This window comes from Furipterus horrens, unplaced genomic scaffold (assembly GCF_987537825.1).
Source record: "Furipterus horrens unplaced genomic scaffold, mFurHor1.1.pri manual_scaffold_13, whole genome shotgun sequence".
Classification (NCBI taxonomy): Eukaryota; Metazoa; Chordata; class Mammalia; order Chiroptera; family Furipteridae; genus Furipterus; species Furipterus horrens.
The window spans coordinates 57,989,994-58,060,409 of NW_028327183.1; the positions used below are offsets into that span (position 1 = coordinate 57,989,994).

General features: G+C 48.9%; 4 protein-coding genes and 1 long non-coding RNA gene across 7 annotated transcripts in view; 4 read left to right on the top strand and 1 right to left on the bottom strand.

Annotated features, from left to right (window-relative positions):
• The first annotated feature begins 2,230 nt into the window (after positions 1–2,230).
• Positions 2,231–19,874, top strand: LOC149995613 (uncharacterized). Its single transcript, XM_090261459.1, has 4 exons — positions 2,231–2,485; positions 4,556–4,624; positions 11,250–11,376; positions 15,771–19,874. Exons 2-4 carry the CDS (start codon positions 4,577–4,579, stop codon positions 17,750–17,752), a joined length of 2,157 nt encoding a protein of 718 aa, XP_090117585.1. The 5' UTR covers positions 2,231–2,485; positions 4,556–4,576; the 3' UTR covers positions 17,753–19,874.
• A 4,754-nt stretch (positions 19,875–24,628) lies between these two features.
• LOC149995614 (uncharacterized) lies at positions 24,629–36,552 on the top strand. Of its 2 annotated transcripts, XM_090260338.1 has the most exons (4): positions 24,629–24,664; positions 26,820–26,888; positions 31,423–31,549; positions 34,749–36,552. In XM_090260338.1, exons 2-4 carry the CDS (start codon positions 26,841–26,843, stop codon positions 36,260–36,262), a joined length of 1,689 nt encoding a protein of 562 aa, XP_090116464.1. In that variant the 5' UTR covers positions 24,629–24,664; positions 26,820–26,840; the 3' UTR covers positions 36,263–36,552. The 2 variants fall into 2 exon arrangements, with proteins under 2 accessions (XP_090116464.1, XP_090116463.1); XM_090260337.1 differs by lacking the exon at positions 24,629–24,664 and having other exon boundaries at positions 26,781–26,888.
• A 4,941-nt stretch (positions 36,553–41,493) lies between these two features.
• Positions 41,494–42,998, bottom strand: LOC149995615 (uncharacterized). Of its 2 annotated transcripts, none has more exons than XR_016507672.1 (2): positions 42,856–42,998; positions 41,494–41,856 (listed from the first exon to the last, which is right to left on the bottom strand). It is a non-coding gene; the product is annotated as an uncharacterized LOC149995615 (long non-coding RNA). The 2 variants fall into 2 exon arrangements; XR_016507671.1 differs by having other exon boundaries at positions 41,494–41,966.
• Positions 42,999–45,072: 2,074 nt separating this feature from the next.
• On the top strand, positions 45,073–57,219 carry LOC149995616 (uncharacterized). The gene is made up of 3 exons (XM_090259870.1): positions 45,073–45,253; positions 50,409–50,535; positions 54,726–57,219. The coding sequence occupies exons 1-3, from the start codon at positions 45,206–45,208 to the stop codon at positions 56,405–56,407; spliced, it is 1,857 nt and encodes a 618-aa protein (XP_090115996.1). The 5' UTR covers positions 45,073–45,205; the 3' UTR covers positions 56,408–57,219.
• Positions 57,220–65,704: 8,485 nt separating this feature from the next.
• The window catches only part of LOC149995617 (uncharacterized), a 12,764-nt gene continuing 8,052 nt past the window's right edge, over positions 65,705–70,416 (top strand). The window contains exon 1 of the mRNA XM_090259754.1: positions 65,705–66,268. Coding sequence (XP_090115880.1) covers positions 66,221–66,268 — 48 coding nt within the window. The 5' untranslated portion in view covers positions 65,705–66,220. The remainder of the gene's footprint in view (positions 66,269–70,416) is intronic.

The window sequence follows — 70,416 nt, forward strand, 5'->3', positions numbered from 1 at the left end:
CCTGGTGCTCAGGAAGTCGGTGGAAGTGTCCAGTCATTCCTGTAAGTCCCTCAGTGTTCACCATTTATATCAGCGCCCCAGTGTCTCTGACCACCTTTCATCTGCCATCTTTAGTCAGCGCAAAACTTTCCCAGTCCCGTACAGGGATGTGTGAGAGGCAACGACACAATAATGTTTCTCTTTTTTTCTCCCTTTCCTACTGTCTGAAATAAATAAAATCTACAACAACACTATACCACTGTCTCCTTTGGCATTATTCCCAATCCCCTGCCTTTTTGCAGGAATTGCGGGTGTTCTGGGGGTACTTGTTGTTCTGCTCCACAGAATGAACACAGTTAACATTACCCATCCTCTAATTACAAAGCCAAATGTGTACCAGACATTCCTGTGATATATACAGATGGTATGACTCAACACCAAACCCAGGTCTATGGGGAAAGGTTCAGTACCATGGACAGCTCAAAAAGGCCCAGAAAGGGGTCCCTCTGAAAGGGCCTTTCGCCCTGACCTGGTCGCCCAGTGGTGGAGTATTCCCTGTGCATGAAAATTTCCGTTTCCAACGGAGGTCCCAGCACATAATCTACGTGTCAGATTCGATTCCAAAGTGGTGACTACGGCAAGCAACCAATGGATGCTTTTCACATCAATGTTTCTCTTCCCCTTCCTCTCTAAAACCAATGAATATTTCCTATCCCGAGCATTAAAAATGGCAGAAAACTACATCATGAATTGCCAGCTAAGTCGGCTGCAGTTGTCATTCTTGTGGTCATTGAGACATTCGGCAAATGCTTTTGCGCTTGGCGTTGTCGTTTATGGTGTAAAAGGACCCCAGCCTAGAGGCCTCCTTCCCACCCCAGCTCTCCCACTTCCCTCTCATGTGACGCCCCTCTTTTGTGTCACTGTCCGCGCAGTCTGGGAAGTGACTTGGTTTTGAGGATGAAATGAGTTTGTGAATATTAATGATACTGATAGCATGGCTGGATCACTGAAGAAGAGGAGAGGAACCCAAGGCGCCACTAGAGGAAATCCCTAATGGTCCTGGCTTTGATGAGGCAGAGGGCTCCACTGCATTCCCGGGATAACGGAGCTGCGCCTTGCAATTGGAGCGTTGTATCCTGGAGGCGGATTTCCCTGCTGAGCAAGGCAGTGGCAATAGGAAGTATTGCCCAAAGCAAGTGTTACCTATCAAGAAGGTTGGAGAGGGGAAAAGTCCTACCGGCTTCTGGTAGCCGATAGGGGGTAGGATCAAGGAAATAAGGCACCTACATCTCAAAGGTCATAATGGAGGCGCGGGCGTGTGCTTGGGGCGGGGAGGTGCTGGTGACCAGCCTGTCAGTCTTCCCTGGGAAAGGAATCGATTGGTCCCCGGTGGACCGTCCTGCAGCACCAGGAACGTTGTAAATTAACGGGGTATACAGCCCGCCCCACACCTGAAAGTAATATAAACCCAGTGAAAGGAAGCGACGCCCTCTTGCCCACCCATCGAAAATACTACCCGGTGAGTGTGCTGGACCTTGTGGTCCTGGAAGCGGCCGGGCGGACGACTGGGTCTGCACGACCCAGGGGGGAGCCTCAAAACAGCCAGTTGCGGGGAGCGAGCTGAGCTACCTGGGTGACTGCCCCGCGGCCGCCTGCGGCTCCCAGGGGACAGCACTTCATACGGGAGCGGGGGAGCTGCACACTGACTTCTGGCCTGGCTGGGTTTTTCCTCGGGTTTCCGTAGCGGGGGGCTCTGAGAGGAGTCTGCCATCATCCCCGACGCAGGAGCATCTCAGCGAAAACCCTCTTTCCTTTCCCACCAGCTGTGTCTCTGCAGCTTCCTAATGTGGGCGCGGGAAGTGGATCCCCCACTTTGGTTCTGTGACACTAACGTGCACTGAACAGGGGCTGGCACCTAACAGGACGGGCTGACAGTGTTTTCCTGCGTCTCTCACGCTTTACAACTTTTCTGCAAGTCAGCATGGCGATGAGGGTCGTTGGGGGACGCAGGACGTCTGCTGAGGGGCTGCCGCGTCTTTACCCGCCGCTCTGGGATTCCCCTCCCCTCCGACCCCTCCCCCTCGCTCTGCTCCACGGCCCCTCCCCTTCTCCCTGCACCGCTCTCCTCAGTGCGAGGCACACCTTCCGACCAACCTCTCCCGCCTGGCTCCCTCCCGCTCTGTAGTCTCCTGTCCGCACCCCGCTTCCCTCCGCAACGTTCCCCTGAGATCCCTAACGAACCTCAGTAGCCTTGGCGCGGGGGCTTCTGGGACAGGCGCCCGCTCCCGCCCCTGCTGTGGTTCCGGGACCTTAGGCCGCGCTCGCTCTGAGGGGAGGCGGCGCACGGCATTCTGGGAAGCGTTCCTGCTCCTCCAGCCGCGAAGGGCGGCCCGTGCGCTCTGAGGGAGCCGGTCATTTCCCGGAGGGAGCCGCGCTGTGACTCCGGCTGCGCACCAGGCGGCCGCGGTAGTGGAGAGGCTGCGGATCCTGGCGAGTCGTGCCCGTGGTGCTGCTGCCGTGGCTGTGTGTGTGTGTGTGTGTCTGTCTGTCTGTCCGTGTGGTCGCTTCCTCAGGTCTCTCCGGGTCCCTCTGTGACCGCGTCCGCCGTCGTGTCCGTCCCCGGGGACTGAGCCTGAGGCCCCATCCAGGCGTCCGCCGTGTCTGGTCTCCTCCTCGGCGCCTGGCTGCGCGTCTGGGGGTGAGTGTGTCTGCGCGTGCGGGTGGGTCTGTCCTGTCCGAGGCTCCCCCTGCATGTACACCTTCGCCTCTGTCTGCGCGGGTGGCTGCCGTGTGTGCGGTGCGTGTGGGGGGCCCCCCCGAGAGCGTGGGGAAGGCTGCCCTCCTGCACAGGGGGCCTGGCGGAGCTGCCCTCCTGCCGGCCTCAGCCCACCTGCTTCCTGCCCTCAGAGCCTCACCTAGCCATGGGGGGGGCGGAGCCTGGGTTGTAGAAAGGGGCGGGGCTGAGAAAGAGGTCAGAGACCCCGCCCCATGCTGACCGGCATGGGTTGTTCAGGGCGTGTGTGGGGTGCTCAGGGTATGGCTCTGGGCTTGTTATAGGCCTCCCGGTAACTGTGAGGTAGGGACCCTCACCAGCCTCAATATGCAGATGGGGAAACTGAGGCTCTGAGACTAACTGAATCTCTCAACTCCATACCAAGGCATCCGATTTCCAGAGCCCCCACACCATCCACCTCACTGGTGGCAAATCCTTGTTTGTGCTTAGAACCAGAAGAAGGAAGGAGATGTGAGAAAGCTTGGGCACAAATTAGGAGCAGGAGCTGCCACAACTCTACTCTCTGAGGCCACACTGGGGTCAGCTGTCACCAGCCTCAAGCACATGCCACTTCCAGGGCCACTGTGACTTATGGCCTCCTTTAAATGAAGTAGAAATTAGAATTGTGATTGTACTGCTATAAAGACAACAGTAGCCCAGGATGGACTAAATTTTCTTTTTCTCTAGTAATTTTGAAATTAATGGTGATTATTACAGGGGTCAGAGGCCCTTGGACCACTGTGCCTCCTGGGCAAGTGGGCTCTAGTGGACTCTCCCAGTACAAGGACCCAATGTTGTTAGCCTCGCAGTGCAGGAATAGGAGTCAGAGGCCACAGGTCCAGAATGAATACCTTTGTAAAAATTAAATTTAGTTTAAGAAATGATAAGGTCACCGCACCCAGGGACAGAAGCTTGCTCCTGTTTCCTGTAGGTGGTCTGGGACTTCAGGCTGGGTGCCTGGCCTTCTGTCCTATACAAAAATCGTTCTTTGGTTGGTTGGTTGGTTGTTATTTGCTTCAGCGATACAGTGCTAAGATAAACATCGTTCATAGGTTTATTGATTTTAGATAGAAAAGAAGAGAGAAAGAGAAACATCACTTAGGTGCTTCCCAGTCACAATGTGACCTGGGTTAGGGGAAGAATCTGGCAACGTAGGCCCCAACCACAAACCAGGGATTGTCCCTGACTCTTGTGTGTTCCAGACAACGCTCCAACCAACTGAGCCACTGACCAGGGGTGGACTGGGTTCTTACTGTGTGCCTCATGGCGCCAGGCTCCCTACTGATGATTGAACCTCACAGTAACTGCACGAGATCTGGGGTAGACGTTCAAGGTGGAGGCAGTGCTATGGTGTCTCCTCGAGCCTGGTTCCAACAGTCAGATCCACTGACTGGCACTGGTACTGGCTGTGTAACTGGTAGTGTGTGTCTGTCTGTGTGTGTGTGTGCGTGTTGGGGAAGTGTCACTGTATTGGTGTGACGAGTGCACCGAGCCATTGGACCCAGCCTTAATGCCATCTTTGTCTTGTCTGTGTGGCTTATGTCTTTGGGCCTCAGTTTCCTCATCTGTGAAATGAGGTGATTGGAAATAGCCCCAATCCTGTATAGTGTCATAAGTATTAAATAAGAGATTTGTCAAAGGCTTTGGATGCCATATGCCCCCCGGCATGCATTCACAGTTAACCTGTGTACATGTCCCCGTCTGCCTCTCTCCATAGGGTGTGTTTATCTGTACTGTCTGCATTGTGAGGCAGGTCTGATCTGATTTCTTCCTGTGCCTTACTCTTTCTCTCCCTTTGCACAGCCTGCCCGTCCCTCAGTCACCATGGGCACTGGAAGGATGGCCATCCAGGAACTGACTGAGAAGGTGCAGGTGAGTCATGTCACGGTCTTTCAGATCATTCCTAGGGTCAGTCTTCTGGACAAGAATGATTCACTGTCACACACGTTCCCCACGCAGGGTCTAAGTACCAGGCCTCAGGCCTGTTCTCTAGGAATTGTGTCCACCATAAGGTGGTAGATTATTGTACTGACACTGACTTTTCTCAACCACATGGAACACATTATCTCAGGAGTGACCTTGTCCTACACTGGGGCTCTGTGGAAACATTGGCAAGCACCTGGCAGTGGCATCTTAAGCATGTTCCATCTAGTGAAAGAGGCCTTGGACCGGACCTGATGGATGAGGGACCTTGAGAAATGGGCAGACAGTACTAATTACACAGGGGACAATCAGAGGATGGCCATGGGGAGGAATCTGTGAACATTGGCAGCTGTCACCTTGAAGTTTTGTGATTTTTTAGTGGATGGCTATGTGTCGTATTCTTCTCTATAAATTTTCTTGTATTCAAGAAATTCGTTATAATAAAAATATATACATGTCGCTCAGTAGGTTCAAGCATCATCGTAATAAGCATGGTTGTAGGTTCATTCCCTGGCCAGAAAAAATAGGAGATAAAATCAATGAATTCATCAATAAATGAAAGAATGTCTCTCGTATTACCACATTATATCTGTCTGTGCATAAATGTTTCCATGTTTTCCTCACCCGAGGATATGTTCATTGAGTATTACCCAGACAGGAGGGAAGTGAAACACATGTGTAAGAGAAACATCAATCGGTTGCCTTTTGCGTGCACTCCTACTCTGGATCAAATCACTAAACTTCTGGTGTATGGCACAATGCTCCAAACAACTGAGCCTCCTGGCTAGAGCAAAGAAGCAACTTTCCCTTCCAGTTTGCATGATTTTTTGCCCGTTTTCTTTTTTTTATGTTTTTATCACTAGAGGTAGAGCAACTGTGTAAAGATTCTTTTAGAGAGGGGAAGGGAGGGAGAAATAAGAGGATAACACAGAACAATGTGTGAGAGAAACATTGATGGGTTGCCTCTTGCACACCCTCAACTGGGAAACTGGCCAGCAACTCAGGCATGTGCCCTGACTTGGAATCAAACCGTGACCCTTCGGTTCACATGGAATTCACTTCACTGATCCAGTACAACTTGTGCTGGGGTGAGTATTTTGAAGGCCTTTCAGAAGTTTTTAAAGTTACAGACTGGAACTTATTTTTGCACCACAGTATAGCAGGGGCTGCCACTGTCTCACTTTGGCCATTTTTCCTTTTTATTATATATCACATATAAATAACAAGTGTAATAAACTAATCTTCTGGTAGGAAAAATTGATGTCACATTATCTCTTTGTGAGTAGCATCATTTGTGAGGTTTGAATTTTAGGAAATGTTTATCTCCTAGTTCTGCAGGTTGGCAAATTAAGGCTCTCTACCTCAAGCGCCCCGGCTCGGTGGACACTCCCTGTCCAGCAGAGGTTTCAGGGTCATGGATGAGAGCAGAATTACGCAAGACACTGTCTTTTGTCTGAAAGGAGGAAAGGTTGCAAATTTCTGTTGTGGAGAAGGACGTTGAATGCTTTCTCCTGTTCCCTTTTATTGAGGAGGGGATTTGGGAGATAGAACGTCAAGACTTATGAGTCATAAATAAGCTTTCAGACGCTTGGGTTACAGTTGACAGTTACTAATTACAGATATCAATGTAAAGAACACAGTGACCACTCTGTCAGGGTCTGTTAAACATCCTGATGCCATACTGACATCAGGTGCAAGGCTTCATACATTTTTAGTACACACTGTTTATAGTTAACTAAGATAAGAAAAGCAAGGCAAGCTCTAAAGCATAATATGCATTCTTTAAATGTAGTTCCCATGGGAACCTGCTAAGTGACCTTTGAGTCATCTTCTATGTTCCTGGTTTTCTGACCAAGCTTTAATAGACCTCTCGGGGTGGCAGTGTGTGCACCTAGCCTGCGGCTGGACTATGTTTCCTGAAACCATACAGAATGGTCCTGAACAGAAAATTATTTATCATATGCTTTACTGGTCTACAGGAATCTGAAGGCTTCTATTATTTTTAAGAGCTTAATTCTTTTGAGAGTGAATGGAATCGAGAAAGTAAGAGAGATAGAGAAACATCGATGTGTGAAAGAAACATCCATCTGTTGTCCCCCTCATGTGCCCCAGTCAGGACTGCACCTACAACCTTTCGTTGTACAGACAGTGCTGCAACCAGCTGAGCAAACAGGCTAGGTCTGAACATTTCTTAATAATGCAATCACATATTTGGCTTTATGTCTGGCTGTTTTTACTGAGCTTCGTGTTTTTGATGTACATCTATGTCATAATAAGTGTCCTTTTTCATGGCTCTATACTATATCTTTGTACAGGTAAACCATGTGGTGTACATTTGGGTTGGTTCTACTTTTTTTTTGTTATTACTAATGCTGCTATGTACATTCATGGACAGTTCTGTGTTTGAGCTTCTCATTTTTCTTGAGTGCAGTGGAGGATATTATGTTTTTTTGATAACAGTATACTTAACCATTCAAGAAGAGATCCATTCAAAACTAAGGCTTCTGGCCTAGATGGTGCGTAGACAGACGCTGTGTCTCCCTCCACAACTAAAAAGAAATACAACTACCTGAAAACTATAAACAACCAGAGTTCCAGAAAATCAAACTGCATGGAAGTCCTGCAAACAAAGACATAAAGAAGAAATGCTCATCCAGACAGTAGGAGGTGCGGAGCCGGGACTGAGAAAACACAGTGTTGTGTCAGCAGTAGCAGCAGGCCTCTGAAAATGCAGTCACATGTTTTAAAAAGTCAGGAGGGATACCTGGGGAGTGTTCCCAGCTCCTCACCGGACCTCGAAGCCCATGGTCCCTGCACTGGGGTAAATCAAGCCTCATTCCTTCTGACTGTGCAGACCAGTGGGGTTTGAGGTCGAGGCAGAGAATGCCAGTGTCAGCAGAATCTGCTTGTGTAAAGGGCCCCTATGGTCCTGGAACGATTCGCAGACCCACCCACTCTGGTAATGACTGCCAGGGCAGCAGCTAGAGAAGCGCCAGTGCAGTGTGGAAGTGGGAGACGTGCCTGGAAAAGGGGCGAGTGCTGGGCACGCGGCATTGTTACCTATCAGATGCCTCCTCCATATAGAGTGCCACAACGTGGTGAAACAGGGCACCCTGTACTGACAAATCCCTATGGTCCGCCCCTTACAGCATAACAGGAAGGACAGCTCTACCTGGGACTCGGAGGCAAACAAACACAGGAGCCTGTCAGAATTAGGAGACAGAGAAGTATGGCCCAAAACGGGAAACAGATCAAGGTTCCAGTGGGAGAGCTAAGCAACAAAGAGGCAGCCTAACAGATGAGGAGATAGACAACCTAACAGATGCAGAATTCAAAACACGGGTGATAAAGATGCTCACAGGCTTGACAAATATGCTTGAGTATAGCAAATGCATAAGGGAAGAAGTGAAGACCATGCTAAGTGAAATGAAGGAAAATACATACAAAACCAATGGTGAAGGGAAGGAATCCAGGGTTCAAATCAATGATTTGGAACATAAGGAAGAATAAAACTGTGAACCAGTGCAAAATGACGAAGCCAGAATTGGAAAAACTGAGTTAAACTTCCCAAGTTTTGCAAAGAAGACGGACATACAGGTCCGGGAAGTGCGGAGGTTCCCAGGGCAGCTGGACCCAGAGGGGATCACACCAGGATGCATCATGATTGAGATGCCAAAGGTGAAAGATAGAGAGAGGCAGAGAGTTGCCTACAGGAAGGTGCCTATAGACTATCAGCTGATTTCTCAAAGGACCCTTTGCAGGCAGGAAGGGACTGGTAAGCAGTATTTAATGTGATGAAAAGCAACCTACAACCAAGATTACTCTACCCAGCAAAGCTATCATTTGGAATGGAAGGGCAGATGAAGCGCTTCCCAGACAAGGTGAAGCTAAAGGAGTACATCATTACCAAGCCCTTATGAAATGTCAAAGGGACTTACTTAAGAAAAAGATCAAAACTATGAATACTAAAATGACAACAAAATCAACAACTGAATCTAAAAAATAAAATCAAAACCCAACTAAGAAAACCAGAACAGGAACAGAATCATAGGTATGGGGATCATTTGGAGGGTTATCAGCTGGGAGGGGGGTGGGGGAGCAATGGGGAAATGGTTCAGAGACTTAGAAGCATACTCAATTAGTACAAAATAGACAGGTGAAAGTTAAGAATAATATAGGAAAGGGTGAAGCCAAAGAACTTCTATGCACAACACATGTACATGAACTAAGGCGGGTGGGATTCCTTGGAGGAAGTGGGTTACTGGGCAGAGGGGGGGAAAAATTGTAACTACTCTAACAACATAATCAATAAAATATACTTAAAAAAGGGAGGCGGGGGGATCCAACTGTTTTCCAAGACGGATGCACCATGATATCTTCACTTTTACCTTGTGCGTAATTGTTGATTTGTTTTCCTGCTTTACCAACATTGCTTAGGATTTTCCAATGCTTGTCATTTTCATGTGGATGGGATTTAAGGGTTCCATTTCTTTTCCTTAATCTCTTTTAGTGTAATTACTTTCTTATTTTTCTAAAAATACACCTTCCTTTGCTGTGTTTCTAGGTCATTGTTGCGGCATCATTTTATATACCAAAAAGTTTCAGGTTCAAATCCTGTCTCAGGGTGTGTTTGGGAGACAGTTGATTGATGTTTCTGTCCTTCCTACTCTCTCTAAAGTCAATATACAGTATCCCTCACTTGTTGTAGGTATTACATTCCAGACCCCCCGCAATAGGTGAAAATCCGTGAAGTAAGACCCTTACATTTGTTTTAGTATTTATTGTACAGTACCGCAAAGTCCCACAATATAGCAAAAAATCCGCGATAAATAATTAAATATAGTATTTTTTAAAATCCCGCGATATAGTGAGGCCGCGATACATGTACCGTGATATAAAGACGGAGTACTGTATCTTCATAACAGAATTAAAAAAGAAAGAAATTATTACCTGGGCTTTTTCAAAGGTTGACTGGGCAAATCATCAAATAATAATATGAAATTTGTGTTAAGGATTAGAAGTCTATAGAAGATGTAAATGAAATGTCCAGTTAATAGCATGAGAAGAGCAGTAGCTGCCATTACTGAAGGCATCCAGCAGCCTTACAACACTGGAATCACACATGTGTTACGTCATTCTCCCTCGTAACAGCTACCTGGGGTACGTTGATACTATGGGGTTCATTGATCAATCAAGGTCAGAAAGGTAGTCAGTTGTCTGTGGAAACAGCCGGGGCTGGGGAGCAGAGCCAGCCATTCATTACAGGCTCTCAAGTACAGATATTAACCACTGACTGCCCTGGACTGCACCATCATTATGTGGTGGTGGTCCTAGGACAGGAGATCAGGGTGAGTCCAGAGTCCCTGGCAGGTACTCAGAACTCTGATGCATTGACTAGCAAGTGAGGCCTACTCTGCAGGAAGGTGAGCTGTGCGTGGTTCATGGTCAACGACAGATATGTTCCTCTGCTCTGGCACCACAGATGGGGAGGCTTGAACTACAGGAATCAGTTTGCCACAGTTCTGGGACCCGGAAGTTGGAACTGAAGGCATCAGCAGGTCACTGCCACCTCTGAGGTCACTGGGAAGGGTGTTCCAGCCATGTGACTCAGCCTCTGCTGGTTCTATGGCTCCTGGCACAGAAGCTCCCGTCCTTACGTGACATACACTGTGTGCATGTCTCTGTGCACAAATTTCTCCCCTTTATAAGGACATTAGTCCTGTTGCCTTAGGTCCCACAGTTCTCCGGTGTGACCTCATTTTCACTCTGTACATCTGCAATGACCTTGTTTCCAAATTAGGTCCCATCCTGAGACATTAGAGGTTAGCACTCAACACAGGAAGTCAACACAAATCTCAATCAGCAGCATGGCTTACACTAAAACCCTGAACAGAGCAATAGCCTATTGAATTACAGGTGTCGTTACTGCTGTGGTGACATCATTATCCTCGTGTCTCGGTCCATAGAATGCTGCCCCACTTCATCAGGCACGGGGTCATGGTGTCTGCATCCTCAGTGCTTGTCACTGCTGTTTAAGCCTCAGGTCTTGACCCACACTTCCCTACCTGGTATGTCCCTCCAAGGGCCCCACCACAGACCGCAGCTTCCAGCTTCCCGGACACTCCTTGAGATGCCAACGTTCATGCACTAGTCACGATGGCATTTAGCAGGTCGTGAGTCCCATACATGGGTTTCTGTCTGATAAGTATGAGGTGATATTTCATTGAGTTTCAACTTGCAGCCCTCTCATGATTACTGATATTAAGCTTTTTTCATAACTGTTGGCCATGTGTATGTCCTCTTGGAGAAGTGGCTATTCAGGCCCTTTGCCCATTGTTCAATGGGGTTCATTTTGTTCCTGGTGAACAGCCCCATAGTTTGTCAGTCCGAGGACCATCTAATGTACTCAGACAACGAGGACACCGCATGGTCATACCCTTCAGAGTTCAGCGTCTTGCAGACACCACGTTATATTCATCCTGTGTGCCTTTCTGATCCTCTCGTCCTTTGTGTCCGTATCTTTCAACCCCTGTAAGAAGGCCCTGTGGTGAGTGGTTTGCACTTCCTCTCACAGGGCTCGGTGTCGTTCAGTGACGTGATGGTGGACTTCACCCAGGAGGAGTGGCAGCAGCTGAAGCCTGCGCAGAAGGACCTGTACAGAGAGGTGATGATGGAGATCTACTGGAACCTGGTCTCGCTGGGTAAGTGGCAGCTTTGTTGCATAACTCACCGCCTGCCTGTCACTTAGGATGACACAGATACAGAAAAGATGGACAGATCGGTGTAGGTAGTGCCCAGGCTACTCGAGGCTAAAAATAAACCACATACCTGAGGAAGTGGGGAAGAGTATTTACCGCATGCATAAACATTCACAGGCTTGTAAATATGTGAAGAGCATCTTGTTTCCAAAAAAGACTTATGAATGATAGAGGTGGACCAAACTGATGAGTATACTGTTCATATAGATAGAAGTGCACAGTTACAGTTCATAAAGAGTTTTAAAACACTACTAATCATGGAAGTACTAATGTAGTCATAGAAATACAATTCTCACCCCTGAGGTACACAGACATGAAAAAGAAGAACATCCCTGGTCGGACATGGCACAGTTGGTTGTACTTTGTCTGGTACTTCCAAATGTTGCCAGTTAAACTCCCTGGCAGGGCACATAACCTAGTTTCAAATTTGATCTTATGCAGAGCACATATGGGAGGCAACCGATCCATGTTTCTCTCTCTCTCTCTCCCGCCTCTCCCCTTCTCCCCTTTTAACCCTCTGCCCCTCTTTCGCTCTCCCCCTCTCCTCCTTTCCCTCTTTTACCCCTCTAACCTCTCCCTTTCTCCCCCTCTCACTCTCTGTCCCCATTCCCTTTCTCCCTGTCTAAACACATTTTTGGTGAGGATTTAGAAGGAAAAGAAAAACAGTAACAGCCTCCTGTAATATTATGTTCTAGGGAAAGGAACTCCTCATTTTCGGAGCATAAAGTACTGCTCTATGGGCAGACAGTTTTGTATTATCAACCAAATTTAATGATTCCATTTCTAGGATATATCCATTGATAATATTCCAATGAGTGTGCAGAGTATTTTAGAGAAAGAAAAGTAAACAGCAATGCCCTGTATGCTCACATACAAGACTGACAGAACATATCAGGGTGTATTAGTTCTGTGCAAATCATGATGATCACCAAAGATGAGCACACTGTGGTCACTGATACAGAAGGAGGTCCCGGAACAATATTGTTCAGGAAAAACACTAACTTTCAGAAGGAGAGTATGGGCACATTTGTATAAAGCACTTCTGGAAGTTTAACTGACCTACAATTAACTGCACGTAGTTTATCTGAACAATTTGATGTTTTTTGACATTTATGTTCACCTGGGAAGTAATCGTTGTGATGCAGCAGAGTCGTCCAGTAACCCAAAGACTCTCTTTTCTCTTGCCGAACTTCACTCCCCCGGTGACCAGTGCTCTGCTTTATATCGCTGCTGTTAAGTGTGCCTCTTCCAGACTGTGATATATATGGGATTATGTAGCCCGTACTCCTTTTTGTTTTTTCTTTCTTTCACTTCTTACCCTTGGCTTCACTTTTTTAGATGTTCAACACATTGTCCGTACATGTCAATAGTTACCTTCCTTTCTGTCCTTTTTTAAAATTTTAAGTCCTTACCTGAGAATATTTTTATTGATATAAGCCAGAGCACAAGAGATCATTGATCAGTTGCCTCCCATACGAGTCCTGATTGGGGATCAAAACCACAAGCTTTTTGTGCACATCATGAAGGTCAACCAACCAACTTAGTCAGCCAGCGAGGTCAATAGTTAACTTCTTTTTATTTTTGAGTAATAATACTACTTTATGTAGAGACAACCATGTTTATTAATTCACTTGATAAATATATAGGTTGTTTGCAGTTCTTGAAAATGTTCTGGAGACACTAGATGTCCTTTTTGTTGATCATGGTTTGGTCATACAATGGTGCATATATAACTTTTTTAGAAAACCCATCTTTTCCCAAAGCAGTTGTCTCATTTTTACTTCCACCAGCAGGCGCTGGGCATTGCACTGCTCCGTGTGCTTGTCAGAACTGAATACGCTCAGCCTTTCTCACTGCAGCCACTCTTGTTGGTGAGCAGTCTTACCACGGCCCAGCTGGCAGCTGGTTCTCAGGACCTTCCAGGTGCTCATTTGTCAGCGGTCTGTTCTCTTCAGTGAAATGTCTGGTTCAATCTTTTGCCTGTTTATTTAGGGGTGGTTGTTGCTTCCATATCCTTCAAGATGGAAAGTTATTTCCATATTCTATTTTTGTTAATTCTTGGTACAAATCTTTTAACAGATGTACGTTCAGCAATTGTTTGTCCCATTCTATTGGGAGACTTTTCCTTGATGGCATCATTTGAAACACAATTGTTTTAAGTTTTATGTGGTCCAATTTCTTTATTTTGTTGTTGCTTGTGCTTTCGATGTCATATTGCTGGTACCGTTGCAGAACCGAAGGCCATGAAGAGTTACTCTGCTTTCTTCTGACAGTTTTCCTCTTCGGGAGGTGGCAGTATGCAGATCAGTAAAGCGCACTGTTAACGAGCGCTCACAGTGTAGCAAGGGAGGGAATGCCAGGCATGAGCTTCACTTCCACTGCAGGGTGGACAGAGAAGGCCTCCCTGTCGGGAGAAAGGCCCTCTGAGGCCTCAGGATGAGCACTCATCGGAAGGCCAGGAGGGAAATGTAGTGTAAAGGCCCTGGGGCTGGGAGCACTAGGCCTGGACAAGGATATCAGAGAGAAACAAAGAACAGTGGCAGTGGATGGCAGAAAGCAATCAAGGGAGAGGAAGACATTGCCTGTGATCACCATGCACTGAGATGGTCCTGGAGGGTTTGACCTGACGCGTGAGACTTTCTTCCCATGGAGTGGACCGTGCGTTGTAAGAGTGGGTCTGGCACTCAGTGTTGGCACAAGTGGTGATGAGTAGGTCTGGTTCATTTCATGTTTCATACCAGATCTCATTTGTTAACTGTCTGATGGTGAATGGGAAGAGGTGAGTCAAGGATGACTACTAAATATTTTCTTCCTTTTTAATTTAAAATTTTCATTTTCTTAATGGTAGCAAAATATAACCATCATAAAATACATCATTGAACTTTTTAATATTTTACTTTGAAAGTGGGGAAGGGAAGGAGAAAGAAGAGAGAAACATTGATGCGTTTCCCCTCACACATCCCCAGATGGGCACATGGCCCACAACCCAAATATGTGCACTCATCGAGAATCAAACCAGTGATCTTCTGATTCGCTGGCTAGCGCTAAATCCACGGAGCCACACCACCCAGGGCTGAACTGCTTCTATGGGTGCAATTCCGTGGCATGAAGTTCATTCACATTAAGTTCAACTGTCACCGCCATACACCTCCAGAACTCATAATCCTCCCCTACTGACAATCTGTCCCCTCTAAGTGGCACCTCCCCATCCCCCTACTCGAATCCCTGCACCCAGGTCCTACTTTCTGTCCCTATCAATTTGATGATTCCAGTTAACTCATATCAGTAGAATCATATGGTGTCACTCATTGGGTGTCTGACTTATTTTTCTACGGTTCTCTGGTGGGCCTCTCTGTTATTTGGGAGCGAAGGTTCCAAATGCACATGTCTTGCATACAGTGCATTTGCTTTGTGATTCCCAAGACAGGAGCCTCACGGGAGCTCAGACAGGAGGTCCTGTTCGGAATCCATTTAGGCAGTGTCAGCATAGAGATGAGACTGAATTCCAGACTCCCATGACTCGGGGGACAGTCTCTAACCCGAGTGTAGTGGGGCTAGTATGGTGTTCAGTGTGAGAAAGTGACCGCTGCTCCCCATTCCCGCTTTCTAGGCTGTCTCCTAGGAAGGAGAGTTCCATATGGCAGGACCTTCACTCTTTCAATGAGATTATTGTATAAGATTTCAAAATTTTTTAGCATTGGGTAGGCCTATGAGGTGCATGTCCAGAACTCAGGACAACCCCAAACTGGAAACAGAAATTGAGGACTCCATGGGACATACAGAGGAAGGGACTGGAGCTGATGTGGTCAGTAGTGAAGGACGAGTGTGCAAAGAAGAGCATGAGAAGTCATCAGCCAAGGCCAGGCCGCTCCTGAGCAACGTAGGTTGTGGGGAGCTTGGTTGGGAAGACATGACTATCATCACATCCAGATGTGAGTCGGGTTTTATTTTATCCTTTTTAATAGAAGTGAGTGGTTTGAATGCACAGCCAGCTAGGTGAATTAGAATGAGGCCTACAAGTGAGGAGCCAGGCGCAGTGAACACTCTCTGGGTTAGCAGGAACCTTAGATCCGCTCCTCCAAGCCCGCCTTCCTCCTCTTTCTATCCAGGGATCTATCCACCCATCTGTGAGCTCCACTGACCACTTTTCCGCCACTCCCAGGGGGACATTTCTCGCTCTAAGCTCACCTCCCTCCACCTCCCTGATTCACCTCACTGCTTCCCAACTCCTACTGCCCCCATGACAGGTTGTTCCCTGCTTTGAGGCTGTGCCTTGTCATGTCTCAGTGTTGTTAACTGCACATATACCATCCTATCTTCCCACTCCAACCCCTCAGACTTGGAGAGTAGACCTGACCTGAAAGAATCGGACCCACAGGACGACGTTTGGGAAGACAGACCCTCTGTTGCGGTGGTGGCAGGAGAATCTACAAGGGATGCTGCCTGGGGTCGTGCCTATGAAGTAGCGGAGACACAGGGTAACTGGGTGGCATGGCGACAGGGGAGCCCAGGGACCTGTCTGTGGCGGTTGGACACGTCACAAGCATTAGCCCCTCAAAGTCGTGAGTTTAAGGTATTTGTCCAGCAAAGACCCTTGTCGTACCTACCTAAATCTGAAGGATGGAGAGGAGCAGGAAAGCACCCACCCACAATGCCTAGGAATAACTCAAGTGCTTCAAGCCTCAGTTCCCCTTCCAAACTCTTCGCAGTGACGAAGCCCTTTGTGTGTGGGGACTGCGGCAAGGCTTTCACCTATAACTCATTCCTGAGGATCCACCAAATACTCCACAGCGGGGAGCACTCCTTTTCGTGCACCACTTGTCGAAAGAAATTCCCCTCACTGTGGGGCCTCACTGCCCACCAGCACATGCACACCGGGGAAAAGCCATACAAATGCCAGGACTGTGGCAAGACTTTCCAACAGAAGGGGAATCTCATCCTCCACCAGAGGAGGACGCACACTGGGGAAAAGCCATACACCTGCGAGGACTGTGGCAAGACCTTCAGCCGGAACCAGAACCTCATCCTGCACCAGACGACACACAGCGGGGAGAAGTCCTTTTCATGCACCACCTGTCAAAAGAAATTCCCCTCTCTGTGGGGCCTCACTGCCCATGAGCATGGGTACACCGGGGAAAAGCCATACACATGTGGGGTTTGTGGCAAGGCCTTCACCCAGGATAGGAACCTCATACTGCACCAGAGGAGGATGCACACCGGGGAAAAGCCATACACATGCAAGGACTGTGGCAAGGCCTTTTGCCGGAAGGAGAACCTTATCCGGCACCATAGTACGCACACCGGGGAGAAGCCACATAACTGCGAGGACTGTGGCAAGGCCTTCAGCCTGAAGCATAACCTCATCCGGCACCAGAGGGTGCACACTGGGGAGAAGCCGTACACATGCGAAGACTGTGGCAAGGCCTTCCGGCGGAATGGGAATCTCATCCTGCACCAGAGGACACACAGTGGGGAGAAGTCCTTTTCATGTACCACCTGTCGAAAGAAATTCCCGTCACTGTGGGGCATCACGGCCCACCAGCGCGTGCACACTGGGGAAAAGCCATACACATGCGGGGACTGTGGCAAGGCCTTCAGCCAGAACGGGCACCTCATTGTTCATCAGATGACTCACACTGGTGAGAAGCCGTACACTTGTGAGGCCTGTGGCAAGGCTTTCAGCCAAAACGGGACCCTCGTCCTGCACCAGAGGACGCACACCGGGGAGAAGCCATATACCTGTGAGGAATGTGGCAAGGCCTTCAGCCAGAAGCAGAACCTCATCCGGCACCAGAGGATGCACACTGGGGAAAAGCCGTACACATGTGAAGACTGTGGTCAGGACTTCATCCAGGATAGGAAACTCATCCTGTACCAGAGCATGCACACCGGGAAGAAACCATACACATGTGAGAACTGTGGCAAAGCCTTCCAGCAGAATAGGAATCTCATCCTGCAACAGAGTACACACAGTGGGTATAAGTCCTTTTCGTGCACTACCTGTCAAAAAAAATTCTCCTCGCTGTGGGGCCTCACTGTCCACCTGCGCGTGCACACCGGGGAACAGCCATACACATGCGGGGACTGTGGTCGGGCCTTCAGCCAGAACTGGAACCTCATCGTGCACCAGAGGACACACACCGGGGAGAAACCATACACCTGCGAGGACTGTGGCAAGGCCTTCAGCCGAAAGTATCACCTTATCCTACACCAGAGGAGGCACAGTGGGGAGAAGCCGTACACATGCGATGACTGTGGCAAGGCCTTCACCCGAAAACATAACCTCATCCTTCACCAGAGGAGACACAGTGGGGAGTAGCCATACACTTGAGAAGACTGTGGCTAGGCCTTCCTCCAGAACAGGAACCTCATCCTGCACCAGAGGAGGCACAGTGGGGAGAAGCCGTACACATGTGAGGAGTGTAGCAAGGCCTTCAGCCAGAAAAGGAATCTCATCCTACACCAGTGGACACACACTAGGGAGATGCCATACATGTGTCAGAACTGTGGAAAGGGCTACACACAGAAACAGACCCTTATACACCAGAGTACACGCAGCAGAGAGAAACTGTATGCGTCCAGGAACTGTGGAAAGGCATTCACACAGAATAAGATCTTCATCAGGCACCAAATGATGCACACTAGGGAGAAGCCGTACATGTGCAAGGACTGTAGCAAGGCGTTTTTCCTGAACAATAACCTTATTGCACACCAGAGGATACACACAGGGAAGAAACCTTATGCAAGTGGGGACTGTGGAAAGGACTTCATGCAGAAGAGGTACATCATCATACACCAGAGGTACACACTGGGGAGAAACCGAATGTGTCTGGGGATGTGAAAAGGGCTTCAGCCAGAGAGTCACATTCATCCTGCACCAGAGGACACATACCAGGCAGAAACCATCGTGTACAGGGACTACAGAAAAGGCTTCAGGTAGAAAGGCAATCTTGTTCTGCACCAGAGGATGCACATCAGGGTGAAGCCTTTCTTGTGCAACACTTGCGGGAAGCAGTTCACCCATAAGTTGAGCCTCACCATCCACCAGAATGTGCCCACAGGGGAGAAACCTTACACGTGTGAAGACTGCAGGAAGGCTTTCACTCGTAACTCATCCCTTAAGAACCACCGACTAATTCACTCCGGGGAGAAGCCCTGCTTGTGCCAGACATGTGGGAAGCAGTTTCTCCGGCCTTCAAAACTCCCCATCCACCAGTGCGTACACGTCAGGGAGACACGGTTCGCATGCAGAGACTGCAACAAGGTCTTTAGCCAGAACACGAACTTCATACTGCTCCAGAAGAAGCACATATGGAGAAGCCACATCCCTCAGTGGACTGCTTCAAGGCTGTAACTCACCTGAGAAGAGTTCTGAGGATCCACTCCAGGTTGAAGTTCATCCTGCATGCTGTGTGTGGGAAACAATTCACCTGACCTTCCTGCCTCACCACGCATCCACCACTGCATGTACACCTAGGACAAGCCATATGTGTGCGGGGACTGCATAAAGGACTTCAGCCAGAAGACACTTCACCCTGCAACAGAAGACGCACACCAGGGAGAAGTGCTTGTCATGCACATATGTGTAAAATGGTTCATCTGGCAGTTGACCCTCACTATCCAGGGGCGCATGCACAACCTGGATAAGCCCTAGGAGTGCTCCATCTGCCTGATGCACTTTACAAGACAGCCGTCCCTGACAATGCACCAGCACCACGACCTCAACAAGATACCGTAGAAGCGTGGACAGACCTTTGTTAGGCACTTATCACTTACCCTCCACCACGGGATCCACACAGGACAGAAGCCGTACCTGTGTGGCAAATGCAGGAAACTGTCACCTGGAACATTAACATTACAAGCACTAGAGGATGGTGCACATATAGCAGTGGGTGTGGTGCATCCTGGAATCCACACCCAAAGTGTTGTTCCTGAACCCGTGATATTGGAGCCCACAAGTAGGACTGTAGAAAAGTCCTGCCAGACGGGTCTTGGTATCGTGAGCACTGGGGAGAGGCCACACCATGTGCTGTAAACACTACCTGCTTTCAAGGCATCTGCCGGACTGCATGGAGAGCAAGGCCCCAACATATCTTGAGTCTGGGAACATGGTCGGGGCCCTGAGCCTCCAGAATGAGATTAGTGAACTGTTCTTAGAACTTGGACAACGCATTAGGTTTCTGTTGGCCCCCATGTCCTGGATAGTAAATATGAGGAGAGGGAGCAGAAAGGAAGAAGGGAAGGTGGACTCCATAGAGACATTTTTGTCACACAGGCCTAAATCTAATCAGAGGTCAGGTTGTGGCCATCTGGGTTTCCTTGTTTTCCCCACAGTTTCCCTTCAACAGAAGTTCCCAAGTTGCTTATGAAGAAAAAATTATTTTTTCAGTGTTAGGATGTAACACTGATGGCTTCCGATGCCAATGTTTCTCACAGTGAAATATTTTAATACATTTTTAATAAAAGACACCCATGTTATTTTAAACAGTTTAGTGCAAAAGCCACAGGTAGCAGCTGTCCTGTCAAAACAACTGTCAACATTTTGGGGGAGTGATTTTGTGACCTCAGAAACCCAGGAAGCCTGCCCCAGTTATGAGGCCACCTGCCCCTCCCAGCCCTGCATCCTGGCAGGAATTGTCTCAATTCAAGGCTTTGCCCGGTCCTCAGCCTCAGAGATGGTGGAAGGACACCCTCTGCAAGAACCCTGCACAGAGGCCCCCTCCCCACACGGCTGTTTCAGTCTAGCACAATAATCCTCTCTCAGATCACAGTGCATCCTTCACCCACCACCTGCCTCCTGGAATTCTTGTGAAAATGAAGAGTGCCTTCAGTCTGGCGGATGCATTATCCAATATATGTCTGACCCTCAACCTTACTCAGTTTAGTTACTATTTCATTATTGATGATGATAGCAATTATTGATACTACATAGCAACTAATATGAAAATGGTGGTCTGTTAACAACAAAATAAAGTGTTTGTTAATAAATGGGTAATTAATTATTACTCAAGAGTCCTATTATTTCTGGATTTCTGTTGAGGATACCAAGGCAGGGATCCGTAATATTCTTCATAAGGAAATTCTTGGGTACATTGAATCAGCCCAAGGGACTCACTGGAGGGTACCAGGACGGAGGGGCTCAACCCCCGCTTCATTAGGGAGAGAGCTGTGTGTGCCTTGTGTTGCTTAGAGGCTACACCCATCTCTGTTTGCTTACTTCTGATGGGCAGGGTTCAATGCAGGGGGCAGAGCAGGAGGGGAAGAAGCCAAGGAGGAAAGAGACAGGGTAGAAGGAGGAAGAGGTGATGAAGAGGAGGAAAGAATCTCCTAGAGGTGATGACAAGATCAGTAACAAGTGACTAATAGGAATGCGTTGGGAGCAGGAACTCTGGCAGTTGTGCCTTAATCAAAACCCAGCTCTGTGCTTTGACCAGTGCAGTCATTTCCTGAGCCTCGGTGTCTTCCTCTGTATGGAGATTAAGGAAATACACACTATAGTGGTGTGTCGGTTCAGGGATCTAAGTCACATACGGTTCCTACAACAGGTCCTGGACCCGCTGTAACAGAGAAAACTCGGTTTCCGCTGCTTGTTGCCTTTAATGCACATGACCCAACTGTTTCTGTTGAAGGCGACAGTTTTTTTTTTTACAGGGTTGCATCCTTCAAGGGGCTGAGCATTCCTGCTCTGAGCCTTTCTCACATGAGATCCAAACTGTCCCTTCCTCCCCAGAAGACTACAACGTAAAACCATGCCCAGAAGTTCCCCATTTCCTCATCTGTCCTTAAGCCCGTCACGCAAATAGATCTCCATTCTGACTGGAATGTGCACTTGTGGGTTTTGTAATCAGCATTATATGGCTGCAGCTCTCAGGATCTAGGGTGTGTGCTCTCAGGCTCCATATAGGAGTCCGGAAACCGAGTGCCATGCTACATCGGATCATGGTGTCGCAGATGCTGAATCCCAGGGAGGCAGAGGTGCCTGTATGAGAGACCCTGTCTGCAGGAGTGGGCTTACATCCATGTGGAGCCTAAGCCAAGGTGGTCTGCCATCTCCTGGTCCCAGGAGTGCTCCCATCCATATGGGGAACAGGACAGGAGGCCAGAATGTGCCAACGCTCAGAGAGAGAGCTTGCACTAAGCTGCAAGACAAGAGAGTAACTTCTTATCAAGTTCCTATACACTGAGCAGGAGGGAGAGTGAACATGATAGAGCTTGCCTTAACTTTCGGACCCTTTCGTGAAATCCCTGGTGCTCAGGAAGCCGGTGGGAGTGTCCAGACTTCCTGTGGGTGCCTCAAGTTTGCCACTTTTGTCAGCCCCCCTGTGTCTGACCACCTTCGTGACCATCTATGGTCAGCGCAAAAGTTTCCCAGTCTCGCACAGGGATATGTGAGAGGCAACCACACAATGTTTCTCTCCCTTTCTTTCTCCCTTCCCCGCTGTGTGAAAATAAATAAAATGTTTAAAAAAAAAAACCAAAAAAACCCTGCTATGCCACCGTCTCCTTAGGCACCATTCCCGATCCCCTGCCTTTTTGCAGGAATTGTGGGAGTGTTGGGAGTTCTTGTTGTTCTTCTCCATAGAATGGACATGGTTAACGTTCCCCCTCCCCTAATTAGAATGCCAAGTTGTATCAGACATTCCTGTGATATATACAGATGGTATGACTCAGCACCAAAGGCAGGTCTATGGGGAAAGCGTTCAGTACCATGGAAAGCTCAAGAGGCCCCTGTCACACCCAGGAACCGGTCTATCTGGAAGGGGGTTTGGCCCTGACCTGGTGGCTCAATGGTGGAGCATCATCCTGTGCACCAAAACTGCTGTTTCCAATCCAGGTCCGGGTACATAACCTAGGTGTCAGAATTGATTCCAAAAGGGGTGCACTGATGGATATTCTCACATTAGTGTTTCTTTTCCCCTTCCTTTTTCTCTAAAATAAATGAACATATCCTATCCTGAGAATTAAAAAAGATGGAAAACATAGTCATTAATTGCCCCCTAAGGCGGCTGCAGTTGTCATTCTTGTGGTCATTGAGACATTCAGCAAATGCTTTTGCACTTGGCGTTGTGGTTTATGGTGAAAGAGGATCCCAGCCTAGAGGCCTCTTTCCCACCCGTTCTCCCACTTCGCTCTTATGTGACCCCGTCTTTTGTGTCACTGTCCGTCGTCTCGGAAGTGGCTTGATTGTGAGGATAAAATGTGTTTGCGCATATTAATGATACTGATGCCTGGCCGGACCACTGAAGCAAGAAGAGGAGAGGAACCTAAGGGGCCACCAAAGGAAATCTCTAATGGTCTTGGTTTGATGAGGCAGAGGGCGGCACCGCGTTGCCTGGGTAACGGAGACTGCCTACAGGTGGAGCATCGTATCCTGGAGGCGGATTTCCCTGCTGGGAAAGGCAGTGGCAATAGGAAGTATTGCCCTGAGCGCCTGCTACGCTATCAAGGTGATTGGAGCGGGGAAAATCCTTCCTACCGGCTTCTGATAGGGGGTCGTCGTCGGCAGCCGTCCGTCTCGAGAGACGATGGTGTAGCTTCTTAAGAGTCTATCTGCACCGCCGAGAATGGTTGTGCAGTCCGACTCGGGAGTGACACGGTATCTGTCTCCTCCTGTGTTGAATCGATATCTTACGATGACGCTGGAGTGTCCTCTCCAGTGGAGCTGAAGCTACAGAGCCTGGGCAGGGTGATATGGAGGGTCTGCTGTTGCCCATGCAGCAGACCCCCCCTCTCTTCGCAGCTGAAGGATCCAAGGGAAAGACGGAGTCAATACAGCTTGACTTCAGGTGCGCCGCAGGAGTTGCCGGTGTTGACTACAACGTCAAACCGCCTTAGGGACTCCGGCTCCGGATTTTCTGTCGGGGTTTACTCCCTTAGCCTTTCCCCTGAAGGGGTATGCCGCAAGGCAGCGGAGGTTTTTTGGAGTCAGAGTTTTCCTTCTCTGATGTGCCCTGACTGGAAGATCGAACCAGCGACACTTAGCTCGCAGGCCGACGCTCAATCCACTGAGCCAAACCAGCCAGGGTCGATAGGGGGTAGGATCAAGGAAATAAGGCAGCTGCATCGTAGAGGACATAATGGAGACGCGGGATTGGGAGTGGGGTGAGGTGCTGATGACCTGCTTGTCAGTCTTCCCTGGGAAAGGAATCGATTGGTCCCGGTGGACCCTCCTGCAGCACTGAGAACGCTGGGAAATTAACGGGGCATTCAGCCCGCCCTGCACCTGAAAGTAATATGAAGTCAGGGAAAGGAAGAGACGCCCTCTTGCCCTCCCATCGAAAATACTACCCGGTGAGTTCGTTGGACCTTGTGGCCCTGGAAGCAGCCCGGCGGACGACGGAGCCTGCACGTCCCAGGCGGGAACCCGAAAGCGGCCAGTTGCCGGGAGCGAGCTGAGCTGCCTGGGTGACTGCTCCGCGGCCGCCTGCGGCTCCCAGAGGACAGCACCTTATATGGGAGCGGGGGTTCTGCACACTGACTTCTGGCCTGGCTAGGTTTTTCCTCAGGTTTCCGTAGCGGGGGGCTCTGAGAGGAGTCTGCCATCATCCCCGACGCAGGAGCATCTCAGCGAAAACCCTCTTTCGTTTCCCACCGGCTGTGTCTCTGGAGCTTCCTAATGTGCGCGCGCGGGAAGCGGATCCCCACTTTGGTTCTGTAACGATAACGTGCACTGAACAGGGGCTGGCACCTAACGGGACGGGCTACAGTTGTTTTCTTGGCCCTCTTCCGCTTTACAACTCAATTGCCAGTCAGCATGGCGATGAGGATTCCTGCTGGACGCCGGATCTGTGCTGACGGGCCGCATCGTCTTTTCGCGCCTCCACCGAGGCCCCGCCTCCTCTGGGATTCCCCTCACCCTCGCTCTGCTCCGGGGCCGCCTTCACGTCTCCCTGCACCGCAGTCCTCTCACCTTCTGACCAAAGCGCCACCCTAACCCCAATTTCGCTCTCTGGTCTCTTGTCCGCACCCCACTTCCTAACGCAACGTGACCCCTGATACCCAACAAACCCCGCCCTGGAAACCTTATTGGCCAGGATGGTGCGGGGGCTTCTGGGACAGGCGCCCGCTCCCGCCCTCTGCTGTGGTTCCGGTACCGTAGGCCGCGCTCGCTCTGAGGGGAGGCGGCGCACGGCATTCTGGGAAGCGTTCCTGCTCCTCCAGCCGCGAAGGGCATCCCGTGCGCTCTGAGGGAGCAGGTCATTTCCCTGAAGGAGCCGCGCTGTGACTGCGGGTGCGCACAACGCAGACGCGGTAGTGGAGAGGCTGCGGATCCCCGCGGGTCCTGCGCGTGCTGGTGCTGCCGTGTGTGTGTTTGTGTGTCTGTTTGTCCCTGTAGCCGCTTCCTCAGGTCCCTCCAGGTCCCTCTGTGCCTACGTCTGTGATCGTTTCCGCCGTCGTTTCCGTCCGCGGGGACTGAGCCTGAGGCCCCATCCAGGCGTCCGCCGTGTCTGGTCTCCTCCTCCGCGCTTGTCTGCGCGCCTGGGGGTGAGTGTGTCTGTGCGTGCGGGTGCGTCTGTCCTGTCCGAGGTTCCCCCCGCGTGTGCACCTCCGCCTCTGTCTGCGGGGGTGGCTGCCGTGTGTGCGGTGCGTGTGGGGAGAACTCCCGAGAGCGTGGGGAAGGCTGCCCTCCTGCACAAGGGGCCTGGCAGAGCTGCCAGCCTGCCGGTCCCTGCCCACGGGCTTCCTGCCCTGAGAGCCTCACCTGGCCCGAGGGTGACAGGGCGTGGGTGGTGGCAAGGGGCGGGGCTGAGAAAGAGGTCAGAGACCCCCGCGCCATGCTGACCGGGGTGGATATTACATGGAGTGTGTGGGGTGCTCAGTGTATGGCTCTGGACATTTTATAGACCTCCCAGTAACTGAGGTAAGGACGCTCATTATCCCCAATATGGAGATGGGGAAACTGAGGCTCAGAGACTCAGTAAATCCCACAGCTGCATATTGAGGCATCAGTTTCTAGAGCCCCTACACTAACCATCTCACAGGTGGCAAATCCTTGTTTCTCCTTAGAACCAAAGGAAGGAAGGAAGGAAATGTCAGAAACTGTGGGCAGAGGAGGGAGAAACAGGAGCTGCCACCACCCCAGGCTCTGAGGCTACACTGGGTCAGCTCTCACCAGCCTTGTGCACATACCACTTCCAGGGCCACTGTGACTTACTGGCTTCCTTTAACTGAAGTAAAAATTAGCGTTGTGATTACACTGCTATAAGGAGAACTGTAGCCCACAATGGACTAAATTTCCTTTTTCTCTAGTAATTTTGAAATTAATGATGATAATTTCAGGGGCCCATACAGGTGTCAGGGTCCCTTGGACCACTGCGCGTGCCTCCTAGGTAAGTCGGCTCTGGTGCCCTCTCATAGTTAAAGTAGCCCATGTTGTTAGCCTTGCAGTGCAGGGATAGGCCACACATCCAGAATGAATATCTTTGTCAAAATTAAGTTCTGTTAAAGAAATAAGGTCACCTCACCCAGGGACATAACTTCGCTCCTTTTTCCTGGAGGTATTCTGGGATTTCAGGCTGGGTGCCTGGCCTTCTGTCCTATACAGGAATTGGTTTTTGGTTGGTTGATTGGTTGTTATTTGCTTTAGCGATACAGTGTTAAGGTGAACATCGTTCATAGGTTTATTGACTTTAGATAGAGAAGAGAGAAAGAGAAACATCAGTTATTTGCTTCCCTCACACTCCGACTTGGGCTAGGTGATGAATCCGGCAACCTAGGCCCTGGCCAGGAACCACGCATTGTACCTGACTCTTTTGTGTTCCAGACAACGCTCCAACCAACTGAGCCACTGACCAGGGGTGGACTGAGTTCTTACTGTGTGCCTCATGGCACCAGGCGCCCTGCTGATGATTGAGCCTCACAGGAACCCCATGAAATCTATCGTAGATGCTCAAGGTGGAGGCGGCGCTACAGTGTCTTATGGGTCCTGGGTTCAATAGTCAGACCCACTGACTGTCACTGGGTACCGTTCCTTCAGGCTATGGAACTAGCAGTGTGCGCATGTCTGTGTGTGTTGGGGAAGTGCACTGTATTGGTGTGACAGGTGCACTGAGCCGTTGGACCCAGATGAAGTCAGCCCAGCCCTAATGCCATCTTTGTCTTCTGTGTGTGCCTTATGTCTTTGGGCCTCAGTTTCCTCATCTGTGAAATGGAGTGAGTGGAAATAGTTCCCATCCTGTACAGTGTCATGAATATTAATTAAGATAATTTTTCAAGGCTTTGGATGCCATAGCTTCCCACACACACACACACGCATTCACCTTTAACCTGTGTACATGTCCCTGTCTGCCTGTCTCCAAGGTGTCTCTGTCTGTACTGTCTGCATTGTAAGGCAAACTTCAACCTGATTTCTTCCTGTGCCTTAGTCTTTCTCCCCCTTTGCACAGCCTGCCCATCCTCCAGTCACCATGGGCACTGGAAGGATGGTCACCCAGCCGCTGATCCTGAAGGCCCAGGTGAGTCATGTCACCCTTTCCCAGATCACTCCTAGCCTCAGTCTTCGAGGCAGGAAGGACTCTCTGGCACATGTGAGCCCCACACCTGGCCACAGGCCCAGAGCCCAGGCCTCAGGCCCTTTGTCCAGGAAATGTGTCTACCATAACAAGGTAGGTTACTGTGCTGATACGGACTTTTCTCAACCACATGGGACACATTAGCTCAGGAGTGACATATCCTACGCTGGGGCTCTGTGGAGATATTAGTAGACTCACCTAGAAGTAACATGTGAAACCTGTTCCACCTAGTGTGAAAGAGGCCTTGGACCGGACCTGCTGGATAGACAACCTTGAGTAATGGGCAGACAGTACTAAATGCCCAGTGGACAATCAGAGGATGGCCGTGGGGAGGGATCTGTGAACATTTGCAGCTGTCACCTTGAAGTTTTATGAATATTTAGCGGGTAGCTATGTTTGGTATTCTGTAAATTTCCTCGTATTCAAGAAATTCGTTATCATAAACATATATATATATCTTTCTCAGTAGGTTAAAGCATCATCTTACTAAGCCAAGGCTGAGGGTTTGATCCCTGGTCAGAGCACATAGGAGAAGAAATCAATGAATTCATCAATAAGTGAAAGAATATTCCTTTCTCTTTCTCAAATCAATAAATTACATATGTCCGTGCATAAATGTTTTCATGTTTTTCCTTAGCAGAGGTTATGTTCATTGAGTTTTACCCAGAGAGGAAGGGAGAAAAACACAGATGTAAGAGAGAAACATTGATCGGTTGCCTTTGCGCACGCCCCCACACTAGATCAAATAAATAACTATTTTATTTACGGCATAATCCTTCAAACAACTGAGACTCCTAGGTAGGGCAAGGAATAAACCTTCCCCTCCAGTTTGTATGATTTTTTTTTCCTTTTTCTTTTTTTACGTTTTTTATAATGACAGGTGGATCATCTGTGTAATGATTTTTTAAATATTTTAGACAGAGGTGAAGGGAGGGAAAAAGAAGAGGATAAGACAAAACAATGTGTGAAAGAAACATCAATGGGTTGCCTCTTGCATGCCCTCAACTGGGGAACTGGCCAACAACACAGGCATGTGCTGTGACTGGGAATCGAACAGTGACCCTTCGGTTCACATGGAATTCACTTCACTGATCCAGTACAACTTTTGCTGGGGTGGGTATTTTAAAGGTCTTTCAGAAGTCCCTATAGTTACGGGCTGGAACAGTTTATTTTCTCACCACAGTATGGCAGGGGCTACCACTCGTTCACTTTGGCGGTTGTTCCTTTCTTATTATGTATCAATATGTATAACAAGTGGGTTAAACTAACCTTGTGGTAGGAGACAGCTGATGTCACATCTCTTTCTGAGTAGAATCATTTGTGGTATTTGTGAGGTTTGAGTTTTAGGAAATGTTTATTTGCCAATTGGGCAGGGTGGCAAATTAAGGCTCTCTGCCTCCACCGCTCTGGGTCACTGGAAACTCGCTGTCCTGCAAGGTCTCGGGGTCACAGAGGAGAACAAAATTATCCAGGACACTGTCTTTTTTCTAAAAGGAGGAAAAATGGCAAATCTCTCTAGTGGAGAAGGGCGTTAAATATTTTCTCCTGGTCCCTTTTATCGAGGACAGGATTTGGGAGATAGAAGGTCAAGACTTGTGAATCATCAATAAGCTTTCAGACACTTGGGTTACAGTTGACAGTTACTGATTACAGATATCAATGTGAAGAACACAGTGACCACTGTCAGGGTCTGTTAAATATCCTGACGCAGTACTGACATCAGGTGCAAGGCTTCATACATTTTTAGGACACTCTGTTTATAGCTAACTTAGAGATAAGAAAAGCAGAGCAAGCTCTAAAGCATGATATACATTATTCAAATCCAGTTTCAATGGGAACTTCCTGAGTGGCCTTCAAGTCATGTCTGCCTCTCCCTTCCCGGTTTTCCCATCAAGTCTTATAGGCCTCCGGGGGGTAGGAGACAGGGGTCGCCTAGTTTGCGGCTGGGCTGCATTTACTGAAACCATACAAAACAGTTCCTAATAGCAAATTATTATATGCTTTGCTGGTCTACATTAATCTGATGGCTTATATTATTTTTAAGATTATTTATTTTGTGAGCGAGTGAAAGCGAGAAAGAACGAGAGAGAAACTTCGATCTGTTGCTCCCCACATGTGCCTTAGTTGGGACTGCTTCTTCATCCTTTGCGTGTACAGACAGTGCTACAACCAACTGAGCAATGTTCCATGGTAGAACATTTTCAAATAATGTAATCCAATATTTGGCTTTTGTGTCTGGCTGTTTGCACTGAGCTTCATGTTTTTGTTGTACATCTGTGATAACAGGTGTCCTTTTTCAGGATTCTATACTATTCCTTAATATAAGTAGACTATGTGATGTACATTTGGGTTGTTTCTACTCTGGTTGACATTGATAATACTGCTGTGAACATTCAAGGACCGTTTTGTGTTTGATCTTTTCATTTCTCTTGAGTGCAGTGGAAGAATTTATGTTTTCTTTCATAACAGTATATCAAACCATTTAAGATGTGATCCAATTTTTTTCTAAGGCAGCTGCACGACGATGTCTTCACTTTTACCTTCTGTGTTATGGTTGCTTCAGTTTCCTGCTTTACTAATATTGCTTAGGATTTTCCGATGCTTGTCATTTTCATGTGCTTGGGATAAAAGGGTTTGATTTTTTTTTGTTACTCTCTTAGGGCAATTACTTTCTGATTTTTCTAAAAATAGAACCTCCCCTGGCTGGGTTGCTAGGTTGTTGTAGCAGCATCTCATATACCAAAAGGTTGCAAGTTCAAATCTTACCTCAGAGTGGGTTCCAGAGGCAATAGGTTGAAGTTTCTCTCCTTCCTCTCTCTCAAATGAAGAAATATGCCTTCAGAACATAAAAAAAAGAAAGAAATTATTACCTGGGCTTCCCCTACCTTGAGTGGGACATAGCATCAAATAATAATAATATGAAATTAGTGTTGAGGATTAAAAGCCTATAGAACATGTATATGAAATGTTCAGTTAAAACGAAAAGAAGAGCAGTAGTTGCCATTACTGGGAGCTTCCAACAGCCATACAACACTGTGGAATCACACATGTGTGACCTCATTTACCCTCATAACAGGTACCAGGGGATGTTGTTTTTAGGAGATCTGTATATCAAACAAGCTCTGAAAGGTAGTCAGTTTCGAGGAGTAGATGGGGATGGCTCTAGGCACAGATATTAACCACCGACTGCCCTGGACTGCACCATCATCACGTGGTGATGGCCTTAGGACAGAGGAGGCCAGCGTGAGTCCAGAGTCTCTAGCGGGCACTCAAAACCCAGAGAGAAGGCCAGTAATTGAGGCCTCCTTTCCAGGAAGGTGAGCTGTGCGTGGTTCATGGTCAACGACAGATATGTTCCTCTGCTCTGGCGCCACAGACGGGGAGGCTTGAACTATAGGAATCAATTTGCCACAGTTCTGGGACCTGGAAGTTGGAACTGAAGGTGTCAGCAGGGCATTGCAGCCTCTGAGACACCTAGGAAGGGTCTGTTCCAGCCATGTGACGCAGCCTCTGCTGGTTCAGTGGCTTGTGGAACCATAACTCCTGTCCTCACATGATATATACCTGAGTGTGTGTTTCTGTGCAAAAATTTCCCCCCATTATAGGAACATCAGTCCTATTGCCTTAAAGGCCACACTTTACCAGTGTCACCTCATCTTCACTCTGTACACCTGCAATGACCTTGTTTCCAAATTAGGACCCATCCCGAGATATTAGAGGTTAGCACTTTGGCACAGGAAGTCAACACAAATCTCAACAAGCAACGTGGCTTACACTAAAACCCTGAACAGAGCAACTGCCTATTGAGTGACAGGTGTCATTACTGCTGTAGTAACATCATTGTCATCATGTCTTTGTCCACAGAGTCCTGGCCCACTTCATCAGGCACAGGGTCACAGTGTCTGCATCCTAAGTGCTTCACACTGCTGTATAAGCCTCAGATCTTGACCATCCTGTCCCTACCTGTAATGTCCCTCCAAGGCCCCCACCACAGACCACACCTTCCAGCTTTCCGGACACTCCTTGAGATGCCAAAGTTAATGTACTTCTCATGATGGCATTGAGCAGATTGAGTCCCGTATACGGGTTTTTGTCTGACAAGTATGAGGTCATATTTCATTGAGTATCAACTTGGAGCCCTCTCATGATTAGTGACATTTGAGTATTTTTCATTTTTCTGTTGGCCATGTGTGTTTCCTTTTTGGATAATTGTCTATTCAGGCCCTTACCCATTGTTTAATGGAGTTGTTGGGCTTCCTGGTCAACAGCCCCATAGTTTATTTGTCCATCCGAGGACAATCCAGTTCACTTAGAAACCGAAGACACAGCGTGGTCAGGTCCTTCAAAGCTCTGCACCCTGCAAACACCACGTCATATGCATCCTGTGTGCCTTCCTGATCTTTTCGGCTCTTCTGGCTATGTCGCCCAACCCCTGTGAGGAGTCCCTGCGGTGACTGGTGTGCGCTTCTTCTCACAGGGCTCGGTGACGTTCAGGGATGTGATGGTGGATTTCACCCAGGAGGAGTGGCAGCAGCTGAAGCCTGCACAGAAGGACCTGTACAGAGATGTGATGATGGAGACCTACTGGAACCTGGTCTCACTGGGTAAGGGGCATCTTCGCCATGTTACAGACCACCTGTCCATCACTTTAGGATGATACAAAAATAAAAAACATGCACAAATCTGACGAGGTAGTGCTCAGGATACTCGAGGCTAAAAATAAACCACATAGGTAATGAAGTGGGGAAGAGTATATACCACATGCGTAACATTTAGAGGATTGTAAATATGTAAAAACCTCCTCAGAATAATGAGAAAAATACGTGAATGATTGAGAGATGGACCAAGGTTATGAGTATACTATTCATATGTATAGAAAGGGGCATAGTTACACTTCTTAAAGATTTTTAAAACACTAATCATAGAAGTACTAATTTAATTACAGAAATACAATTCTTACCCATGAAGTGCGCAGACATTAATAGGAGAATATTCCCAGCTGGACGTGGCACAGTTAGTTGTACTTTGTCTGTACCCCCGAAAGTTGCAAGTTAAATTCACTGTCAGGGCACATACCTAGGTTCGAGTTTGATCCTCATGCAGGGCACATACGGGAGGCAACTGATCATTGTTTCTCTCTCTCCTCCTCTCCCCCTCCCTCTCTAACCGCTGCGCCTCTCTCACTTTCCCTCTCTCCTCCTTTCCCCATTTTGCCCCTCTAACATCTCCCTTTCTCCCCCTCTCACTCTTGGTTCCCATTCCCTTTCTCCCTGTCTTAAGTGTATTTTGGGTGAGGATTTAGGAAAAGAAAACAGTAACAGCTTCCTGTGATACGATGTTCTAGGAAAGGGACTCTTCATTTTAGGAGCATAAAGTACAGCTCTTTGGGCAGACAGTTTGGTATTATCAACCAAATATAAACGATTCCATTTCTGGGATATATCCATTTATAATTTACCAATAAGTGCAGAATTTTCAGAGGAAGAAAAAGCAAGAGCAATGCCCTGCACGTTCATCTACAGACTGACTGAACGTATCAGGGTGTATCAGTTCAGTGGAAATACGACGTTCTCCAAAGATGAGCACTTTTTGTGGTCACTGACAGAGAAGGAGGTCCTGCGACAATATTGTTCAGGAAAAACACTAACTTTCAGAGGTAGAGTATGGGTCCATTTCTTTAAAGCACTTCAGGAAGTTTAATTGATCTACAATTAACTGCCCATACTTGATTTGAACAATTTGATGCATTTTGACATTTATGTTGACCTGGGAAGTACTCATTGCGATGCAGCAGAGTTGTCCAGTAACCCCAAGAATTTGTTTTTCCTGTCACACAGCTTTATTCCCCTAGTGACCAGTGGTCTACTTTATGTCACTGTTATTTAGTTTGCCTCTTCTAGACGGTTATATATATGGGATTATGTAGCCCGTACTCCTGTTTTGTTTTGTTTTTTTCTTTTACTTCTTACCCTTGGGATCACTTTTTTCAGGATCACAGTGATGCAGGGAAGAGACTTCCATGAGGGAGTTTCCTTTCCAACATAGGATGGACAGAGAAGGCCTCTCTATGGGAACACAGGCTCACTGGGGCCTCAGGATAACTGCTCATGAGAAGGCCCGGGGAACAGCAGTGCCAAGGCCCTGAGGCTGGAAGCACTGGGCTTGGACAAGGACATCAAAGGGAAACAAAGAAGGGTGATAGTGGATGGCAGAAAGCAATCACGGGAAAGGAAGACATTGTTTGTGATCACCATGCACTAGGAGGGTGCTGCTGGAAGGTTTGGTCTGACACCTGACATTTTCTTCCCATTCAGTGGACTGTGCATTGTAAGAGTGCGCTCTGCATTGGCACAAGGGGTGATGGGTAGTTCTGGTGCAGTTCACGGGGTTTCATATGAGGTGACCTTTCTTAACTGTGTGAGGTTAGTTGGGAAGGGGTAAGTCAAGCATGACTACTAAATCTTACTTTTTAATTTAAATTTTTCATTTTCTTAGTGATCGCAAAACTTATGGAACATAAAATTGACCATTGAACTGTGTTCATGAGTACGGTTCCATGTCATGAAGTACATTCACATTAAGTTCAACTGTCACCACCATCCACCTCCAGAACTCATAATCCTCCATGGACAGACAATCTGTCCCCTCTAAACAGCAGATCCCCATCCCCCTACTCGAATCCCGGCACCCAGGTCCTACTTTCAGTCTATCAATTTGATGATTCCACTTACCTCATACAAGTGGAATCATATGGTGTTGGTCATTTGTGTCTGACTTACATTTCTACATCTCTGATGGGACTCTGTTATTTGGGAGGAAAGGTTCCAAAGTCACAGGTCTTGCATGCAGTGCATTAGCTTTGAGATGCCCAAGACGGGAGCCTCATGGTCCTTGGATCATTCCTCAGCAGAGCTCAGACAGGAGGTCCTGATAGGGAATCCATTTAGGTGGTGTCAGCAGATGAGACTGAACTCCAGGGTCCCGTGATTTGGGGGACTGGTCTCAAACTTGGGTGTTGTGGGGCCAGTGTGGCGTTCAATGGGGGAAGGAGACTGCTGTTTCCCATTTCCACTTTTTCGACTGCCTTCTTGGAAGGAGGGCTCCATATGGCAGGATCTTCACTATTTCAATGAGATTATTGTGTAAGATTTCACAGTTTTTAATCATTGGGTAGAACTGTGAGGTCCATGTCTAGACTCAGGACAGCCCCAAACTGGAAACAGAGATTGAGGACCCCACAGGACACACACAGGAAGGGACTGGAGCTGCTGTGGTCAGTAGTGAAGGACAAGTGTGCAAAGAGGAGTGTGAGGAGTCAGCAGTCAAGGCCACGCCTCTCCTGAGCAGCGTAAGTTGTGCAGAGGTTGATTGGGTACACAGGACTATGAACACATCCACATGAGTGTCGCTTGTTATTTTATCCTTTTTAATAAAAGCGGGTGGTTTGAGAAGCACAGCTAGATAGGAGAGTTAGGATGAGGCCTGCAAGTGAGGAGCCGGGTGCGGTGAACACTCTCTGGGTTAGCGGGAGCCTTGCATCCGCCCTCCAAGCCCTCCTTTCTCCTCTTTCTCTCCACATATCTCTATGCCCATCTCTGAGCTCCACTGGCTGCCTTTGCACCCACTCCCAAGGGGACCTTTCTTGTTCTCTGCTCACCTCCCTCAGCCTCACTGTTTCAGCTCACTGCTTCCCTTCTGCGGTCCCCACGACAGGTTGTTCCCTACTCTCAGGCTGTTCTTTGTCATGTCTCAGCGTTGTTAACTGCACGTATGCCATCCTCTCTTCCCGCCCCAACCCCTCAGACTTGGAGAGTAGACCTGACCTGAAAGAATCAGACCCACAGGAAGACATTTTGGAAGACATACCCTGTGGTGCAATGGTGGCAGAAGGAACTACGAGGGATAGTACCTGGGGTTGTGCCTATGAAGGAGTGGAAACACACAGTGACCCACTGGGATGTCGACAGGGGAGACCAGGGACCTGTCTGTGGCATTTAGACACGTCCCAAGCATTAGTCCCTCGAAGTCATGAATTTAAGGCATTTGCTCAGCAAAGCCCCTTCTCAACGCAACCTAGATCTGAAGGATGGAGAGGATTAGGGATACACCCGTCCGCCATGCCAAGGAAGAACTCACGTGCTTCAAGACTCAGTTCCCCTACCAAACATCTCTCAGTGACAAAGTCCTATGTGTGTGGGGACTGCGGCAAGGATTTTGGCTATAACTCATTCCTGAGGAACCACCAAAGAATCCACAGTGGGGAGAAGCTCTTCTCCTGTAGTAAGTGTGGAAAGAAGTTTTCCTGGCTGTCGGGCCTCAATGTCCACCAGCGCATGCACACCGGGGAAAAGCCATACACATGCCAGGACAGTGGCAAGGCCTTCACCCAGAACCATACACTGACATTGCACCAGAGTATGCACAGTGGGGTGAAGCCATACACTTGTGAGGACGGTGGCAAGGCCTTCCCACAGAGTGGGAATGTCATCCTGCACCAGAGGATGCACACTGGGAAGAAACCGTACATCTGCGAGTACTGTGGCAAGACCTTTAGTCAGAACAAGTACCTCATTGTTCACCAGAGGACTCACACTGGGGAGAAGCCATACACATGTGAGGACTGTGGCAAGACCTTCCGGCAGATTGGGACTTTCATCCATCACCACAGGACGCACACTGGGGAGAAGCCATACACCTGCGAGGACTGTGGAAAGGCCTTCCGGCATAGTGGGAATCTCATCCTACACCAGAGGACGCATACCGGGGAAAAGCCGTACATCTGCGAGGACTGTGGAAAGGCCTTCAGCCGGAGCAGTAACCTCATCTTGCACAGGAGGACACACAGTGGGGAGAAGCCATACACATGTGAGGACTGTGGCATGGCCTTCCGTAAGAGTGCGAATCTTACACAGCACAGGAGGACACACACTGGAGAGAAGCCATACACATGCAAGGACTGTGGCAAGGCCTTCTGCCGTAACAGGGACTTCATGCTGCACCAGAGGACGCACACCGGGGAGAAGCTGTACACATGCAAGGAATGTGGCAAGGCCTTCAGCCAGAACAGGAAACTCATCCTGCACAGGAGGACGCACAGTGGGGAAAAGCCGTACACATGCGAGGACTGTGGCAAGACCTTTGCCCGGAAAGATTACCTCAGCATACACCACAGGACACACAGCGGAGAGAAGCCTTACACATGTGGGGACTGTGGAGTGACCTTCACCTGGAAACGGAGCCTCAGCACACACCAGAGGACACACTGTGGAAAACCATTATGCATGTGGGGATTCCAGAAGCGGCCTCACACGGAATGAGAGCCTCAGCGTACAGCAGAGGACGCACACCAGGGAGCAACCATCGTTTACAGGGATTACAGAAAACGCTTCAGCAAGAAAGGGAATCTTGTTCTGCATCAGAGGTTTCACATGAGGGAGAAGCCTTTCTTGTGCACCACACGTGGGAAGCAGGTCACCTATCAGTGGAGCCTCCCCATCCACCAGCACATGAACACATTGGAAAACCCTTACATGTGTGAGGACTGGGGCAAGGCCTTCAGCCAGAACCAGAAACTCATCCTGCACCAGAAGACGCACACTGGAGAGAAGTCATACAATTATGAGAACTGTTGCAAATCTCTCAGCCAGAACAAAAACCTCATCCTGCACCAGAGGACACGCACTGGGGAGAAGCCATACACTTGTGAGAGCTGTTGCAAATCTTTCAGCCAGAACAAGAACCTCATCCTGCACCAGAGGACACGCACTGGGGAGAAGCCATACACATGCCCAGACTGTAGGCAAGGTCCTCACCCAAAACATGCACCTTGTCCTGCAGTAGAGGGCACACACTGGGGAGAAGCCATAGGTGTGTCAGGACTGTGGCAAGGGCTACACACAGAACCAGAGCCTTATCATACACCAGAGGACACACACCAGAGAAACTACGCGTACAGACACTGCGGAAAGGCATTCACACAGAATAAGATCCTCATCAGGCACCAGAGGACGCAAACTGGGGAGAACCCATAATGTACAGGGACTGGCAAAACCTACAACGAGAACAGCAGCCTCATTGTTCACCAGCAGACACACGCTGCAGACAAGCGTTATGCATGTGGTGTCTGTGGAAAGGCCCTCAGAGAGAAGAACCTAAAAGCACACGAGAGGTTGCACACTGGGGAGAAACGGTACATGTGCAGGGTCTTTGGCAAGGCCTCGGTTTGGAAAGATTACCTCGGCGTACACAAAAAGATACACAGCGGCAAGAAGCATTTATACCTGTGGGGACTGTGGAAAGGCCTCCACATGGAAGGGGAGCCTCAGAGAATACACTGCGGAGAAGCCTTATGCACGTGGGGATTTCGGAAAGGGCTTCACATGGAACAAGAGTCTCAGCGTACAAAAGAGGACGCACACCAGGGAGAAACCATCGTGTACAGGGACTACAGAAAAGGCTTCAGCTAGAAAGGCAATCTTGTTCTGCACCATAGGTTACACATCAGGGAAAAGCGTTTCTTGTGCACCACGTGTGGGAAGCAGTTCCACTATCATTTGAGCCTCCCCATCCGCCAGAACGTGTACACAAGGGAAAATCCTTACATGTGTGAAGACTACGGAAAGGCTTTCAGTTGTAACTCATCCCTTAAGAGCCACCGACTAATTCACTCCAGGAAGAAGCCCTACTTGGGACAGATATGTGGGAAGCAGTTTGGCTGGCCTTCTAAACTCCCCATCCACCAGTGTGTGCACACCAGGGACATGCTGTTTGCATGCAGAGACTGCAGCAAAGTCTTTTGCCAGAACATGAACTTCATACTGCTCTAGATTAAAGCACATATGAAGAAGCCATGTGACTGAGTGGAGTTCTGCAAGGCTCTTAACTCACCCGAGAAGAAGCTCTAAGGATGCACTCCAGGTAGAATTTCATCCCACATGCTCTGTGCTGGAAGCAGATCAACTGAACTTCATGCCTCACCATCTATACACCAGTGTATGCATGCCTAGGACAAGCCATATGTGTACAGGGACTGCGGAAAAGACTTCAGCCAGAAGATGCCTTCATCCTGCTACAGGGGATGGACCCTGAGGAGAAGCGCTTCTCATGCACATATGTGGAAAGCAGGTCATCTGGCAGTTTACCTTCACTATCCAGGAGCATGTGCACAACCTGTAGAAGCCCTAGGAGTACTCCATCTGCCAGATGCACTTTACAAGACGCTCGTCACTGACGATCCACCAGCATCACGACCTCAACAAGCATGGACAGACCTTTTTTAGGCACTTGTTACTTACCCTCCATCACAGTATCCACACTGGAGAGAAGCCGTACGTGTGTGGCAAGTGCAGGAATGCCTTCAGCTGGAACATTAACATGAACACTAGAAGAGCATGCACACATAGCAGTGGGTGCGTTGCATCTGAGAATCCACACCCAAGGTGTTGTTTCTGAGCCCCTGAGCCTGCGCCAGACTTGACATTGGAGCCCACAGGTAGGACTATAGAGAAGTCCTTCCCAGATGGGTCTCGGGAACGTCATCGCTGGGGAGAGGCCACGCCATGCACCATGCTCACGAGCTGCTTCCAAGTCATCTGTAGGGCCGCATGGAGGGCAAGGCCCCCAACACATATAGTGTCTGGGGACATGGCTGGGGCACTGTAGCTCCACACTGAGATTTAGTAAAGTGTTCTAAGAGCTTGGACAACGCATTAGGTGTCTGTTGGCCCCCGTGTCCTACAGAGTAAATAAGAGAGGGAGGAGATAGGAAGGAGCGAAGGTGGGCTCCATGGAAACATTCTCGTATTGTCACACAGGCCTAAGTCTAGTCAGAGGTCAGCTTGTGACCATCTGGGTTTCCTTGTTTTCCCCACATCCACTCTACAGTTTTCCTGCAACAGAAGTTGCCAAGTGGTCATAAAGAAAAAATTTATTCAGTGTTATGAAGTAACAATGATGACTTCAGTTGCCAGTGTTTCTCACAGTCAAATATTTTATTTAAATACATCTTAATAATAGATACCCATGTTTATTTTAAACAGTTGTCAAGTGCAAAAGCTACAGGTAGCAGCTGTCCTTTCAAAACGACTGTCAATATTTGGGGGGAGTGGTTTTGTGACCACAGGAAACTACAAAGCCTGCCCCAGCTATGAGGCCACATTTCCCTCTCAGCCCTGGATTCCTGGCTTGGGAATGGTCAGACAAAAAGTTGGGCCCAGAACTCAAGTTTCAGAGATATTGGAAGGACACCCCCTGGAGAAACCCTGCACCACGGCCCCCTCCCCATAGGGCTGTTACAGTTAACAGGAGAACAGTCCTCTCTCAGATCACAGTGTATACTTCACCCACTGCGTGCGCCCTAGAATTGTGAAAATAAAAAGTACCTTCAGTCTGGCAGGAGTATTATCCAATCTATGCCTGACCCTCAACTTAATTCATGGTATACTTACTATTATTGATGATGAAAGCAATTGTTATTACTAATATGAAAATGGTGCTCTGTTTACAACCAAATACCTAAAGTGTTTGTTAATAAATGGGTAATTAATTACTACTCACAGCCTTATTATTTTTTATTTCTCCAGAGGATACCAAGACACAAATCCCTAATACTCTGCATAAGGAAATTCTTGAGGAAAGTGAATCAGCCCAAGGGACTCACTGGAGGGTGCAAGGTGGGAGGGGCTTAACTCGCCTTCATTGGGAAGAGATCTGTGTTTCTTTGTGTTACTTAGAGGTCACACCCACCTCCCCTTGCTTGGTCCTGGTGGGCGGGGCACAGCAGGAGGGGAAGAAGCAGAGGGTAGAAGAAGAAGTGATGAAGGAAAGAAACTCCCTGATGCACTGACAAGATCAGTAACAAACAAGTGATTGATCGGAACGGGTTGGGAGCAGGAACTCTGGCACATCTGCCTTATTCAAACCCCAGCTCTGTGCTTTGACCAGTGCGGTCATTTCCTGAGCCTCAATGTCTTCCTCTGTAAGATTAAGAAAATACACACTATAGGGGTGTGCGGGTTCACTGAGCTAACTCACATGTGGTTCCTGCAACAAGGCCTGGGACCGGCTGTAACTGAGCAAACTGGGTTTCCGCTGCTTGGTGCCTTTAATGCACATGACCCAACTGTTTGTGTTGAAGGCAACAGTTTTTTATTAATAGGGTTGCAGCCTTTGAGGGGCTGAGGGCACTCCTGCTCTGAGCCCTTCTCACACGAGACCCAAAACCTCCCTTGCTCCCCAAGACTACAAGCTAAAACCATGCCCAGAAGTTCCCCACTGCCTCATCTGTCCTTAAGCATGTTATACAAATAGATCTCCATCCTGACTGGAATGTGCACTTGTGGGTTTCATAGTCAGTTTCATCTGGCAGCAGCTCTCAGGATGTGCGGTCTGTGCTCAGGCTCCATATAGGAGTCCAGAAACCGTGTGCCGTGCTACACTGGATCATGGTGTCCCAGATGCTGGATCCCAGGGAGGCAGAGGTGCCTGCATGAGACCCTGTCTGCAGGAGTGGGCTTCCATCGTTGTGGGGTCTAAGCCTAGGTCGGCCCTCCATCTCCTGATCCCAGGAGTGCTCTGATCCATATGGGGAGCTGTGCCAGAGGCCCAGAATGTGCCAAAGCCCAGAGAGAGAGAGAGCTTACACCAAGTTGCAAGGCAAGAGAGTAACTTCTTACCAAGTTCCTGTTACAGAGCAGGAGGGATAGAGTGTGTGAGAGCTTGCCTTATCTTTCGGAAGCTTTCCCAAAATACCCGATGCTCAGGAAGCCTGTGGAGTGTCCAGCCTTTCCCGTGGGTCCTTCAGTGTTCGCCATTTATGTCAGTGCCGCAGTGTGTCTAACCACCTTTCTGCTGCCATCTTTACTCAGCGCAAAAGTTTCCCAGTCTCGCACAGGGTTGTGTGAGAGGCAACCACACAATAATGTTTCTTTCCCTTTCTCCCTTCCCCACTGTCTGAAAATAAATAAAATCTTTTTAAAAAACACTATGCCACCATCTCCTTGGGCACCATTCCCAGTCCCCTGCCTTATTGCAGGAATTGCGGGAACGATGGGGGTTCTTGTTGTTCTGCTCCACACAATGAACACAGTTAACATTACCCCTCCCCTAATTACAATGCTGAATGTGTATCAGACATTCCTGTGATATATGCAGATGGAATGACTCAGCACCAAAGCCAGGTCTATGGGGAAAGTGTTCAGTTCCATGGACAGCTCAGCCGGCCCAGGTCACACCCAGGTACAGGTCCATCTGAAATGAGGTTTGGCCCTGACCTGCTGGCTCAATGGTGGAGCATCGTCCTGTGCACCAAAATTGCCCTTTCCAATCCAGGTCAAGGCACATAACCTAGGTGTTAGATTCGATTCCAAAACAGGTGCCTATGGCAAGCAACCTATGGATTTTACTCACATCAATGTTTCCCTTTCTCTTCCTCTCTAAAATCAATAAACATATCCTATCCTGAACACTAAAAAAGGAAGAAAACAGTCATTAATTGCTGACTAAGGCGGCTGCAGTTGGCATTCTCGTGGTCATTGAGACATTCAGCAAATGCTTTTGCACTTGGCGTTGTGGTTTATTTGTAAGAGGGCCCCAGCCTAGAGACCTCTTTCCCACCCCAGTTCACCCACTTCCCACTCATGTGACCCCGTCTTTTGTGTCACTGTCCGCCGTCTCGGAACTGGCTTGGTTGTGTGGATCAAATGAGTTTGTGCATATTAATGGCCAGATCACTGAAGCAAGGAGAGGAGAGGAACCAAAGGGGCCACCAGAGGAAATCTCTAATGGAACTGGCTTTGATGAGGTAGAGGGCGGTATTGCGTTGCCTGGGTAACAGAGCTCTGCGGCAGGTGGAGCATCGTATCCTGGAGGCAGATTTCCCTGCTGGGAAGTCCTTCCTACCGGCTTCTGGTACCTTATAGAGGATAGGAACAAGGAAATAAGGCACCTGCATCATAGAGGTCATAAAGGAGCCGCGCAGTTTGGCGTGGGGTGATGTGCTGGTGATCAGCCTGTCAGTATTACCTGTAAAAGAAATCCATTGGTCGCGGTGCACACTCCCGCAGCACCCAGAACATTCTGAAATTAAGGGGCCATTCAGCCCGCCCACACCTGAAACTATTACGAAGTCAGGGAAAGGAAGAGACGCCCTCTTGCCCACCCTCCGAAAGTACTACCCGGTGAGTGCGCTGGACCTGGTGGCCCTGGAAGCGGCCGGGCGGACGACGGGGCCTGCACGTCCCAGGTGGGAGCCCGAAAGCAGCCAGTTGCCGGTAGCGAGCTGAGCGGCCTGGGTGACTGCTCCGCGTCCGCCTGCGGCTCTCAGAGGACAGCACCTTATACGGGAGCGGGGGAGCTGCACACTGACTTCTGGCCTGGCTGGGTTTTTCCTCGGGTTTCCGTAGCGAGGGGCTCTGAGAGGAGTCTGCCATCATCCCCGACGCAGGAGCATCTCAGCGAAAATCCTCTTTCTTTTCCCACCGGCTGTGTCTGTAGAGCTTCCGAACGTGAGCGCGGAAAGCGGATCCCCCACTTTGGTTCTGTGACACTAACGTGCACTGAACAGGGGCTGGCACCTAACGGGACGGGCTGATACATGTTTTCCTGCGTCTCTTCCGCTTTACAACTCTATTGCCAGTCAGCATGGCGATGAGGGTCAGTGCTGGATGCCGGACGTGTGCTGAGGGGCTGCAGCAGCTTTTCCTGCCTCCACCGAGGCCCCGCCTCTTCTGGGATTACCATCCCTCCCCCTCGATCTGCACCTCGGACGCCTTCACGTATCTCTGCACCGCAGTCTCCTTATCCTCCGACCAACCGATCCCTCCTGCCTCCCATCCCGTTCTCTAGTCTTCCGTTCGCACCCCGGTTCCTTGCGCAACGTTCCCCCTGATACCCAACAAACTCTGTTCGGTACCTTCTCGGCCAGGGTCGCACGGGGGCTTCTGGGACAGGCGCCCGCTCCCGCCCCTGCTGTGGTTCCGGGACCTTAGGCCGCGCTCGCTCTGAGGGGAGGTGGCGCACGGCATTCTGGGAAGCGTTCCTGCTCCTCCAGCCGCGAAGGGCAGACCGTGCGCTCTGAGGGAGCCGGTCATTTCCCGGAGGGAACCGCGCTGTGACTCCGGCTGCGCACCAGGCGGCCGCGGTAGTGGAGAGGCTGCGGATCCCCGCGGGTCGTGCGTGTGGAGGTGCTGCCGTGGCTGTATGTGTGCGTCCGTGTGTCCGCTCCTGTCTGGTTTCCCCGGGTCCCTCTGTGAGCGCGTCCGCCGTCGTTTCCGTCCGCGGGGACTGAGCCTGAGGCCCCATCCAGGCGTCCACCGTGTCTGGTCTCCTCCTCGGCGCCTGTTTCCGCGTCTGGGGGTGAGTGTGTCTGTGCGTGCGGGTGCGTCTGTCCTGTCCGAGGCTCCCCCCGCGTGTGCCCCGCGCCTCTGTCTGCGGGGGTGGCTGCGGTGTGTGCGGTGTGTGGGGGGGACCCTCCGAGAGCGTGGGGCAGGCTGCCCTCCTGCACAGGGGGCCTGGCGGAGCTGCCCGCCTGCCGGCCCCAGCCCACGGGCTTCCTGCCCTCGGAGCCTCACCTGGCCGTGGGGGGGTGGGGCGTGGGTGGTCGCAAGGGGCGGGGCTGAGAAAGAGGTCAGAGACCCCGCCCCATGCTGACGGGGTGGGTTGTTGAGGGCCTGTGTGGGGTGCTCAGGGTATGGCTCTGGGCTTGTTATAGGCCTCCCAGTAACTGTGAGGTAGGGACCCTCACCAGCCTCAATATGCAGACAGGGAAACTGAGGAACAGACTAAGTGAATCCCCCAATTCCACACCCAGGGATCCAGGATCCTGAGCCCGTATACTAACTACCTCACAAATAGCAATTCCTTGTTTCCGCTTATAACCAAAGGAAGGAAGGAAATGTCAGAAAGCTTGGGCACAGGAGGAGGATCAGGAGCTGCCACCACCCCAGACTCTGAGGCCACACTAGGGTCAGCTGTCACCAGCCTCGTGCACATGCCACTTCCAGGGCCACTTTGACTTATGGCTTCCTTTAAACGTCATAGAAATTAGAATTGTGATTGCACTGCTATAAAGACAACTGTAGCCCAGACTGGTCTAAATTTCCTTTTTCTCTAGTAATTTTGAAATTAATGATGATAATTTCAGGGGCCCCTACAGGTGTCAGGGGCCCTTGGACCACTGTACCTCCTGGATAAGTCAGCTCTGGTGGCATCTTGTAATAAAAGGATCCCATGTTCTTAGCCTCGCATTGCAAGGACAGGTCACACGTCCAGAATGAATATCTTTGTCTAAATTAAATTCTGTTCAAGAAATAAGGTCACCGCACTCAGGGTCGTAACTTAGCTCCTATTTCCTGGAGGTATTCTGGGATTTCAGGCTGGGTGCCTGGCCTTCTGTCCTATACAGGAATTGGTTTTTGGTTGGTTGATTGGTTGTTATTTGCTTTAACAATACAGTGCTAAGATAAACATCGTTTATAGGTTTATTGACTTTAGATAGAGAAGAGAGAAAGAGAAACATCAGTTATTTGCTTCCCTCACACTCCGTCTTGGGCTAGGTGATGAATCCGGCAACCTAGGCCCTGGCCAGGAAGCAGGGATTGTACCTGACTCTTTTGTTTCAAGACAACGCTCCAACCAACTGAGCCACTGACCAGGGGTGGACTGAGTTCTTACTGTGTGCCTCATGGCACCAGGCGCCCTGCTGATGATTGAGCATCACAGTAACCCCACGAGATCTGGGATAGATGCTCAAGGTGGAGGCGGCGCTACAGTGTCTTATGGGTCCTGGGTTCAATAGTCAGACCCACTGACTGTCACTGGGTACCGTTCCTTCAGGCTATGGAACTGGCAGTGTGCACATGTCTGTGTGTCTGTTGGGGAAGCGTCACTGTATTGGTGTGACGTGTGCACCGAGCCATTGAACCCAGATGAAGTCAGCCCAGCCCTAATGCCATCTTTGTCTTCTGTGTGTGCCTTATGTCTTTGGGCCTTAGTTTCCTCATCTGTGAAATGGGGTGAGTGGAAATAGTTCCCATCCTTTACAGTGTCATGAATATTAAATAAAAGAATTTGTTAAGGACTTCAAATGCCATAGGTCCCCCACAAAATGCGTTCACAGTTAACCTGTATACATGTTTCTGTCTGCCTGTCTCCAAAGGGTGTCTGTCTCTACTGTCTGCATTGTGGGGCAGACTTCGACCTGATTTCTTCCTGTGCCTTGGCCTTTCACCGCCTTTGCACAGCCTGCCTGTCCCCCAGTTTCCATGGGCACTGGAAGAATGACCACCCAGTCACTGACCCAGAAGGCCCAGGTGAGTCATGTCACCCTTTCCCAGATCACTCCTAGGGTCAGTTTTCGGGGCAGGAAGGACTCCCTGCCACACGTGAGCCCCACGCAGGTCCACGGGCCTAGGGCCCAGGCATCAGGCCCTTTGTCCAGGAAATGTGTCCACCATAACATGGTAGGTTACTGTACTGACACTGACTTTTCTCAACCACATGGGACACATTAGCTGTGGAGTGACCTGTCCTACGCTGGGGATCTGTGGAGACATTGGCAGGCACCTGGAATGACATGTGAAACCTGTTCCATCTAGCGTGAAACAGGCCTTGGACCGGACCTGCTGGATAGGAATCTTGAGCAATGGGCAGACGGTAGTATATGCCCAGGGGACAGTCAGAGGATGGCCGTGGGGAGGGATCTGTGAACATCCGCAGATGTCACCTTGAAGTTTTCTGATTTTTTAGTGAGTGGCTATGAAATGTTAATTATGATCTTGGATGCTGAGATAAATCTGGCAGGCAGGATTATTGGCCAGTAACGGACAGACATAGGACTGTGGCTCGCTCTGACCAACAGCTGAGAGCAAGAAGCCTCATCCTCCTTTTATTAGGATTTCAAAAGTTACTAGAACAGGGGCTGTGACATTCCAGCCAACTATAGGAGAATTTTACAAGTGAAAGAATTCTTACCAAGTGTCATTAAAATATGTAAAATACAGCCAGGGTAACTCCTAGTTTAGCTAGCACCTGTCCAGGAAGCAAGGCAGACCCACTAATCCTCAATGCCAGCTCCATTTTAAGACTTTATTAACAAGGAGGCAGATGGAGTACCCAACAAAACTCACTGTTCCCAGGATTCCATGATCCAGTGGCCTTAACGGCCTAAAGCTGAAGGTGGAGACAAGATTTGGTCATCATCCCCTGGGTCATGGGACAACATGTGGGTGGAGGAGCATGAGAATGCCCCGACCCAGAGATCTGTCTTCCTGCAACATGGCTATGTTTGGTATTCTGTCAATTTCCTCATATTCAAGAAATTTGTTGTCATATACATATTTTTTTCTCAGTAGGTTAGAGCATCATCTTACTAATCCCAGGTTGTGGGTTCGATCCCTGGTCAGAGCACAAAGGAGAAGAAATCAATGAATTCATCAATAAGTGAAAGAATATTTCTTTTTCTTTCTCAAATCACTATATTATATATGTCTGTGGATAAATGTTTTCATGTCTTTCCTCTCCAGAGGATATGTTTATTGAGTTTTACCCAGAGAGGAAGGGAGCAAAACACAGGTGTAAGAGAGAAACCTTGATCGGTTGCCTTTTGCGTGCGCCCCCACCCCAGATCAAATCAGTAAACGCTGTATTTACGGCATAATGCTTTGAACAACTGAGCCTCCGGATTAGGGCAAGGAATCAACATTCCCCTCCAGTTTGTATGACTGTTTTCCTTTTTTTTAAATGTGTTTAATAAAGAGGTGGAGCAACTGTGTAAAGATTTTTTTAGTTCTAGAGAGAGGTGAAGTGTGGGAGAAATAAGAGGATAAGACAGAACAGTATGTGAGAGAAACATCAATGGGTTCCCTCTTGCATGCCCTCAACTGGGGCTCTGACCAGCGACACAGCCATGTGCCCTGACTGGGAATCGAACAGTGACCCTTCGGTTCACATGGAATTCACTTCACTGATCCAGTCTGACTTGTGCTGGGGTGGGTATTTTAAAGGCCTTTCAGAAGTCCTTATAGTTATGGGCTAGGACAGTTTATTTTCTCACCACAGTGTAGCAGGGTCTAACACTCTTTCACTTGGCTGTTGTTCCTTTTTTATAGTGTATCAAATACGAACAACAAGTGGAATAAACTAACCTTGCGGTAGGAGAAACTGATATCACATGATCTCTTTCTGAGTAGCATCATTCATGGTATTTGTGAGGTTTGATCTTTAGGAAATATTTATTCGCCAGTTCTGCAGGCTGGCAAATTAAGGCTCTCTGCCTCCAGTGCCCCAGCTCGGTGGAAACTCCCTGTCCAGCAAAGGTTTCGGGGTCATGGATGAGGACAAAATTATCCAGGACATTGTCTTTTTTGTAAAAGGAGGAAAGGTGGCAAATCTCTGTAGTGGAGAACATCATTGAATGCTTTCTCCTGGTTCCTTTTACTGAGGAGGGGATTTGGAAGGTTGAAGGTCAAGACTTATGAATCGTCAGTAGCTTTCAGATGCTTGGGTTACAATGGACAGTTACTGATTACAGATATCAATGTGAAGAACACACTGACCGCTCTGTCAGGGTCTGTTAAACGTCCTGACGCCTTACAGACATCAGGTGCAAGACTTCATACCTTTTTAGTACACACTGTTTATAGTTAACTAAAAGATAAGAAAAGCAGAGCAAGCTCTAAAGCATAATATGCATTCTTCAAATCTAGTTCCCATGGGAACTTCCTGAGTGTCCATCAAGTCATGTCTTCCTCTACCTAACCAGTTTTCTGATCAAGTCTTATAGGCCTCCGCGGAGGTACGGGGCATACCTAGCTTGCGGTTGGGCTACATTTCCCGAAACCATACAAAACAGTCCTGAACAGCAAATTATTTATAATATGCATTGCTGGTCAACATGAATCTGAAGACTTTTATTATTTTTAACATGTTGCGTACAGGGGTATTTAAATGCCTTTTAGAAATGACGAGAATTCTCGCCACCCATGTGCAATGTGTTAAGATTTCATTTCTTTTGAGAGCAAATGGAAGCAAGAAAGAAAGAGAGGTAGAGAAACATCGATTTCTGACAGAAACATGGATCTGTTGCCCCCCTCATGTGCCCGAATTTGGACTGCACCTTCAACCTTTGGGTGTGCTGACAGTGCTGCAACCAACTGAGCAAACTGGCCATGGCTGAACATTTCTTAATAATGCAGTCACACAATATTTGGCTTTTGAGTCTGGCTGTTTTCGGTGAGCTTTGTGTTTTTAATATACATCTATGTCATATCAGGTGTCATTTTTCATGGCTCTTTACTATTGCTTCATAAAGGTAGACAGTGTGGTGTACATTTGGGTTGTTTCTACTTTGTGGTGGTTGTTAGTAATGCTGCTGTGAATATTCATGGACAGTTCTGTGTTTGATCTTCTCATTTCTCTTGAGTGCAGTGTAGGAAATTATGTTTCCTTTGATAACAGTATAATTAACCATTCAAGATGTGATCCAACTGTTTTCCAAGGTGGCTGCACCATGATGTCTCACTTTTGCCTTCTCTGTAATGGTTGCTTTCATTGCTTAGGATTTTTTGACGATTCTCATTTTCATGTGGTTGGGATTTGAGGGTTACATTTCTTTTTCTTAATTTTTTAGTGTAATTACATTCTGACTTTTCTAAAAATAGAGCCTTCCCTGGCTGGGTTGCTAGGTCGTTGTAGCAGTGTCTCATATACCAAAAGGTTGTGGGTTCAAATCCCAGCTCAGGGTGCGTTTGGGAGGCAGATGATGGATGTTTCTCTCCTTCCTCTCTCTCAAGTCAAGACATATGCCTTTGGAACAGAATTAGAAAAGGAAAAAATTATTACGTGGGCTCTCCCAAAGGTTGAGTGGGACATAGCATCAAATAATAATAATATGAAATTAGTGTTAAGGATTAAAAGCCTATAGATATATATGAAATGTCCAGTTAATAGGATGAGAAGAGCAGTAGCTGCCATTACCGGAAGTTCCAATAGCCATACAACACTGGAATCACACGTGTGACCTCATTTACCCTCATAACAGCTACCTGGCGGACGTTGTTACTAGGAGGTCCACATATCAAACAAGCTCATAAAGGTTGTCGGTTGTCTGAGGGAACAGCCGGGACTGGGAAGCAGAGCCAGCCATTCATTACAGGCTCTCAAACACAGATATTAATGACCCACTGCCCTGGACCACACCCTCATCATGTGGTGGTGGCCCCAGGACAGAGGAGGCCAGCATAAGTCCTGAGTCCCTGGCAGGTACTCAGAACCCAGAGGGATGGCCAGCACGTGAGGCCCCTCTCCAGGAAAGTGAGCTGTGCGTGGTTCATGATCAATGACACATACGTTCCTCTGCTCTGGCATCACAGACAGGGAGGCTTGAACTATAGGAAGTTACCACAGTCCTGGGACGTGGAAGTTGGAACTGAAGGCGTCGGGAGGGCACTGCCACCTCTGAGGAACCTGGGGAGGGTCTGTTCTAGCCGTGTGACTCAGCCTCTACTGGTTCCGTGGCTCATGGAACCATAACTCCCATCCTCATGTGGCATATACCTGCGTGCGTGTCTGTGCACAAATTTCCCCTTTTTATAAGGATATCAGTCCTGTTGCCTTAGGGGACACACTTCTCCAGTGTGACCTCATTTTCACTGTGTACACCTGCAATGACCTTGTTTCTAAATTAGGTCCCATCCTGAGTTGTTGGAGGTTAGCACTCAACACAGGAAGTCAACACAAATCTCAGCAAGCAGCATGGCTTACACTAAAACCCTGAACAGAGCCACTGCCTATTGAGTGACAGGTGTCGTTACTGGTGTGGTGATATCATTATTGTCATATCTTTGTCCACAGAGTGCCAAGCCACTTTCATCAGGCACAGGGTCATGGTTTCTGCATCCTCAGTGCTTGTCACTGCTGTTTAAGCCTCAGATCTTGACCCACCTGTCCCTACTTGGAATGTCCCTCCAAGGCCCCCACCACAGATCACACCTAGCTTCCCGGACGCTCCTTGAGACGCTGAAGTTCATGCACTAGTCATGATGACATTGACGAGATTGTGACTCTCTTACACAGGTTTCGGTCTGACAAGTGTTAGGTGATATTTCATTGAATTTCAACTTGCAGCCCCCACATGATTTGTGATGTTAGGTATTTTTCATGTGTCTGTTGGCCATGTGTGTGTCCTCTTTGGAGAATTGTCTATTTAGACCCTTACCCATTGTTTAATGACATTGTTTGTCTTCCTGGTCAATAGCCCCATAGTTAATATTTGTCCATCCGAGGACCATCCAGTGCACTTAGTCACCTGTGACACAGCGTGATCAGGTTCTTCCAAGCTCTGCACCCTGCAGACACGACGTCACATGCATCCTGTGTACCTTCCTGATCCTCTCGGCCCTTCTGACCCGTTATCTCGGCCCTTGTGAAGAGGGCCCTGCGGTGACTGGTGTATGCTTCCTCTCGCAGGACTCGGTGGCATTCAGGGATGTGATGGTGGACTTCACCCAGGAGGAGTGGCAGCAGCTGAAGCCTGCGCAGAAGGACCTGTACAGAGACGTGATGATGGAGACCTACTGGAACCTGGTCTCACTGGGTAAGGGCCATCTTTGCCATGTTATACACCACCTGTCCGTCACCTTAGGATGACAGAGAAATTAAAAAGATGCACGGACCTGATGAGATAGTGCTCAGGTTACTCGAGGCTAAAAATAAAGCACAAGGTGATGAAGTGGGGAAGAGTATTTACCACATGCTAACATTTAGAGGATTGTAAATATGTAAAGACCTCAGAATAATGAGAAAAAGACATGTGAATGATTGAGAGATGGACCAAGGTTATGAGTATACTGTTCACATATATAGAAATGCGCACAGTTACACTTTGTAAAGATTTATAAATCACTAATAATCAAGAAGTACTAATTTAATCACAGAAATATAATTCCCACCCATGAGGTACGCAGACATGAAAAAGGAAAACATCCCCGGCGAGACGTGGCACAGATGGTTTTACTTTGTCTGGTATCCCCAAAAGTTGCAAGTTAAATTCGCTGTCAGGGCACATACGTAGGTTCGAATTTGATCCTCATGAAGGGCACATATGGGAGGCAACCAATCAATGCTTCTCTCCTTCCTCGCCCCCTCTTTCCATCTCCCCCTCTAACCACTGCCCCTCTCTCACTCTCTCGATCTCCCCTTTCTCCATTTTGCCCCTCTAACCTCTCCCTTTCTCCCCCTCTCACTCTCTGTTCCCATTCCCTTTCTCCCTAAGTATATTTTGGGTGAGGTTATAGAAGAAAAAAAAAACAGTAACAGCTTCCTGTGATATGATGTTCTAGGAAAGGGACTCTTCATTTTAGGAGCATAAAGTACAGCTCTTTGGGCAGACAGTTTGGTATCATCAACCAAATATAAACGATTCCATTTCTGGGATATATCCATTTAGAATTTTCCAGTAAGTGTGCAGTTTTCAGAGGAAGAAAAATCAAGAGCAGTGCCCTGCATGCTCACCTACAAGACTGACTGAACGTATCAGGGTGTATCAGTTCAGTGGAAATACGACGTTCTCCAAAGATGAACACTCTTTGTGGTCACTGACACAGAAGGAGGTCCTGGGACAATATTGTTCAGGAAAAACACTAACTTTCAGAAGTGGAGTATGGGTTCATTTCTTTAAAGCAATTCAGGAAATTCAACTGACCTATAATTAACTATACATAGTTGATTTGAACTATTTGATGCGTTTTGACATTCATGTTCACCCGGGAAGTAATTGTCGTGATGCAGCAGAGTCGTCCAGTAACCCAAAGACTTTCTCTTTCCTGTCGCCCAGCTTCATTCCCACGGTGACCAGTGGTCTGCTTTATGTCACTGCTGTTTAGTGTGCCTCTTCTAGATGATGATATATATGGGATTATGTAGCCCGTACTCCTTTTTTTTCTTTTTTTCTTTCACTTCTTACCCTTGGCTTCACTTTTTTTGAGGTTCAATATATTTTCTGTACATATAAATAGTTAGCTTCATTTATCTCTTTTTAAAAATTTAAATCCTCATCTGACAAAATTTTATTGATTTTAGACAGAGCAAGAGAAATTAGAGTTGCCTCCGTACGAGTCCTGACTGGGGATCAAACCCACAACCTTTTGTTTCGAGGGACAATGCTCCAGACAACCATCTTAGCCACCCAGCCAGGTCAATAGTTAACTTCTTTTTATTTCAGTGTAACAGTCTACTTCATGGAGACACGACCATGTGTTTATACAATCACTTGATGATAAACATATGGGTTGTTCACAATTCTGAACAATTTCCTGGAGACACAAGATGTCCTTTCTATTGACCATGGTTGGTCATACAATGGTGCGTTTTTAACTTTTTCAGAAATGCCACCCTTTTTCCCAAAGCACTTATCTCTTTTTTCCTTCCAGCAGCAGGCACTGGGCATTGCATTGCTCTGTGTGCTTGTAAAAACTGAATAAGCTCAGCCTTTCTCACTGCAGCCACTCTGGTTGGTGTGCGGTCTTACCATGGCCCAGCTGACAGCTGGTGCTGAGGGCTTCCCAGGTGCTCCTTTGGCAGCGGTCTGTTCTCTTCAGTGAAGTGTCTGGTTCAGTCTTTTGCTTGTTTATTTGGGGTGGTTGTTGCTTCCATAACCTTAACGATGGAAAGTTCTTTACATATTCTGTTTTTATTAATTCTCATACAAGTCTTTTAACAGATGGCTGTACAGCAACTGTTTGTCCCATTCTGTTGGGAGACTTTTCCTTGATGGCATCATTTAAAACACAATTGTTTTATGTTTATGTCGTCCAGTTTATTTATTTTGTTGTTCCCTGTGCTTTCGGTGTCACATCGCTGGGAACATTGCCAAACCGACGGCCGTGAAGAGTTACTCTGGTTTCTTCTCACAGATTTCCCCATGTGGAGCTGGCAGTACGCAGATCAGTTAAGTGTAATGTTAACGAGTGCTCACAGTGATGGAGGCAATAGACTTGCATGCGGGAGCTTCCTTTCCACCATAGTGTGGACAGAAAAGGCCTACCTATAGGAACAAAGGCTCACTGGGACCTCAGGATGAGCGCTCATGGGAAGGCCAGGGGAACAGCAGGTGCAAAGGCCCTGAGGCTGGAAGCACTGGGCCAGGACAAGGACATCAGAGGGAAACAAAGAACAGTGGCAGTGGATGGCAGAAAGCAATCAGGAGAGAGGAAGACATTGCCTGTGATCACCATGCGCTGAGAAGGTGCTGGTGGGTTTGATCTGACGGCTGAGACTTTCTTCCCATGGAGCGGACCGTGCGTTGTAAGAGTGGGTCTGGCGCTCTGTGTTGGCACAAAGGGTCATGGGTAGTTCTGGTGCAGTTCGCAGTGTTTTCATATGAGGTGCCATTTGTTAACTGTGATGGTGGTGGGAAGTAGTAAGTCAAAGATGACTACTAAATCTTTTTTTTTCTATTTAATTTAAATTTTTCATTTTCTTAATGGTTGCAAAATATACATAACATAAAATTGACCATTGAACTGTGTTTATGAGTACGGTTCAATGTAATGTGTACATTCACATTAAGTTCAACTGTCACCGCCATCCACCTCCAGAACTCATAATCTTCCCACGATGGACAATCTGTCTCCTCTAAACGGCAGATCCCCATCCCCCTACTCGAATCCCGGCACCCAGGTCCTACTTTCAGTCTATCAATTTGATGATTCCACTTACCTCATATGAGTGGAATCATATGATGTCGGCCATTTGTGTCTGACTTATATTTCTGCATCTCTGATGGGCTTCTGTTATTTGGGAGCAAAGGTTCCAAAATCACAGGTCTTGCATGCAAGTGCATTAGCTTTGCGATACTCCATAGGGAAGGCTCACGGTCCTTGGATTATTCCTCAGCAGAGCTCAGACAGGAGGTCCTGATGGGGAATCCATTTAGGTGGTGTCAGCATAGAGATGAGACTGAATTCCAGGCTCTTGTACTGGGGGGACTGGTCACAAACTCGGGTGTTGTGGGGCCAGTGTTGCGTTCAGTGGGGGAAGGCGACTGCTGTTTCCCATTCCCGCTTTTTCAGCTGTCACCTAGGAAGGAGGGCTCCATATGGCAGGATCTTCACTGTTTCAATGAGATTATTGTGCAAGTTTTCAAACGTTGGGTACAACTGTGAGGTCCATGTCCAGAACTCAGAACAGCCCCAAACTGAAAACAGATATTAGTACCCCACAGGACACACAGAGGAGGGGACTGGATCTCCTGTGGTCAGTAGTGAAGGACGAGTGTGCACAAGGAGGGTGAGGAGTCAGCAGCCAGGGCCAGGCCACTCCTGAGCAGCGTATGTTGTGGGGAGGTTGGTTGGGGAGACAGGACTATCATCACATCCACTTGTGAGTCGGGTGTTATTTTATCCTTTTTAATAAAAGCGGGTGGTTTGAGAAGCACAGCTAGCTGGGAGAGTTAGGACGAGGCCTACAAGTGAGGAGCCGGATGCGGTGAACACTCTCTCAGTTAGCGGGATTCTTGCATCCGCTCCTCCAAGCCCGCCTTCATCCTCTTTCTCTCCAGGGAGCTATCCACCCATCTGTGAGCTCCCCTGGCTGCCTTTGCACCCATTCCCAGGGGGACCTTTCTCACTCTTTGCTCACCTCCCTCAGCCTCACTGTTTCAGCTCACTGCTTCCCAACTCCTGCTTCCCCCATGACAGGTTGTCCCTCCTCTCAGGCTGTGCTCGGTCATGTCTCAGCTATGTTAACTGCATGTATGCCATCTCTCTTCCCACCTCAACCCCTCAGACTTGGAGAGTAGACCTGACCTGAAAGAATCGGACCCACAGGAAGACGTTTGGGAAGACAGACTCTCTGTTGCGGTGGTGGCAGAAGGAGCTACAAGGGATTGTGCCTGGCATTGTGCTAATGAAGGAGGAGGAACACAGGGTGACCTATCCAGATGGAGACGGGGGAGCCCAGGGACCTATCTGTGGCATTTGAACATGTCACAATCATTAGCCCCTCGAAGGCAAGAATTTAAGGCATTTATCCAGCAAAGCCCTTTTTCGACCCCACCCAGATCTGAAGGATGGAGAGGAGCAGGGATGCACCCGTCCACCATGCCTAGGAAGAACTTACATGCTTCAAGCCTCAGTTCCCCTTCAAAACCCCTCAGAGTCACGAAATCCTTTGTGTGTGGGGACTGCGGCAAGGCTTTTAGCTGTAACTCATTCCTGAGGAACCACCAAAGACTCCACAGCAGGGAGAAGCCCTTTTCGTGCATCACCTGTGAGAAGACATTCACCTCGCGGTTGGGCCTAACTGCCCACCAGCGTGTGCACACTGAGGAAAAGCCATACACATGTGGGGACTGTGGCAAGGCCTTCACCCGGAACGGGCACCTCATCCTACACCAGAGGACACACACCGGGGAGAAGCCATACATCTGTGAGGTCTGTGGCAAGGCCTTCAGTCTGAATAATAACCTCGTTGTTCACCAGAGGACTCACACTGGGGCGAAGCCATACACATGTGAGGACTGTGGCAAGGCCTTCCGGCAGAGTGGGAATCTCATCCTGCACCAGAGGACGCACACCGGGGAGAAGCCGTACACATGTGAGGACTGTGGCAAGGCCTTTCGGCAAAGTGGGAATCTCATCCTGCATCAGAGGACGCACACTGGGGAGAAGCCGTACACATGCGAGGACTGTGGCAAGGCCTTCACCCGGAGCAGGACCCTCATCCTGCACAGGAGGACACACAGCGGGGAGAAGTTGTACACATGCGAGGACTGTGGCAAGGCCTTCCGGCAGATTGGTACTTTCATCCATCACCGCAGGACGCACACTGGGGAGAAGCCATACACCTGCGAGCACTGTGGAAAGGCCTTCCGGTACAGTGCAAATCTCATCCTGCACCAGAGGACACATACAGGGGAGAAGCCGTACATCTGCGAGGACTGTGGAATGGCCTTCAGCCGGAGCAGTAACCTCATCTTGCACAGGAGGACACACAGCGGGGAGAAGCCATACATATGCGAGGACTGTGGCGTGGCCTTCCGTAAGAGTGCGAACCTTATACAGCACAGGAGGACACACACCGGAGAGAAGCCATACACATGCAAGGACTGTGGCAAGGCCTTCTGCCGTAGCGGGGACTTCATGTTGCACCAGAGGACACACACCGGGGAGAAGCAGTACACATGCAAGGAATGTGGCAAGGCCTTCAACCAGAACAGGAAACTCATCCTGCACAGGAGGACGCACAGTGGGGAGAAGCCGTACACATGCGAGGACTGTGGCAAGACCTTTGCCCGGAAAGATTACCTCAGCATACACCACAGAACACACAGCGGAGAGAAGCCTTATACATGTGGGAACTGTGGAATGGCCTTCACATGGAAGCGGAGCCTCAACACACACCAGAGGACACACTGTGGAAAACCCTTATGCATGTGGGGATTCCAGAAGCGGCCTCACACGGAATGAGAGCCTCAGCGTACAGCAGAGGACGCACACCAGGGAGCAACCATCGTTTACAGGGATTACAGAAAACGCTTCAGCGAGAAGGGGAATCTTGTTCTGCACCAGAGGTTGCACATGAGGGAGAAGCGTTTCTTGTGCACCACATGTGGGAAGCAGTTCACCTATCAGTTGAGCCTCCCCATCCACCAGCACATGCACACAGTGGAAAACCCTTACCTGTGTGAGGACTGGGGCAAGGCCTTCAGCCAGAACCAGAAACTCATCCTGCACCAGAAGACGCACACTGGGGAGAAGCCATACACTTGTGAGAACTGTTGCAAATCTTTCAGCCAGAACAGGAACCTCATCCTGCACCAGAGGACACGCACTGGGGAGAAGCCATACACATGCGCAGACTGTTGGCAAGGTACTAACCCAAAAAATGCACCTTGTCCTGCAGTAGAGCGCACACATTGGGGAGAAGCCATAGGTGTGTCAGGACTGTGGCGAGGGCTACACACAGAACCAGAGCCTTATCATACACCAGAGGACACACACCAGAGAGAAACTGTATGCGTACGAACACTGCGGAAAGGCATTCACACAGAATAAGATCCTCATCAGGCACCAGAGGACGCAAACTGGGGAGAACCCATAATGTGCTGGAACTGGCAAAACCTTCAACGAGAACCGGAGCCTCATTGTTCACTAGCAGACACACGCTGCGGAGAAGCCTTATGCATGTAGTGTCTGTGGAAAGGCCTTCAGAGAGAAGAACCTAAAAGCATACGAGAGGCTGCACACTGGGGAGAAATGGTACATGTGCAGGGACTGTGGCAAGGCCTCGGTTTGGAAAGATTACATCAGCATACACAACAGGATACACAGCGGCGAGAAGCATTTATGCATGTAGAGAATGTGGAAAGGCCTCCACACTGAAGGGGAGCCTCGGAATACACTGCGGAGAAGCCTTATGCACGTGGGGATTTCGGAAAGGGCTTCACATGGAATGAGAGCCTTAGCGTACAACAGAGGACACACACCAGGGAGAAACCATCGTGTACAGGGACTACAGAAAAGACTTCAGCTAGAAAGGCAATCTTGTTCTGCACCATAGGTTGCATATCAGGGAAAAGCGTTTCTTGTGCACCACGTGTGGGAAGCAGTTCCACTATCATTTGAGCCTCCCCATCCGCCAGAACGTGCATACAAGGGAAAATCCTTACATGTGTGAAGACTACGGAAAGGCTTTCAGTTGTAACTCATCCTTTTAAGAGCCACCGACTAATTCACTCCGGGAAGAAGCCCTACTTGGGCCAGACGTATGGGAAGCAGTTTGGCCGGCCTTCTAAACTCCCCATCCACCAGCGTGTGCACACCAGGGACATGCTGTTTCCATGCAGCAAAGTCTTTTGCCAGAACATGAACATGAACTTCATACTGCTCTAGATTAAAGCACATATGAAGAAGCCATGTGACTGAGTGGAGTTCTGCAAGGCTCTTAACTCACCCGAGAAGAAGCTCTAAGGATGCACTCCAGGTAGAATTTCATCCCACATGCTCTGTGCTGGAAGCAGATCAACTGAACTTCATGCCTCACCATCTATACACCAGTGTATGCATGCCTAGGACAAGCCATATGTGTACAGGGACTGCGGAAAGGACTTCAGCCAGAAGATGCCTTCATCTTGCTACAGGGGATGGACCCTGAGGAGAAGCACTTCTCCTGCACATATGTGGAAAACAGGTCATCTGGCAGTTTACCTCCAGTATCCAGGAGCACGTGCACAACCTGGAGAAGCCCTAGGAGTGCTCCATCTGCCAGATGCACTTTACAAGATGCACGTCTCTGACGATTCACCAGCACCACGACCTCAACAAGATACCGTACAAGCATGGACAGACCTTTTTTAGGCACTTCTCACTTACCCTCCATCACAGTATCCACACTGGAGAGAAGCTGTACGTATGTGGCAAGTGCAGGAATGCCTTCAGCTGGAACGTTAACATGAACACTGGAAGAGCATGCACACATAGCAGTGGGTGCGTTGCATCTGAGAATCCACACCCAAGGTGTTGTTTCTGAGCCCCTGAGCCTGCGCCAGACTTGACATTGGAGCCCACAGGTAGGACTATAGAGAAGTCCTTCCCAGACGGGTCTCGGGAACTTGATCGCTGGGGAGAGGTCATGCCATGCACCATGTTCACGAGCTACTTCCTAGTCATCTGTAGGGCCGCATGGAGGGCAAGGCCCCCAACACATATAGTGTCTGGGAACATGGCTGGGGCACTGTAGCTCCACACTGAGATTTAGTAAAGTGTTCTAAGAGCTTGGACAACGCATTAGTTGTCTGTTGGCCCCCGTGTCCTACAGAGTAAATAAGAGGGGGAGGAGATAGGAAGGAGCGAAGGTGGGCTCCATGGAAAAATTCTCGTATTGTCACACAGGCCTAAGTCTAGTCAGAGGTCAGCTTGTGACCATCTGGGTTTCCTTCTTTTCCCCACATCCACTCTACAGTTTCCCTGCAACAGAAGGTGCCAAGTTGTTCATGAAGAAAAAATTTATTCAGTGTTATGAAGTAACACTGATGACTTCAGTTGCCAGTGTTTCTCACAGTCAAATATTTTATTTAAATACATCTTAATAGATACCCATGTTTATTTTAAACAGTTGTCAAGTGCAAAAGCTACAGGTAGCAGCTGTCCTTTCAAAACGACTGTCAATATTTGGGGGGAGTGGTTTTGTGACCACAGGAAACTACGAAGTCTGCCCCAGGTAAGAGGCGACCTGCCCATCCCAGGCCTGGATTCCTGGCTTGGAAATGGTCAGACAAAAAGGCTGGGCTCAGAACTCAAGTTTCAGAGATATTGGAAGGACACCCCCTGCAGAAACCCTACACCGTGGCCCCCTCCCCACAGGGCTGTTTCAGTTACAGGAGAACAAGTCTCTCTCAGATCACAGTGTATACTTCACCCGCTGCGTGCGCCCTGGAATTGTGAAAATAAAAAGTGTCTTTAGTCTGGCGGGAGTATTATCCAATCTATGCCTGACCCTCAACCTCACTAATGGTATAGTTACTATTTCATTATTGATGATGAAAGCAATTGTTATTACTAATATGAAAATGGTGCTCTGTTAACAACAAAATAACTAATGCGTTTCTTAATAAGTGGGTAATTAATTACTACTCACAACCCTATTATTTCTGGATTTCTGCTGAGGATACCAAGGCGCAAATCCCTAATACTCTGCATAAGGAAATTTTTGAGGAAAGTGAATCAGCCCAAGGGACTCACTGGAGGGTGCAAGGTAGGAAGGGCTCAACCCACCTTCACAGGGGGGAGAGTCCTGTGTCCTTGTGTTGCTTAGAGGCCACACCCACCTTTCCTTGCTTGGTCCTGGTGGGCGGGGCACAGCAGGTGGTTAAGAAGCAAAGGAGGGTAGAAAAAGGGGTATGAGGAAGAAGAGGTGCTGAAGGGGAGGAAGGAAACTCCCTGACACACTGACAAGATCAGTAACAAGTGACTGATAGGAACGGGTTGGGAGCAGGAACTCTGGCACATCTGCCTTATACAAACCCCAGCTCAGTGCTTTGACCAGTGCGGTCATTTCCTGAGCCTCAATGTCTTCCTCTGTAAGATTAAGAAAATACACACTATAGGGGTGTGCGGGTTCACTGAGCTAACTCACATATGGTTCCTGCAACAGGGTCTGGGACCGGCTGTAACTGAGCAAACTGGGTTTCCGCTGCTTGGTGCCTTTAATGCACATGGCCCAACTGTTTGTGTTGAAGGCAACAGTTTTTTATTAATAGGGTTGTAGCCTTCGAGGGGCTGAGCGCACTCCTGCTCTGAGCCCTTCTCACATGAGACCCAAAACCTCCCTTGCTCCCCAAGACTACAAGCTAAAACCATGCCCAGAAGTTCCCCACTGCCTCATCTGTCCTTAAGCATGTTATACAAATAGATCTCCATCCTGACTGGAATGTGCACTTGTGGGTTTCAAAGTCAGCATCCTCTGGCAGCAGCTCTCAGGATGTGCAGTCCGTGCTCAGGCTCCATATAGGAGTCCAGAAACCGTGTGTCGTACTACACCGGATCATGGTGTCCCAGATGCTGGATCCCAGGGAGGCAGAGGTGCCTGCATGAGACCCTGTCTGCAGGAGTGGGCTTCCATTGTTGTGGGGTCTAAGCCTAGGTCGGCCCTCCATCTCCTGATCCCAGGAGTGCTCCGATCCATATGGGGAGCTGTGCCAGAGGCCCAGAATGTACCAAAGCCCAGAGAGAGAGAGCTTACACCAAGCTGTAAGGCAAGAGAGTAACTTCTTACCAAGTTCCTGTTACAGAGGAGGAGGAATAGAGAGTGTGTGAGAGCTTGCCTTATCTTTCGGAAGCTTTCCCAAAATACCCGATGCTCAGGAAGCCTGTGGAGCCTTTCCCGTGGGTCCTTCAGTGTTTGCCATTTATGTCAGTGCCGCAGTGTGTCTGACCACCTTTCTGCTGCCATCTTTACTCAGCGCAAAAGTTTCCCAGTCTCGCACAGGGATGTGTGAGAGGCAACCACACAATAATGTTTCTTTCCCTTTCTCCCTTCTCCACTGTCTGAAAATAAATAAAATCTTTTTAAAAAACACTATGCCACCATCTCCTTGGGCACCATTCCCAGTCCCCTGCCATATTGCAGGAATTGCGGGAACGATGGGGGTTCTTGTTGTTCTGCTCCACACAATGAACACAGTTAACATTACCCCTCCCCTAATTACAATGCTGAATGTGTATCAGACATTCCTGTGATATATGCAGATGGAATGACTCAGCACCAAAGCCAGGTCTATGGGGAAAGTGTTCAGTTCCATGGACAGCTCAGCCGGCCCAGGTCACACCCAGGTACAGGTCCATCTGAAATGGGGTTCGGCCCTGACCTGCTGGCTCAATGGTGGAGCATCGTCCTGCGCACCAAAATTGCCCTTTCCAATCCAGGTCCAGGCACATAACCTAGGTGTTAGATTCAATTCCAAAACAGGTGCCTATGGCAAGCAACCTATGGATGTTACTCACATCAATGTTTCTCTTCCTCTTCCTCTCTAAAATCAATGAACATATCCTATCCTGAGCATTAAAAAAGGAAGAAAACAGTCATTAATTGCCGCCTAAGGCGGCTGCAGTTGGCATTCTTGTCACTGAGTCATTCAGCAAATGCTTTTGCACTTGGCGTTTTGGTTTATGGTGTAAGAGGATCCCAGCCTAGAGATCTCTTTCCCACCCATTCCCCCACTGCCCTCTGATGTGACCCCGTCTTTTGTGTCACTGTCCGCCGGCTCGGAAGTGGCTTGGTTGTGAGGATCAAATGAGTTTGTGATATTAATAATACTGATGCCTGGTCGGACCACTGAAGCAAGGAGAGGATAGGAACCAAAGGGGCCACCAGAGGAAATCTTTAATGGTCCTGTTACAGAAACAGGGGTGTTCCAAAAAACCCCAGAGTTTGCAGCTGGGGGATGGGGAGAAGGAAGCAGCTTTTCAGAATGCCTCCACATGCCTGAGGCCGGTGGCTAGTGTCTTTTTTTTTTATCCAAAATGGCTTTAATGCATCCAAAGCCTCAGGTAGATGGGAGGAGTCTTGAACCAGGGGATGGTATGGAGAAAGCACACGGAACCTGCATAAGGTTCTGTGAATGGTCAGAACTGGTTACCGCGCCCACTACATCAGAGGATGTAGTCAGAGATTTAAAAATAAGCGGCAGACATTTTAGGCGGGCTGACTGTGCGGATTTAACTAAGGTTAAGGCGGACTGTGCAAATTGGACTAAGGCTGACGCTGACTGTGCGGATTACAAAAGGACTAACTATACAGTTTACAAGGAGGCTGAGAATCCATGAGGTTCTGGATTAAAAGCTGGTGGATCCCATAACACAGACGAGGTCTCCCCAGTCAGGAGTGAATGATTGGCAGCTACTGGTAAAGCTGAACTGTGTTTGGAAAGTAGGGAAAGGGTTTCTCTGACTTTTCTAAAACTAGCCTGGTTTGGTAGGGGGGAGGCAAGGATATGTGTTTATGGGTGTTTTAAAGAACATAAGACTTAACAACAGAAATCCGCAAATAACTAAATCTATATAACTGTTAAATAAACTATTCTTTTTCTTTTCACTAAACTCTGGTATTGAGAGTTATAATTTTGGCGGCGGGCAATCGGGCCCCTAACTAAAGAGCCCGCGGGTTTGTTTTCAACTGGAGCAGCCCAGGGGTTCTGTAACAGTCCCGGTTTTGAAGAGGCAGAGGGTGGCACCGCGTCGCCTGGATAACGGAGCTCTGCGGCAGGTGGAGCATCGTATCCTGAAGGCGGATTTCCCTGCTGGGAAAGGCAGTGGCAATAGGAAGTGTTGCCCTGAGCGCCTGCTACGCTATCAAGGTGATTGGAGCGGGGAAAATCCTTCCTACCGGCTTCTGGTACCTGATAGGGGGTAGAATCAAGAAAATCAGGTACCTGCATCGTAGAGGTGATAATGGAGGCACGGCGGTGGGAGTGGCCTGAGGTGCTGGTGACCAGCCTGTCAGTATTACCTGTAAAACAAATCCATTGGTCGCGGTGGACCTTCCTGCAGCACCCGGAACGTTCGGAAATTAACGGGGCATTCAGCCCGCCCACACCTGAAAATAATATGAAGCCAGGGAAAGGAAGAGACGCCCTCTTGCCCACCCTCGGAAAGTACTACCCAGTGAGTTCGCCGGACCTTGTGGCCCTGGAAGCGGCCGGGCGGACGACGGGGCCTGTACGTCCCAGGCGGGAGCCCGAAAGCGGCCAGTTGCCGTGAGCGAGCTGAGCGGCCTGGGTGACTGCTCCGCGGCCACCTGCGGCTCCCAGGGGACAGCACCTTATATGGGAGCGGGGGATCTGCACACTGACTTCTGGCCTGGCTGGGTTTTTCCTCGAGTTTCCGTAGCGGAGGGCTCTGAGAGGAGTCTGCCATCATCCCCGACGCAGGAGCATCTCAGCGAAAACCCTCTTTCCTTTCCCACCGGCTGTGTCTCTGGAGCTTCCTAATGTGCGCGCGGGAAGCGGATCCCCCACTTTGGTTCTGTGACACTAACGTGCACTGAACAGAATCTTGAACCTAACGGGATGGACTGATACTTGTTTTCTTGGGTCTCTTCAGCTTTACAACACTATTGCCAGTCAGCATGGCGATTAGGGTCGGGGCTAGACGCCGGACGTCTGCTGAGGGACTGCAGCAGCTTTTCCCGCCGCCACCGAGGCCCCGCCTCCTCTGGGATTCCCCTCCCCCTCCGTCCCCGCCCCCTCGCTGTGCTCCACGGCCGCCTTCACGTCTCCCTGCACCGCCGTGTCCTCATCCTCCGGCCAACTGCTGCCACCTGCTTCCCATCCCGCTATCTAGTGTTCTGTCCGGACCCGGGTTCCTTGCACAACGTTCCCCTTCATACGCAACAAACCCCGCCCGCCGGCACCTTCCTGGCCAGAGTGGCGCGTGGGCTTCTGGGACAGGCGCCCGCTCCCGCCCCCCCCCCCCTCTGGTTCCGGTACCTTAGGCCGCGCTCGCTCTGAGGGGAGGCGGCGCACGGCATTCTGGGAAGCGTTCCTGCTCCTCCAGCCGCGAAGGGCGGCCCGTGCGCTCTGAGGGAGCCGGTCATTTCCCGGAGGGAGCCGCGCTGTGACTCCGGCTGCGCACCAGGCGGCCGCGGTAGTGGAGAGGCTGTGGATCCCCGCGGGTCGTGCGCGTGGAGGTGCTGCCGTGGCTGTGTGTGTGTCTGTCTGTCTGCCTCTCACTGTGAGTGTGTCCGCTCCTGTCTGGTCTCCCCCGGTCCCTCTGTGCCCACGTCTGTGAGCGCGTCCGCCATCGTGTCCGTCCCCGGTGACTGAGCCTGAGGCCCTATCCAGGCGTCCACCGTGTCTGGTCTCCTCGGCGCCTGTCTGGGCGTCTGGGGGTGAGTGTGTCTGCGCGTGCGGGTGCGTCTGTCCTGTCCGAGGCGCCCCCTGCGTGTGCACCTGCGCCTCTGTCTGCGGGCGTGGCTGCCGTGTGTGCGGTGCGTGTGGGGAGCCCTCCTGAGGGCGTGAAGAAGGCTGCCCTCCTGCACAGAGGGCGTGGCGGAGGTCCCTGCAAGCCAGCCCGAGCCCACCTGCTTCCTGCCCTCAGAGCCTCACCTGGCTGTGGGGGGGGCGGGGGCGGGGGTGGTCGCAAGGGGCGGGGCTGAGAAAGAGGTCAGAGACCCCGCCCCATGCTGCCGGGGTGGGTTATTGAGGGCGTGTGTGGGGTGCTCAGGGTATGGCTCCGGGCATCTTAAAGGCCTTCCAGTGACTGTGAGGTAGGGACCCTCACCAGCCTCAATATGGAAATGGGGAAACTGAGGAAGAGACTTAAGTGAATCCCCCAACTCCACAACCAGGCATCGGTTTCCAGAGCCCCTATACCAACCACCTCACAAATGGCAAATCCCGGTTTTTCCTTAGAACCAAGGGAAGGAAGGAAATGTCAGGAAGCTTGGACACAGCAGGAGGATCAGGAGCTGCCACCACCCCCGACTCTGAGGCCACACTGGGCACATGCCACTTCCAGGGCCGCTGTGACTTAATGACCTCCTTTAAATGTCACAGAAATTAGAATTGTGATTGCACTGCTATAAGGACAACTGTAGCCCAGGATGGTCTAAATTTCCTTTTTCTCTAGTACTTTTGAAATTACTGATGATAATTTCAGGGGCCCCTACAGGTGTCAGGGGCCCATGGACCACTGTACCTCCTGGGTAAGTCGGCTCTGGTAGCCTCGTAATAAAAGGAGCCCATGTCTTTAACCTCGCATTGCAGGGACAGGTAACATCTCCAGAATGAATATCTTTGTCTAAATTAAATTCTATTCAAGAAATAAGGTCACCGCACTCAGGGACATAACTTCGCTCCTGTTTCCTGGAGGTATTCTGGGATTTCAGGCTGGGTGCCTGGCCTTCTGTCCTATACAGGAATTGGTTTTAGGTTGGTTGGTTGGTTGGTTGTTATTTGCTTCAGCGATACAGTGCTAAGATAAACATCGTTCATAGGTTTATTGATTTTAGATAGAGAAGAGAGAAAGAAACAACAGTTATTTGCTTCCCACTCATACCCCGACCTGGGCTAGGGGATGAATCCGGCACCCTAGGCCCTGGCCTCGAAACAGGGATTGTACCTGACTCTTTTGTGTTCCAGACAACGCTCCAACCAACTGAGCCACTGACCAGGGGTGGACTGAGTTCTTACTGTGTGCCTCATGGAACCAGGCGCCCTGCTGATGATTGAGCCTCACAGTAACCTTATGAGATCTGGGATAGACGCTCAAGGTGGAGGCGGCGCTACAGTGTCTTGTGGGTCCTGGGTTCAATAGTCAGACCCACTGACTGTCACTGGGTACTGTTCCTTTAGGCTATGGAACTGACAGTATCGCATGTCTATTTGTGTGTGTTGGGGAAGGCTCACTGTATTGGTGTGACGTGTGCACCGAGCCATTGAACCCAGATGAAGTCAGCCCAGCCCGAATGCCATCTTTGTCTTGTGTGTGTGCCTTATGTCCTTGGGCCTCAGTTTCCTCATCTGTGAAATGGGGTGAGTGGAAATAGTCCCCATCCTGTATGTTGTCATGAATATCAAATAAGAGAATTTGTGAAGGGCTTCATATGTCATAGATTTCCCCAAAATGCGTTCACAGTTAACCTATATACATGTTTCTGTCTGCCTGTCTCCAAAGGGTGTGTCTGTCTCTACTGTCTGCATTGTGGGGCAGACTTCGACCTGATTTCTTCCTGTGCCTTAGTCTTTCTCCCCCTTTGCACAGCCTGCCCGTACCCCAGTCACCATGGGCACTGGAAGAATGGCCACCCAGTCACTGACCCGGAAGGCCCAGGTGAGTCATGTCACCCTTTCCCAGATCACTCCTAGGGTCAGTTTTCGGGGCAGGAAGGACTCCCTGCCACACGTGAGCCCCACGCAGGTCCACGGGCCTAGGGCCCAGGCATCAGGCCCTTTGTCCAGGAAATGTGTCCACCATAACATGGTAGGTTACTGTACTGACACTGACTTTTCTCAACCACATGGGACACATTAGCTGTGGAGTGACCTGTCCTACGCTGGGGATCTGTGGAGACATTGGCAGGCACCTGGAATGACATGTGAAACCTGTTCCATCTAGCGTGAAAGAGGCCTTGGACTGGACCTGCTGGATAGGAATCTTGAGCAATGGGCAGACCGTAGTATATGCCCAGGGGACAGTCAGAGGATGGCCGTGGGGAGGGATCTGTGAACATCCGCAGATGTCACCTTGAAGTTTTATGGTTTTTTAGCGGGTGGCTATGAAGTGTTAATTATGATCTCGGATGCTGAAATAAATCCAGCTAGCAGGATTATTGGCCAGTAACGAACGGAGGACTGTGGCTCGCTCTGACCAACAGCTGAGAGCAAGAAGCCTCATCCTCCTTTTATTAGGATTTCAAAAGTGACTAGAACAGGGGCTGTGACATTCCAGCCAACTATAGGAGAATTTTACAAGTGAAAAAATTCTTACCAAGTGTCATTAAAATATGTAAAATACAGCCAGGGTAACTCCTAGTTTAGCTAGCACCTGTCCAGGAAGCAAGGCAGACCCACTAATCCTCAATGCCAGCTCCATTTTAAGACTTTATTAACAAGGAGGCAGATGGAGTACACAACAGAACTCACTGTTCCCAGGATTCCATGATCCAGTGGCCTTAACGGCCTAAAGCTGAAGGTGGAGACAAGATTTGGTCATCATCTCCTGGGTCATGGGACGACACGTGGGCGGAGGAGCATGAGAATGCCCCGACCCAGAGATCTGTCTTCCTGCAACATGGCTATGTTTGGTATTCTGTCAATTTCCTCATATTCAAGAAATTTGTTATCATATATATACTTTTTTCTCAGTAGGTTAGAGCATCATCTTACTAATCCCAGGTTGTGGGTTCGATCCCTGGTCAGAGCACAAAGGAGAAGAAATCAATGAATTCATCAATAAATGAAAGAATATTTCTTTCTCTTTCTCAAATCACTATATTATATATGTCTGTGGATAAATGTTTTCATGTTTTTCCTCCAGAGGATATGTTTATTGAGTTTTACCCAGAGAGGAAGGGAGCAAAACACAGGTGTAAGAGAGAAACCTTGATCGGTTGCCTTTTGCGTGCGCCCCCACCCCAGATCAAATCAGTAAACGCTGTATTTACGGCATAATGCTTCGAACAACTGAGCCTCCGGATTAGCGCAAGTAATCAACTTTCCCCTCCAGTTTGTATGACTGTTTTCTTTTTTTTTAAATGTGCTTAATAAAGAGGTGGAGCAACTGTGTAAAGATTTTTTTAGTTCTAGAGAGAGGTGAAGTGTGGGAGAAATAAGAGGATAAGACAGAACAGTATGTGAGAGAAACATCAATGGGTTCCCTCTTGCATGCCCTCAACTGGGGCCCTGACCAGCGACACAGCCATGTGCCCTGATTGGGAATCGAACAGTGACCCTTCGGTTCACATGGAATTCACTTCACTGATCCAATCTGACTTGTGCTGGGGTGGGTATTTTAAAGGCCTTTCAGAAGTCCTTATAGTTATGGGCTAGGACAGTTTATTTTCTCACCACAGTGTAGCAGGGTCTAACACTCTTTCACTTGGCTGTTGTTCCTTTCTTATAATGTATCAAATACGAACAACAAGTGGAATAAACTAACCTTGCGGTAGGAGAAACTGATATCACATGATCTCTTTCTGAGTAGCATCATTCATGGTATTTGTGAGGTTTGATCTTTAGGAAATATTTATTCGCCAGTTCTGCAGGCTGGCAAATTAAGGCTCTCTGCCTCCAGTGCCTCAGCTCGGTGGAAACTCCCTGTCCAGCAAAGGTTTCGGGGTCATGGATGAGGACAAAATTATCCAGGACATTGTCTTTTTTGTAAAAGGAGGAAAGGTGGCAAATCTCTGTAGTGGAGAACATCATTGAATGCTTTCTCCTGGTTCCTTTTACTGAGGAGGGGATTTGGAAGGTTGAAGGTCAAGACTTATGAATCGTCAGTAGCTTTCAGATGCTTGGGTTACAGTGGACAGTTACTGATTACAGATATCAATGTGAAGAACACACTGACCGCTCTGTCAGGGTCTGTTAAACGTCCTGATGCCTTACAGACATCAGGTGCAAGGCTTCATACCTTTTTAGTACACACTGTTTATAGTTAACTAAAAGATAAGAAAAGCAGAGCAAGCTCTAAAGCATAATATGCATTCTTCAAATCTAGTTCCCATGGGAACTTCCTGAGTGTCTGTCGAGTCATGTCTTCCTCTACCTAACCAGTTTTCTGACCAAGTCTTATAGGCCTCCGCGGGGGTACGAGGCATACCTAGCTTGCGGCTGGGCTACATTTCCCGAAACCATACAAAACAGTCCTGAACAGCAAATTATTTATCATATGCATTGCTGGTCAACATGAATCTGAAGACTTTTATTATTTTTAACACATTGCGTACCGGGGTATTTAAATGCCTTTTAGAAATGACGAGAATTCTCGCCACCCGTGTGCAATGTGTTAAGATTTCATTTCTTTTGAGAGCAAATGGAAGCAAGAAAGAAAGAGAGGTAGAGAAACATCGATTTCTGACAGAAACATGGATCTGTTGCCCCCCTCATGTGTCCGAATTTGGACTGCACCTTCAACCTTTGGGTGTTTGGGTGTGCTGACAGTGCTGCAACCAACTGAGCAAACTGGCCATGGCTGAACATTTCTTAATAATGCAGTCACACAATATTTGGCTTTTGGGTCTGGCTGTTTTCGGTGAGCTTCGTGTTTTTAATATACATCTATGTCATATCAGGTGTCATTTTTCATGGCTCTTTACTATTGCTTCATAAAGGTAGACAGTGTGGTGTACATTTGGGTTGTTTCTACTTTGTGGTGGTTGTTAGTAATGCTGCTGTGAATATTCATGGACAGTTCTGTGTTTGATCTTCTCATTTCTCTTGAGTGCAGTGTAGGAAATTATGTTTCCTTTGATAACAGTATAATTAACCATTCAAGATGTGATCCAACTGTTTTCCAAGGTGGCTGCACCATGATGTCTCACTTTTGCCTTCTCTGTAATGGTTGCTTTCATTGCTTAGGATTTTTTGACGATTCTCATTTTCATGTGGTTGGGATTTGAGGGTTACATTTCTTTTTCTTAATCTTTTTTAGTGTAATTACTTTCTGACTTTTCTAAAAATAGAGCCTTCCCTGGCTGGGTTGCTAGGTCGTTGTAGCAGTGTCTCATATACCAAAAGGTTGTGGGTTCAAATCCCAGCTCAGGGTGCGTTTGGGAGGCAGATGATGGATGTTTCTCTCCTTCCTCTCTCTCAAGTCAAGACATATGCCTTTGGAACAGAATTAGAAAAGGAAAAAATTATTACGTGGGCTCTCCCAAAGGTTGAGTGGGACATAGCATCAAATAATAATATGAAATTAGTGTTAAGGATTAAAAGCCTATAGATGTATATGAAATGTCCAGTTAATAGGATGAGAAGAGCAGTAGCTGCCATTACCGGAAGTTCCAATAGCCATACAACACTGGAATCACACGTGTGACCTCATTTACCCTCATAACAGCTACCTGGGGGACGTTGTTACTAGGAGGTCCACATATCAAACAAGCTCATAAAGGTTGTCGGTTGTCTGAGGAAACAGCCGGGACTGGGAAGCAGAGCCAGCCATTCATTACAGGCTCTCAAACACAGATATTAATGACCCACTGCCCTGGACCACACCCTCATCATGTGGTGGTGGCCCCAGGACAGAGGAGGCCAGCATAAGTCCTGAGTCCCTGGCAGGTACTCAGAACCCAGAGGGATGGCCAGCACATGAGGCCCCTCTCCAGGAAAGTGAGCTGTGCGTGGTTCATGATCAATGACACATACGTTCCTCTGCTCTGGCATCACAGACAGGGAGGCTTGAACTATAGGAAGTTACCACAGTTCTGGGACGTGGAAGTTGGAACTGAAGGCGTCGGGAGGGCACTGCCACCTCTG

Coding starts and splice junctions, on each gene's coding strand:
- LOC149995616 (XM_090259870.1), top strand. CDS start 45,206: ATGGGCACTGGAAGAATGACCACCCAGTCACTGACCCAGAAGGCCCAG. Junction 45,254..50,408: donor CACTGACCCAGAAGGCCCAG/GTGAGTCATGTC, acceptor TTCCTCTCGCAG/GACTCGGTGGCATTCAGGGA. Junction 50,536..54,725: donor CTGGAACCTGGTCTCACTGG/GTAAGGGCCATC, acceptor TCAACCCCTCAG/ACTTGGAGAGTAGACCTGAC.
- LOC149995613 (XM_090261459.1), top strand. CDS start 4,577: ATGGGCACTGGAAGGATGGCCATCCAGGAACTGACTGAGAAGGTGCAG. Junction 4,625..11,249: donor AACTGACTGAGAAGGTGCAG/GTGAGTCATGTC, acceptor TTCCTCTCACAG/GGCTCGGTGTCGTTCAGTGA. Junction 11,377..15,770: donor CTGGAACCTGGTCTCGCTGG/GTAAGTGGCAGC, acceptor CCAACCCCTCAG/ACTTGGAGAGTAGACCTGAC.
- LOC149995614 (XM_090260338.1), top strand. CDS start 26,841: ATGGGCACTGGAAGGATGGTCACCCAGCCGCTGATCCTGAAGGCCCAG. Junction 26,889..31,422: donor CGCTGATCCTGAAGGCCCAG/GTGAGTCATGTC, acceptor TTCTTCTCACAG/GGCTCGGTGACGTTCAGGGA. Junction 31,550..34,748: donor CTGGAACCTGGTCTCACTGG/GTAAGGGGCATC, acceptor CCAACCCCTCAG/ACTTGGAGAGTAGACCTGAC.